Source organism: Camponotus floridanus, unplaced genomic scaffold, assembly GCF_003227725.1.
Source record: "Camponotus floridanus strain SB8 unplaced genomic scaffold, Cflo_v7.5 scaffold346, whole genome shotgun sequence".
Taxonomy (NCBI): domain Eukaryota; kingdom Metazoa; phylum Arthropoda; class Insecta; order Hymenoptera; family Formicidae; genus Camponotus; species Camponotus floridanus.
Genome location: NW_020229488.1, coordinates 6,616 through 78,704, shown reverse-complemented (window position 1 = coordinate 78,704; position 72,089 = coordinate 6,616). Strand labels below are relative to the sequence as shown.

General features: G+C 32.7%; 2 protein-coding genes across 2 annotated transcripts in view; one reads left to right on the top strand and one right to left on the bottom strand.

Annotated features, from left to right (window-relative positions):
* Positions 1-31,281: 31,281 nt before the first annotated feature.
* On the bottom strand, positions 31,282-59,674 carry LOC105250743 (fez family zinc finger protein erm). Its single transcript, XM_011256995.3, has 2 exons — positions 58,772-59,674; positions 31,282-32,725 (listed from the first exon to the last, which is right to left on the bottom strand). The coding sequence occupies exon 2, from the start codon at positions 32,716-32,718 to the stop codon at positions 31,516-31,518; it is 1,203 nt and encodes a 400-aa protein (XP_011255297.1). The 5' UTR covers positions 32,719-32,725; positions 58,772-59,674; the 3' UTR covers positions 31,282-31,515.
* Positions 59,675-69,638: 9,964 nt separating this feature from the next.
* Positions 69,639-72,089, top strand: part of LOC105251279 — a 3,303-nt gene continuing 852 nt past the window's right edge. The window contains exons 1-6 of the mRNA XM_011257952.3: positions 69,639-69,911; positions 69,999-70,168; positions 70,281-70,529; positions 71,299-71,459; positions 71,674-71,763; positions 71,835-72,089. The exon at positions 71,835-72,089 is cut by the window's right edge and continues 852 nt beyond it. Of these exons, the coding sequence (XP_011256254.1) occupies positions 69,790-69,911; positions 69,999-70,168; positions 70,281-70,529; positions 71,299-71,459; positions 71,674-71,763; positions 71,835-72,089 (1,047 nt within the window). The 5' untranslated portion in view covers positions 69,639-69,789. The remainder of the gene's footprint in view (positions 69,912-69,998; positions 70,169-70,280; positions 70,530-71,298; positions 71,460-71,673; positions 71,764-71,834) is intronic.

The following is a 72,089-nucleotide window of genomic DNA, read 5'->3' as shown; positions in this document are numbered from 1 at the left end:
TTGCTAAATATCAGTCTCAGTTAAAGAGGTCGGGCATTTCTATTTACAGAGGTTTTTTGATGCAAAAATAATGGGATCTCAGAAATAGTCTCAATAATAAAGATTTCCCTCTTATCCAGGTTCAACTTAACCAGGTTTAACTGTATTTTATATAGAGGAAGAGACTTAAAATATTTTGCAACATCTATATTTTTCGAATCTTGATTATAAAAACTTCAGAAGAGTCAGTGATTAATTTGACAAATTCTATACATATATTAATAATTAGATTTTTAAATAATTAAAAAAATGATAGATAAATATCAAAGATCAGTTTACTGCTAATTAAGAAGATTTATAGAAATACGATGAAAAATGTTTTTATCCCACAGCAGGCATTTTGTGTTTTGTAAATAAAAAGATATAAATATGACAATGAATATAGAAAAATATTTATTTCATCTTTGAATATTATAGTATCTTTCGCGATTGAATAATTTATTTACTATCAATTTACATACATAAAAATATCTTGTTATACAGCATTGATGCTACCGACATTTCGTGCACATAGCACGGAACAAAACCGGAAATTGTGCACATTATATATTACCCTCTGTGAACATTTATGGACATTGGCTTTGTAGTTCATATCCACGTTTTCAATGTCTATAGAGGAAGTATCGCTTTCAGAGATCACCTAAAAGCAGGCCATGACATCTCTCAGTCTTCTCTCTGATATGCATAACATAAGACCATATTGACCAATGAGCATCGAGTATTATGTTATGTAAGTCAATATGGAGATTTAATACTCGATGCTCATTGGTCCATATGGTCTTATGTTATGCATATGCACCTATGCAAGTTTGTCTGGATAGGCCCTTAGGGCCATCACACACAAAATTGCATAGCTGCATATGCATAGCAATTGTTGAAATGTCTTAAATGTCTTGTTTTAAATTTAATAAATAAATCTTGAAAATATGAAATGTTTAAAAAATATAAGAAAAAAACATTTAACGCCTTTGAAAAAAAACATCTATTAGTGTTTTTTATCAAATGTATCTTATTAAATATTTATCTCAATAATATACATACAATTATTTTACATACATTAGACACCAGAATATTTTAATACGTGCAATAAATGAATTATGTTATACATTTTCGCTATGTTGAAACGTTGCTGCAACATTGCCAAAGTAATATTATAAAATAATGTCTCTGCATTATTTCTGCAACATTATACTACTATGTGCAATGTTGTAACATTGCAGCAATATTGATGCAAGCTTCTGTGCTGGGGATGTGATTTCAACATGATGGCGCACCTCATAATAGCAGATATGCGAAACATTATCTTAATACAAAATTTCCAAATGCTTGGATTGATCGAGGTGGTCCCATCACATGGCCCGCAAGATCGCCTGACTTATAAACCCATTAGATTATTTTTTATGGGGTCATTTAAAAAACTTTATTTATCGACATCCTCTGTAGAAACATTAGAAGATTTGGAAGAACAACTTCATTGTGCAATAGCAACCGTCACGCCGGAAATGCTCCAAAAAGTACAAGAAAATCTTATCTGCAGAGTTAATATGTGTATATAAATAGATCTGTATTTTGAGCATATGCTCTGAAGCATTTAATGGGCTCTTTTCAGAGCCAACAAATTTTTAAAACGTTGGAAGAATAATTTTGAGTCAAAATTATTTCCAGATAATTTAATTTTATTTTACTTTCAATTGCTTCGAAATATCAATTAGAAAATCTTCTCTTATTAAATAAATTGTATTGAAAATAGTGCATTTAAATGCATAATTCATGTAAAACTTTAGTGAAATGATAAAATAGCTTACACGCTCAAACGCCACACATGCCATGCGCGCGTCGCTCCTGATTTAAGCGTAATCTACCCACACAGCACATTATAAAAGATAACGAAAAGATGTCTTTTTTAAGTTATCTTTTCGACAAAATGAAAAGATGTCTATAAAGACATTTTTTTCGCTTTGTCGAAAAAGATAACATAAAAAAGACATAATAGTATGTGGCACGTGTTTCTTTGCTTGCCGCAGCGAATCACTCTTAACTTATCTCGTATTTAATATTTATCACGAAATGTATATAAAGAATTAGTAATTAATGTAAAATCTGAATAGCATATTTTTGCCTTTTATGAGCAGTAATGCCAGAAAGAGGATATTGCTTACACATATCAATCAAAGAGAGCCACATATACATATGCTACGCAGAATGATTGGATGCGTGTGAGCCGCATCCTTTTCCTGACATTACTATTTATCAGTTTAATTTCTGACAAATTGAATTTAAAATAATTTATTTAATAATCTGGATTCCTTGTTGGAATTCAGAATATTAAACAGATTATTAGAAATTAAGCGGATAAATGGGAGAAATAGTTCATTTATTGCGTGTATTGAAGTATTCCTATTACCGAATGTCGATAAAATCTATGTAGAATAAATCAAATCATCTTTTAGTCATCATATGGACAAGACTAAAAAGTCATTCAATTCAGGTCATGAGACGATTTTTAGCCATCTTTCGGTCGACTTAACGATATCAGTAAAAGATGTCTGTGACAGAAATATGTGCAGTTTTAGTAATACTTTTAGACGACTTGATGTTGTGTGGGATATCATCCCAGTATATTATCGATCAGGAAACTGTCCAGAACTGTTAGTTCTTTATCGGTTAACTTTGTTAACATTCTTGAAATAGCAATATAAATATCGAAATTTTCGATGAAGCTGTCAGTTAAATTTATTCATTATGATTTAATTACCAACAATATACGAACTAAAAATATTTTTTGTTGGAATTATTATATTGCAACAAAATTTACTAAATTACATATTTTATTTTTTAGTATTTTTTATAATATTTTTAATAATTCTTGTGTGCACAAATAATATTAAAATGGCAAAATGAGCTGTTGCCTATTGAGTTTATTAAATTTTTAAATCTTTAAATGTCACACTTCTAAAGTCATTGGAAATAGTATGCTATATTAAATAATTTATACATTTTAACACAAATAGTTAAAATTCAAATTCTTTTTATACTCTCAAATCCGTATTTTTACCAATAAATCTTATTAGAATAATTGTTTACAGTGTTATTGTTCACTGTTTGCATCGATCGTAGATGGCAGCAGATAGAGGGTGAAATCTAGAATAAGGTTTTGATTTTGTCTAAGAGATTTCATCTTTTACACATATCAAATTGTTTTATTATATATTTATTTCATTGATTTAATAAATAATTTTCCTCACAGTTTACTTGCTTACTTCAACTTCAGTTTCAATTTTCACAAAAAATAGCATATTATTAAAAATAGCATATTATTAAAATAGCATATTATTAAAAAAAAATTATATACTAATTCAAAAAATATAAATTTTTTACATTTGTCTTGATGCACAATAATTCTATTATATTATTTCCTATTTTTAGAATAAAAATAGCTTTTCTATTTCTTTTTGTTCGCATCACATATGTACTAGATTGTATATTGCCATTATATTTGAAAACTCAGATTTTTCATACCGCTCGATTGAACACGACTAGATACGTTAATTCCATTGAATCTAGCGAATTATTGTGCTGCAAGTACTAGACTAGATGTGTGTGTGTGTGTGTGTGTGTGTGTGTGTCTGTATCTGTGTCTGTGTCTGTGTCTGTGTCGGTGTCTGTATGTATCTCTACATTTATACACAATATATTCTGACCAGCATACTCACATTTCTCGCGGCCACGTAAGATTGGTGGATGAACTCAATAGAAGTATGATTTCGATGAGCACAGAGCGGAAGATATTCGAGATTTGTGTACCCGGCCAATTTCAAGTAGATCTGCGCATTATGGGATTATCATTATCGTGTACCGGATATCCATTATAGAATGGATGGGACTTTCGCGGGGTCTACGCGGCATTCAGAAATATCTGCTAAGGCGATTACACGTCTGAAGCTACCTGTAGTCGATGTTCGTCTTTGTTACGTACTTTTACGAAATCGCAGGAAAGTAACGTATGACGCATAATGAAGGTATTTTTTGTGAATAATACACACATGAAATGAACAGGACAACTTCCTGTTTTACACAGAAATAAACTTTATCATGGTATAAAGTTTAATTTCTTAACTTTCTTTAAAAAAATTTTTTACAGCCTAATTTATTATTCAAAATTATTCAGAATTATTTTTAAAAAAATTGTCCAGTCTTTACATAGGAATGCATGTTTAAACTTACATGACTTATGCAAATATGTATATCGTATATCGTATTATGTATATGGTCAAAAATAAATATTGTTTACGAAAAATTTTGTTATATATTTGCACATGCATACGCATACTTTCTCTCTTTTTCTCTCTGTTTCTTTCCCTTTATCATACATGCACTCACGCACGTACGCACGAGCGCGCGCACGCGCGCGCGCACACACACACACACACACACACACACACAGATTTGCGATATGATTAATTTTTGACACATATTATTTAATTGTGCCTTAAAAAACAGATAGATCACAAAGTGAACATCGATAATTTTTTTATTTTCTTTGTGTGAACATATCTCTTCCATTTAGTTCAAAATTATAAAATTGGCCCTTTGACAAAACCAAAGATTTTTAATCATCCTGCTCGTTCTTTCATATTTAAAAACGCGATAAAATTTATACTTTCTTCTTTCAACATTGAGACCGTTATCCTGGAAAGACGCATCACTCAAATTGAATCTCTTTGCGTACCCATATATTTAATTTTCTGCCTCTTCCCATCCTCTTTCTTTCATACAGCACCATAGCTTTCTTAAATATGTACAGTGACTCACGAAAGTATTTGAACACTTATCATGAAATACTTTATTAATTATAATAAGTTGATATAATAAAATTGGAATCATCTTCGATCCAGCTTTTCATTAATGATATTCTACTTTTCCAAACTTTCGGCATTTTAAAAATGTTGAAACGCACAATCACAAAATTCACCTTATCGTTTCAATAATTCAACTGAACTGTTCGAATTCGAAATACTAACAGCTACATCTCAATGTTTTTAAAACATTTGTTGCGGCGTATATTTAGCATTATATTGACATACGTATAACCACTATCAACACTATCCGGTTATGATACAAGTGCTGACTAATAGACTAAATTAATTTAACGAGATAGATGATTCAGATGAGCATAATATATGCATGTATTCGGCAAATAACATATGCAATATATTATTCAGTCTAATAATAACTATAAGTCTAATAATAACTATATTACACAATACTTACAGAAATATTATTAACATTGTAAGTAAATGACTCTCTGGATTATATAGGCCAAGATTCAAGCAAATCGAAATATATATACAATAATTATGAATTATTTCTTACAAACATAAACTTCGCTGATGCCACAAAAGTCGTATTTGAACACACAGAAATAAGTTCTAAGAATCAACAAAAACAAAATTTTTTAGGCACTGAATATAAACATTCATTGTTGTTAGTCGTCATACGTGCGTCATACATAGTCTAACATTCATGGTGAAATATTATATTGAACATATGTCCCAAAACATCTAAAATTTCTGAAAATTAGAGAAAATTAATTGTCAAGTGGCGCAACGAAAAAAAAATGTAATGTAAAATAAGTAAATTATTAAATATAAATATAATTATTAAATATAATAGATTTACAATACATTATGTTCTTAAAAAATCGAAGGAACTGTAAAAAACAAGGACCGATCCGGCCATCCAAAGAAACTAACGGAAAGAGAAGAAAGAACATTGATTGGTGAAATTAAAAAAAATCCAAAAATTTCTGTTACAAAACTTATAACGATAGTTAAAGGGAACTTCAAGAAAGATGTAAATCCAGAATTATGTAGAAGAGTGCTACGTGAAAATGATTATCATGCCAGAGTTCCCAGAAAGAAGCCATACACATTAGTGATATTAATAAGAAAAAAAGATTAAAATTCTCCAAAGAATTTATTAGTAAAGATAATGCATTCTAAAATGAGTCGAAATTTAACGTTTTTTGGTCGAACGGACGCAGTTGTGTTTAGAGACAAACAAATACCGAGATGGAAGAAAAATTTGCGTGCTATGGTAAAGCATGGGGGTGGCTCAATTATGATCGGAGAGTGTATGGCAGCAGACGGTACCGGGAATTTGGTCTTCATAGAAGAAATAACGAATAAATACAAATATCTGCACATTTTATAACGAAATTTAACAAAAAGTGCAAGAAAATTGGATATATACAAAGACTTTTATTTTCAACAAGATAATGATCCTAAACATACCGCAGAAATCGTTAAGGAATGGATCATACACACCTCCACATGTTGGTCACCACTACAAAGCCCGGATATTAACCTGATTAAACATCTATGAACAATAATAGGAAAAAAATTACAAAAATTTAATATCACATCCAAGGCAAGTTTAAAAGAAAATATAATCGAAGTGTAGAATTCTATATCATCGAGCGTTACAGAAAAGTTAGTAAACAATATGCATAATCGCTTACAATATGTTATTCGTGCCGAAGATGGATCTACTACATATTAAAGGTTTAAAAACCTGTTCAAATACTTTTGTGACCTCAGCGATGTTTGTAAGAAATAATTCATAACTATTGTATATATTTCATTTTGCTTGAAACTTGATCTATCTTTACAAATTATATTTTATATGTACAATTATGTGTCAGAGAAACTTAGAGAAATAGATTCCAATTTTATTAATTTTTTAACATTTATTGCATTTTTTTCATGTGTAATATATTATATATTATATTTCACAATATCATTATTATAATATAATATTACCGATTATTTAACATTTTCATAAATAAAAATAAAACATAAATCTATATAATTATAAAATTTAAATAAACTATCAGAGTTCTAGGAATTTAGTTTAAAATTTACATTCATATTAAATATATAATTATATATATTAAATATATATTTCATATATCTTAAAACTTTTATATAAAAATTATATCATTTATCTACATATAAAGATTTCATACATGTCCTTAAATCTATTCTTTAAAAAATACCGTCTAAATTTATACTATAATTATGAAGAAGAATTTAGATCGCGATATAGTCTTTATATAATAACATGTCAATTCGCAATCAAACATTAAACTATTACAATAAGATCTTGCCACGACTATCATATCCTATTTTCTTCTATCACTCCTTGAATCTTTCCCCCCGTGTAGCCATCGTCGGTTTTGAAACATTAAAAGAAAACGCTGAGTTGTTAATGCAAAAATGCAAAGGTATACAATATGACAGAGTCATTATTTGAAAAGTACAGTTGAACTTCGGATGCTCCAGCGGAGGGGAGTTGTTTGAGTAATAAAGAGCGAGAGGTTCGCGCAGGGGCTGTGAGGGCTCCGGGATTGTAGTCAAGCAGGTCTTTGATCAAATCCCTCGTCTAAATGCGCGTTGATCTCCTATGAATATGGAGAATCCGTAGCCGAAGTTACCATCGTATTACATCATCTAATTGTCGTCCTTTCCGGCATCAGGTGCGATTACGTGAGAGCATCGGCATAGTCTGTCGATAAAAATCAGAGATATCTGTATTTTAATTTAAGTACGTATGCATTTTCGAAATTGATACAATTACAAATTAGGTAATTGTATCATTGTTTATCTATAATTTATCCAAAATTTTTTAAAACATTTGTTTAAATTATAATGTAGAATCTTCTCTCTGACATTGTGTTCGGCAACAAAATTTAAGGAGTGATTCTTCATGATAAGATAAGACGAAAATCAAGAATAAGAAAATTTCGAGAGACTTTCTTTTTTATAAATGTTTGGAAAAGGCACCTCAAGGACGGCTATTCGCCTATCTTAGACATGCATTAATTACGTCAATAGAGTCGTTGTTACGATTGCTACGAGGTAAGCTACTGCATTATATGTCACGGTGTATTTTGATGATTTTATGCGAATTTTCAAATATTTATAACTAAAAAGGGAGCCGCTATCAAAATGTTTTTATTCTTGATTTTCATTTTATTTTATTATGAAGAATCACACCTTAAATTTTGGTCCTCCTGTTGCCAAACATCCTGTATATATATAATTAGACATATAAGATACGATAGGTACGCATATTCGGTCTGATAACTGTACTTATAATTGTAATACATGCAATAATAACTGCGAAGAGAAAAACATATCAAGAAATTATATAACATACAGAGTTCGGAAATTATGAAATGGATCTTTTTACATCCTACAACTTTTGTCTGAAACAATTTTTTATAAATCTTGTTATAAATCTTATATTTTTTAAGATATTTTGAGATCCTGACCTTTTTTGAACACCCCGCAGCGATGTAAAGACATGTTTCCGACTTTAAATTTATTTGTAAAAATAATGATACTTATATGGTGGTCCTTGACAATCTCTGAAAATTTATCGATTGAACACCCTGTACATTTCTCTGTAATAAAATACTTCAAAAAAATGTGATATATATTTATGCAACTTTTAAAATAAAAATTACTTTGTAAACATAAATAGAGAGCCGTATTTTCTGTGTGGCGAACTATTCAGTACCTTAAATAAATCCGAGTGTCGATATTCGCGAATCCCAGACTCGGATTCCTTAAAACGAGACCACGTCCGCTTTGATAAACATAAGCCAGAAAAAAGGATAAAAAACTCGACTCCTTTTCGTCGAGTGGCCGAGCAGAGGCCGAAAAACAATTGCGCGGGCGTCATTCCTTTACCCGCGATGACTGAATGGTAGTGCAGTACGAGAGTTTCGTAGTCTGTGGAGCATCATCGAAGTGGATAAAATAACAGCAGGGTTAGTTCCGGTGCAGATCAAAGCCACCCGCGCCGCGGGGGTGACTGGCGACCGAGAGAGCAGCCCCCCCTAGCATTCGCCTACACTCCAGCTCACTCAAGTGGCATCGGCTCTCTCGAGAAAGGAATAAAGAACGGCCTCATGCGTGAAACGATGCCACTGCAAACAATCTCGTGATTTGTTTAGGTATAACAATCCATCTCTCCCAGCCCCATTCTAATCCTCTCCGCGAAATCGTCCCCGCGCATCTTTGGACATCGGATATACCATCGTAGGGAGATTCTCGGATACGGGTTCGTATGTAAATGTTTTCCGCAATTTTTATGAGAGAGCTTTGTTGTATAACTTACTGCCACACGAGAAATTTTAATCCAGCGCTATTGTGACTTGCGATTCATCATCCGGAAGCTGAGAATATATGAAATTACCTTTATTTTTCCAGGTTCGCCGTCTGGGTTTTACCCTCCCAGAATCCCATAACGGAATAGAACAAGGGATCGTAGATGATTAGCTGTTAACGCAATAATAGATGACGTGACGTGGATGAAGGTCTCCCTCCGAGAGGCTGAAGGCTATTGTCTCACGATCGAAATGTCCTTTTCTATCGTTATTACGAACTACCAATTTTCATCGAGTATTGCTTAAATCTAATACATACTTTATTATGTCTACTTTATATTGCTTATTTTTAATATATACTTTATCTTCTATGATGATAATAAAAAAAGTAACTATAATATATATATATATATATATATATATATATATATATATATAATGCAGTAAAATATTAAAATGTAATAACAAGGAGAAAGAAAAAAAGAAAGAAAAAAGAAATCGATTTTATTATAATTATCCATCTTGTGTGTTTTATTAGATAATCAAAGATACAATTGTACGCATAAAGTAAATCAAATAAGGCGTCCTAACAAGGGGCAGTAAATCATAAACATCTATGAAATATTTGATAATTTATTTCTTAAAAATGCAAATGTAAATAAACATTTATTCAACAATATTTTATCAGTATAAAAGTATAAAAAATCGGAGATTATCTCGAGCTATATTTTCAAATTTAAGGAAACTACAAAAAACGACGATTAATATCGCATCAGCGTAAGCAACGCTTTCAGAAAGTATATATGTATAATATGTATATATGTATATATGTATAATATGTATATATGTATATATGTATATATGTATAGTGTAAAAATATATATAAAAGCTTTTTGTAAACCTCATTTCAACACCGATAGGTATAATTGCTAACGCATTTAATACATCGCGCATTTATTCCTCACCGCGACTTATCTCTCTCACTGCCGTGGTGTCAACAGAGTGGAGAGGATCTCTCTTATCGAAAGACTGAAGTGTCAGACTGGGGAAACAATAAATCGGCGTATTACTTTGCCGGATAATCAGCCAATCACCGCGGAATCGACGCGGCGTCGTGCCGTGATCCTCTTAAGAACGGCTTTTCGAGAGTGAACGGAGCTCGTTATCGCGTCTTAATCCGCGGAATCCTTTCAACTGCGATCCTGTCTACGCTCTTTTTACCAAAGGGATTCCTTTGCGCTTCCGCGCTCACGAGTACTCGTTCCTCTATCCGTATCGCTCGTCGCCTCGTCAATTTCATCCCCCTCAACTTCACTCATCTTTCTCCTTCTCTCCTTCTCTTCTCTTCTCTCCTAGCTTCCGTACTCTTCAGTTCTCTGACAGTTCCTTCGCAACTATTCGTCGAGCTTCCAGAGTTAACTGAAACGTATCGACCACTCAAAATCTAGGTGCGAAAGCAACCTTGTTGGTTGTCGCGGTATTTGTTTCTGTCGTATCATTACCGAAAAATATAAGAAATATCATAAACGATAAAAGATTATTAATATAAAGTAAAATAGTAATAGTTAATAGCTCTTAGCTCTATTTTCATAAATTTGTTTCATATTTATACTTGATTTTTTAATATAATAAAAAAAATTTCTTGTATAATGTAAAAGATAATCATATAAAAGATATTTTAAGATTTCGCATTTTTTGCTAATTTGAAATATAACATTTTCATATTCCTTAGGTCTTACACATATAAGAGACTTCTTAATTTATTCTCTCTAATTTATTTCTAAATTTATTTCTTTTAATCATTGTAATTGCAATTGTTTTAAAATTATTTTATTTGACATATACAATAAATAATATTTACTAACGTTAAATATTTAGAAATAAATATTTATATAATTAGGATTTAAAAAATAATAATAATAAAGGTACTATAATAACTTTCAGTTAACATTTGCATTTCAAAAAAAAAAAAATGTGATTTGTAATTCTTTCATATAGCTTTTACGAAAATATGTTTATGAATATGTAAATATTATTGTTTTATTATTAGTTTTTTTATTTTTAACAAACGAATGTAGCGAGGTGACAGAGGTTAAAAGGGAAGTTGGAACGTAATTTTAAAGCCGCAGGCAAGAGAGTACTAGCAACGATGGTGTTGAAAGGGGATGCGAATGGATAGAAACGGATAGGTATGAGGGAACGAATCGCAGGTTGGTTAGATAGATGAACTAGTGGATACTTGGTTGCTTAGCCAGTAGATTCTTCATTATCAAGAACAATCTATTCACACCTTCTCTCATTGAAATCTAGTGATGTATGCAAACAACTCTTGATCATACGATAACTTTTACGTATTTTTATTGAAATAATTTTATATAAAATATCGTTTCTATAAATGTATATAATGTATGTATTTTTTACTAAATTCCTATTCGTGATTAACTAGTACAACTCTTAGTGTGTATATATGAAGAATTGAAAAGTTTAACTATATACTTTATATATTGCTATATTATTACAGTTATTATACTGAATGTAATTATGCGAAACGTTTGGAAAATAATTACATACCTATTTCAAATGTTCAAAAAAAATGTTTATCAAATATTATTAACAAATTTTATTAACAAGTTTTTTTCACAAAAGATGTTAAAAATGATCTTAACAAGCAAATCTTAATTCATCTACATATATATATGTATATATGCGTGCGCGTGTAATTTCCAAAACTCGATTTTAGGATAAATTTCCAAGAAGAGTATATCTTCGACATTGTATACAGGGTTTAACTGAAAAAGCGCCCACGGAGCAAATAGTGTTATTCCTGATTAAAAATCGAGTTAAAATGTCCTATTTTTTTCTATATATAATGCTTAATAAAACGGTAATTATTGAGTAAAGTTGCGCCAATGACATGTCGACGCATCGATTCACGGACACGTTCAAAAATGCCTGGCGTACAGCGGATTATCTCGCAACCTGCAGTGATATGGTCACGAAGATCTTAAATATCACGCACTGGTGACATTTTTGAACGTGTTCGTGAATCCACATGTCATTGCTTATATTCAGGAAAATGGTGAACATTTTAAACATTTATTGTAACATACTCAAAGTCATATTAAAACTAAATATAAATAGGCCTAATTAAACGATTGTCATCTACAATAATTAATTCTAAATTTTTCCTTGTAAATAATATAGCTAACAGTATTTTCAACATAACTTCTGAAATAAACATTTCCGCACCTATGTCCATATAACATTTTTTCATCCTTCAGATGTGAGGAATGTCTCCTTAAATTTTTTACATACCTTTTTTAGAACACCCTGTGTATATATATATATATATATATATATATATATATATCATTTATATATATATATATATATATATATATATATATCATTTATATATATATATATATATATATCATTCATTTATATATCAATCATTTATATATATATATATATAAATGATTGATATATAAATTACACATGACTAACATACGATGCTATGCAGAATGCAATTTTTATGTGTTAATAAAAAATATGATTATTGTGCACGCGAAAATCTATTAGGTAACTGAAAAAAAATGTTAATTCTGTATATCATAGAAAAATGATTATGTATATCATAAGAAACTCAATTACAGTAAATAATTTATATTTAAAATGATATATACAAATAATCGTACGAGGAGGGTCGTCTGAATCCGTGGTCATCTGAAAAAGAAAGGTCCGATTGAGCAAAGTAACCAGACGGGCGTAAAACATGCATGTCGAAAAACAAACATTGGCATATGTGTATATCATATGTAACCGCAATACTCAAAGTGTTTTAGTCACTATATAAATTTCCATGTCGCGTAATATTTGATTTTCAAAACTGTAAATTTTTTAACACATAGAAGTTGTAAAAATCAATGTGTAACTGGTTATAAAAAATGAATGTATTTCATGAAGAATTACAAAGCAAACAATTTCAAGCATTTATATATTTTCTGATAATCCGATCTTTGTGGAAACATAAACGGGACCCACGATCCTTTCATGCATTAATACAGCGATGATCGGTGATACAGAAATGGATAGAATATAAGTATATTTGCTTTTAATACCGGTTAAAGCCAAAGTATTACAAGCATTAGAAAGATAATCCACAGCTACATAGCTTACCGTAAGGCTCATAGCGACCAATAAAATCTCTTGTGTTGTTGTTGTTGTCATTTTGAAATTGCTTCTTTTGAAAATGGAGTCTCTTTCAAAGGGTTGAGCAAAAGCAAACTTGAACAAATAAAAGTATTAATGATCCGAACCACCAAATTAGTACAAACAGATAGAAGAAAGAGTGGTAGAAAGAATTAACTGAATATGTATAACAAAATTCGAAGGAAAAAGAACTGCATTGTAAAGTGAAGTACTGAAAAAGAAAGATCAACAGAAATTAGAATTTGAATTTTAAGGCTTTAAATATGTTCACACATTTGAAATCATTAAATATAATAGATTAAATAAAATGTAAAGAATTCAATAAAATTTAAATTTTATCCACTAATTTTCTCACTGCAACAAAAGTTTGCTTATTAATTGATATAAATCAATATTTTTTAATAGCTTTAGTATGGCTTTTCTTAAAAATATAATGACACTGCTTTTTTAATTTTTAACTTCTCATTTTAATAATTTAATAACACACACACACACACACAACTGTTATTAAACTGTTACAACTATTACATATATAAAAAATATAAAGATACATATTATTACTATTATATAATATAAAGTTTTGGATTACTACAAGAGTTTTTAAAAAAAATTTTAGATTTTTCAGATCAGGTATAACTTGCGTATTCTCAAAATATATAAAATATATCAAATTCTCAAAATATATATAAAGGAAAGAACTTATTATAGCTTCCATTTTTTTAAACAACTGATGCAATGAACCAAACCTTCCAATTTATAATATATATCAAAACTTCCAACTTAAATAACATATATAATTATGCTATATAATTGCTTCATTTAAATGAATTTTATATATTATTTAATATAAAAACAAAATAATAATTAAATAATAATTAAATAATAATTAAACGTTAAATACATAAATTTCTTATTATCATATTTCATTAATCAATATATCTCAAGTATAAGTACTAAATTAGGTATTAATGTTAATTATAAAATTATAATTTATTTTAGTACTTGCAAACACAAGAAATAAAAAGTATGAACTTTATACATATATATAACACGCATTATTTTTTTACAAAATAACACACACATTATTTTTGAAAATATTCTTCGATCTTATTGTTACAGTCACATGCAAAAGACGTCAACCATATATTAACTAACACAAAACTGCCTCAAATCATATACTTCTCACGCAAGTTTATCCGATACACTAGCGTGTTTTCTTCGTGTCGTAATAACCAAGAGTTACCACCGTATTAATTCGGTAGCGCGAACAGTAGCCGCACTGGCAAAATGATAGTAAAGCCCTTAGGGGGATGCGGTCACGTCTGGCATGAAACGAGAGCAGACGTTTACAACTGTGTGTTTGGAAAAGCTGTCGGCCCTTGTCATCGTCATTGAGAATCTCGCTGCCGTAAGGATCCGCTTTCCCCTCAGTGCTCCTGCAGGCATTACACTGTAATAGGGAACGCAAGGCTGGACTTCTCTTACGCCGAGATTTCGACGAGCCGTGCCGTTTCCGCACGGATACACGTGTATCGTGCGTGTATTACATGTATACGTATCCGGGAACCGCACAGAATCGGCAATCTGCAACCTTTACCCCTGTATGGAGCACTGACTAAGCCCAGCTTAACCATTTATAGGACGTTTCATATCCCATTGGCGTGGAGCTACTGGATTTTTCTGTTTATTTATTAAATTAAAATTTGAAAATATTGTATAAATATTGTATATATCAACGTATGTCGCATTTTAATTTTCATTTCTTTTATTTTTATAATTTTATTTGTCCTCTATCTCTTTTGCCATTAGTATTAGAACAATTTTTTACATAAAAATGTAGCTTATTAATTAAGAAATAATTATAATATTGAATAAACAATCATAAAACATTTAAAACATCAATCTATTAAAACATTTTAGAATTAAACAATGAAATTATTTACGTAACGTATATATTTTAATTATATATATATATATATATATATATATATATATATATAATACGTATATATTTCATAATAAATGTAAAAATGTGTTCTAAATATTGATGAAATTATTATTAATCTTATGGTCAATCTACAAGAAATTATATTTATAAATTATTTTTGTATGTTACATTTATTCAGTAAAGCTCACAAGTATGTTTTAATTTCACGTTTGTTAGGGAACTCTGGTTGATAGGATATGATATATCGAAGTTTATTATAATGGCAATGCGATTTTTTGAATTGCGTTTTTGAGAGTCATCTCGCATTATCGAGCTGAGCGTGACAAAGAGAAATTACCTCGCGGCGCGGCATTTATGAAGCGCCGCTGCCTGTCACCACGCACACCCCCGTTCTATTTATTTTCATAGGGCTCTTTTTTTAAATTTCAAGCGCTCGTGTCACTCAACCGCAGTTTTCCGCACTCTTTAACAACGGACAATCGCCCCTGTCACGGCAATACCGCAGCGGCAGAATTAATCGAGATTGAAAAAGTTTGATCTCGCTTTGACGTATAGCCGGGCGCCCTCGAGACGACGTAATATTGATTTGTAATAGCGAAGAAGTGGGTCATGCTTCTCCATCAAAAACGTCGTCCGTCCTATGAAAAATATAACCAAGCTATGATTTCCGTCCACGCATCACACCTGTATTCTCTAAAATTATTATATCACGTGTGAAGAATAATCGATAAGAGAACAATAGTCTTGTAAAAGTTTTATATATATGTAAAAAAATATAATTTAAAAAAATTATATATACATATACAAAATAATTTATGATTAAGGTCAAATTTCAAAGTCCAAGAATAATATATGCAGATCTTTAAAATCAAATTTTCCGAAAGCGAATCTTTTACGAAAACAAAAGTTTTCATTGCTTTTCAGTATAGCTTTTAATTTTGTATGAGAAATCATATACTTTTCTGTACCGACATGATTTTTGTCTCATTTTATACATTACATAATACATGTATAGTTTGTAGTGCATTGCAAACATATGAATATATAGCGTGACAAATCGTGCGGTCCCTTTGCCATTGACTGACCATTTGAGTCCTCGCGGATGTGCACAAAGAGATACAGATACGAAATCTTGGGTACAAACTCAAGAACCCATGCACTTGTGCACTTTCCGACCATTATAATGCCAGCATTGTGCGCTATTTTATAAGCTAGATACATGTATGGGTGGGTACACACAGAGCGAAAATACACGTCATGTCGAGGGGCGAAGATGATCTCGCGAATACTATTTGGTATACATTGGAGCACCTTTTTGTACTAGCAGCTTGCCACTTTGCTTTGAGATAGGGTCTATATTATGCTCAGCGCGTTTTATATCTTTTCAACATATATAGACAATATCATCATGGACGTATGCGTGTATATATGTATATACAATAATATAATCTCAATACAAAAATATAATCTCATAGTCGTTTAACATAATATAATCTTCCTAAAAATTATAAAAAATTTTTACCCGGCCTCCTTTGAATAAAAAATTTTAATTCAGTCCCTTTTGAAATAAGAATATGATTAAAAAGTTGCATGTATATGTATGTAATAATTGACAAGTAGTTGAGTTTACAAGCTTTCTTAAGAATGGGCAATATATGTTAATATTAATAATTTATATTATGTTAATCTATATTATATGTATACATATATACACATATTATAGATACATATTAATATATATTGCCCATTCTTAAGAAAGCTTGTAAACTCAACTACTTGTCAATTATTATTTGTCATTGAGTCATGTAATTTGACAACTCGAATGTTGAGGAAATTAATAATGAGTAAATAATTTCATTCGTTTGATGAATGAGTGAATTTAATAATGTCTTGCACTGCTTTTAAAGAATGGAAAAAATTTTGATATATTTCTTTTAAATGTGTAAGTTATGTATACTGAAAAATTGTTTATCGTAAAGATTGCGTATTTTGATAGCTTTATATTGAGCTTGCAATTTCATGTTGCTTTCACCATGCAATTATATATACATATTATATGTACATACATTGCATATATGTAGCTTATAATTTTTATATATTTTATATACTAATGTAATATAAAATATAAAAAATGTGAATAGTAATCTTTTTTTGTCAATTTTAGAAGATAATATTGAAATCTCATTTATCTAGAAATATAGTTTTTTTAAAACAGATGCATATATATGAATTTATAATTATATAATAAAATTATTTCAAAAATAATATCAACTTTATAAAAATATTACAATAAAATTTTATTCCAGTATTATATATCGATAATTTAGCAAATTAATAAAAGAAATAATATCATTTTACTTACTCTTTCATAAATACCGCACAAGTAAATGCGCTCGGATACCAATCAAATTCGTCAACACAAAATCTGTTTGCACAGATTAACCGATCATACAGATTAGTCGATGATCCAGCGGGTTTCTAATACGAAGAAATATCGCTCGTTCGTTCTTGAGAGGAAAGGGGGTTGTGTGTCGCCGCAGTAAACAAGGGTGAGAATCGCGGATCGCGGTAGAATCGTCGAGTCCGCATGATGAAAGCTGGGGTGTGGCGAGTCACCCCTCTAGAATTGGCGAGATTTCAGTGTCTGCTCGAAATCCACCCCTTCGTCGCCGCTGTATCTCTCCCCACCCTCCTCCCGTCCTCTCTTCCCGCGTCCCCTTCGCGTTCTTCCTGCCCTCCCTTGCGAAAATCGCGCCGGGCGTGTCACGCACGTTGTATTGTCGTATTGTCGACTGCAATCTCGCTAAGCGTTTCACGGCAACACAGAAATCCCTCGCGCGCACGTGTTAACCTCTCCACCCACGTCGCACACACACATACGTACTGCGTCTCCTGCATTCAGAAACGCTGAATTCCCGTCCGTGTGTCCACTACCCGCGAAAATCATCCCTCTTGGTCGCACGCATCGTGTACCTCCACATAGCCGTTGACGATGCTCTGTGCACTGTGCGGCGCACTTGCACTTGTCTTTATTTTCTGCCTCGTGCATCAACGATTGATGCGACGCACCTTTGTCTCATGCTTTTTGACCGGGGTTGTGGTTTCGATTGCTATCACGAAGACTAGGACAGAACACAACATATTGTTTTTTAATATTCTTGTAACATTAAATTATATGAAAAAAATCTTACTTGAAAATATCATATATATGCTACTGAATATAATATAAATATCTTTATTTAATTTGTATATATAAAATTTTTTAATATATTGTTATATGCATATAATACACACATATATATATATATATATATATATATATATATATATATATCGTATGCATAATATAAATTATATTCTATTATATATTTATATATAATATGCAACTTCTCTCAATCATATTCTTATTCCGGAAAGAAAACTGTAAATTTAAAATATTATAATATAACGTATATCGAAAACATTTAATTATATACATACAATTATATAAATATTATTATATAACGTATATCGAAAATATTTAATTATGTACATACAATTATATGTTAATGATCCCAGCTTTGTATGTTATTATTCGAAAGACTTATAAACAGTCGTCTACATACTGATTGACGTCCACAGTGTTAAAAAAAATTTTTTTCGTATTCCCGGCTCATTCAAAATGCAATGGAATGGTTGTTAGCTCGTACATGTCACACGCAGAAACCACTAAATACCGATCAGTGGTCTTTGCTCGTTTCACCCCCTTCAATCTTCTTGATCCCCCTTCACCTCCGTTTGCCCCTATTAAATTAAATTGCACCCCAAATTTGGTACAGCTAGTTAAAATAATAAAAAGATCCGCGCTTCACTTTTACTCAAACTATTATTGGATTGGCAATGCCCAAGTGGTGCAAATATAAATTTTCAATTCTAATCACATTTGCATCATAACGATCTAATCATTTTAATCACTGATAAAGATTAACAATTATATCGGTAAAAAAACTTAATAAAGATAAAGATTAACTTAATAAAAATAAAAATTAATAATTATATCGGTAAAAAAACTTTATAAAATTATGTGATATGTTATGATAAACATATTTATTTAAATGAGAAAATTTTAATATATATTCAATTTCAATAAATTTTTATTATTTTTTATTGTATCAAGTTTATTTTCTCATATATAATTATTTATACATATATTATTAATTGCAACTGGTAATTTTTATATTGTCAACATTAGTATTAGTGGAAAACAATATTATATATAGTAAAATTATAATATTTACAAAAAATTATAATAACAGGAAATATATTTTATAATGTTTCTTACTACGAATTAATCTCCATATGTATTTCCGGTTCTCATCTTTTACGCAGAAATTCTTGTAAAACTGGTCTTTTCACACGGGGCGTTTTTCTCTCCGTTTCGAAAAGAAGTCTCGAAAAGTTCATTCATAATTTTTGAATGAACCATTCTCCAAGGGGGCATAGAGGGAACGTAAACGAGCCGCACTAAACAGATAATCGTTAATCTATTAGATTATTACGGGAATTAGTGAAATGAACCGTAGTTCAATTTATTGGTCATTGGCTACCGCCTCCATTGTCGTTTCATGCCGGTCCATATTGTTACTGGCGCGGGTCCTTTAATCTCGACCTGATGTTAAAGTCTTCGACAAGGCTGCTGTCGGCTTCCTTTACCATCAAAATCGACACGCGGATTACTGATCGCCTCGATTCCGCTATGCTTGTATGTATCGAATGTAGACTTTCTACCATAATAAGACTTCAGCATTGATACTTTGAAATCTTACCGATCAATATCTGCTTCTTCTAATTGATAGTAAATCATGCGGTCAAGAAAAACGACAGAATTCGAAAATGGGCTTCTGTTCAGAGGTTTCTTTACTGAAATGAATTATAGAACAGAATGATCTTAAGTTCACAGATGCTCAGTCACAGTTTTCTGCTGTATATGTATATTATATAATTGCATGATAATATTGAATATAATTATCAAGGGGAAACTAAAAAAATTTCTAATAAATGTTTAAAAAACTTATAGAATATAGATTAACATTTTACACGTATGTTATCAAATTCTTTTGTTATACATCCTCATCGAGCTAAAATTGCGATATCTAAGACAAATAATATATGAAAAATTAAACATTTGGAAGATAAAATAAATTTTAAGATACATTATATATGCACATAATATCCTACGTGTATTTCGGCTTTAAACATATTTGTAACAAGTACCGGGCTATAATTATTACGCGCAGCTACGTGATTAACATACATAAATGAGAATAGGATAAAGAGACAATGACAGACGCGGCGATTCGTATGTTTAAAAGACGCTAAAGAAAGCGCGTCTACTCACACGCTCGTCCCACTCGTTTCACGAGTTTCCACTCGCTTCATTGAGAATCTTCGGGATGTTCGGACGGGATCGAGGCAAAAGGGCAGATATACCCAGGTGAACACAATAGCATACATACCATCTCAATGGGTCCTTATTATCGCCACTGTCGAAACAAGTTTCCGAAACACATTCGTTCGCCATTCATTCCGTCGTCTCCTCCTGTCATCATCGGCGGGAGGGAAAAAGCACGCGCGAGCGATGAAAGGACCATTGCATAAGTACGCAATTTCCGTGCCGAAATATAATCGAATCGCGGAACAAAGTTACCTGTAATCCGTGGTATTGTTCGAAAAAAAATCGTCGGACGGAAATCGCCCACGTGTCGCGTCTCATTCGCATCGCAATTCGCAGGATTCGTATATTTCACGGAGAGTTAACGGAGAACACGACGCAGTGAGTTTTTAATACGCTTCACGTACCCACAATCTCGCTCGCAGTTTCACGATAATCTGCTGCACCAAGCCGCTTTCCGCACTAAAGCCGCTTCTAGACGATATACGTTCATTCGTCAAATACTCAACAGACAAATATCGTATCGTATGGATGATGTAACGAGCGTCAATATGATCTAATAAAATTCGTCGTGTAAATGTAATCTATACATTCGCACTCGAATAAATGAATGTATCGCTTGGGAAGCTAGTATCAACGATTAATTCTCTATAACCTTCGATTTACAACGATATAATCCAAGTGCTAATCTCTAAAATTTTAGATCTTTTTACAATGACCTGTTATCGCGTATATAAAAATTTTCGATGGTCGGATATTTAAAAAAAAATCTTTTGTCGTATTTAGCGAAAAAAAAATAATATATAATACATACGAAAAGAAATTAAATTATAATAACATATATCAAGAAATATAATGCCAAAATAATATATCATATAAATGATAGTACCATCTAATTATCGCTTCAAATTCTTTGTATAAAAAACATTTCCAGCTAATTTGTTTATTATATATTTAAACATAAAAAAAAGGTGAAAATTAAATAAATTATATTTCTCTGAACAAAATTTTATAAAAGTTCGTATAATGTGTATCAAAGTAATTACATATTCTTTTATTAATCTCATATTAATTTATATATTACTTGTATGAATTGTTATATTATTATTATATTATTACAAGGATTTTTTCTAAATATTCTTTTTTTATTCCGGAAATAATATAGATTATCTTTGCAATTAATCCCGATGATGATTAATTATTTCTGCTATTGCTTTTTTGAATTTGTCACAATTTCACTGCCTTTTCCAATGTTACTTAATGCACTATTTCCGAGTCGATGACTTTAATCGCGTCGTCGATAATTGGTCAATACGCAAAAAAGAAGCTAATTAATTATCTTACGAAAGTGAACTAAAAAAAGAGATGATAACGCGTATTCACAGTGATTAAAGAAAAGAGGAATGAAGTATAATATCAAAGAAAACGCGCACGAGCGCAAAGAAGTGTCGGCGCAGACGTGTAAAGGAGAATAGATAGATGATAAGACGAGGCGCGTTGAGAATTTTAGCAAGAAGGGTAAAAGATTTGCCTCATAAACACTTCGAGTGTGACATGCATTTGGTGCTAAGCGCACACATCAAAGTGCTAAGAGATGCGGCGAGGGGAACGCAATCTTGTTCCATCCCGGCCAACTTCGACTCCTCTCGAGATGACGGCGACAGAAAAGGCATTTGTCGCTTTGTTTGATTTCGTATTCACGAAGATAGCTTTCACTTACGCGCTGCGTACCAAGATTAAACAGATTCGAAAATGTGTCTCAAGCACCTCCAGTGACCTCCCGAGGCAATGATATAACCCTCTCCCTCTCTCGCATCATGACACCGTCCATATCCTTTCGAGGACGTGTGACTTCGTGCGTGCACTCTCAGCATTTGTTCTTTTTTTGCAAGTCTGACCCAAATCGCAAGAATCCTAATTATTTTCACGAAATATATATATTTTTTTATTTAAAATGATATTACAAGAAACCATTAAATAAAATTTTGAAAAGTGTTGCTATGTATTAAAATATAATAAAAGCGATTAATCTCTTTTTACGTTATTACTTCAATTGTTATATATTTCTAGAGTTTACGAAATGTAAAATATTTTATTAACTATGATTTAAAATTTTACAATTTTTTCTATTGTTCAACCTAAAAGTTTCTTTTTACATTCTTAGAATTATATAATCTACATATTGTAATAATATTATCAATACTATCATATATATATATATATATATATATATATATATATATGATGTGTATATAAATGTAGTTCGTTTTATATGTATTTATCCAATGTAAAGTGTAAGATATTATTTTCAATGCGCGAATACGTAACCACTTCGAACGACAGTGAGAGAATAAAAAAAGAAAATACAACGAGAAAATACACGATACAATATAGTAGAAGATACAATATGTAATGTCATTGAACAATAAGATAACAGAGCAAGAATATAGAATACAATATATCGAAATTTTCTATAGAGAGAGTTCACTGAATCGCGTTCCCATTTGGCTTTTATAAGAGATCTGGCGATAATGAGGAAGATGGCTCGTTGAGGCGTGCGATTTTACCAAGAGGTCGAGCGAATCAATGGCATCGCGCGCGTAAGTACCGAGATTCGCATGGAAATGAGAAATGCCGTCGTGTTCCCAAGAGGGACATCATTATAATACATCGCATTGCGCAACCGTCACCGCCAACCACCCCCTTGTTAGCTCCGCATGCGGGGGATTCGCGCTCGACCACCTTTCTCGCAATTCGCCGCGACGAACTTTGTACTTCCATTGCCGTGTCGCGTCGTTCAATTTGTTGCCCGTCATCCCCTGCAACACAATAAATCATGTGATTATGGGAATCAACGCCATGTCTATCTCCTCGATGGTATAAGTATGTCGTTATATCGTCCTTTTCCATCGCGTTTCCGTTTACATTATATCGAAAGATGCTGAATAGTTCCTTAAAGCCGTTTCGCTTAACTGATTCGCTCATCGTTATTAAATGCATACTTATTATTTTTTTTAATGTTTGTTTTATAATTCTGCAATATAACTGTGTAGAATAAATAAGTTTTTGTCAAAATACAAATTAAATAAATTAATAATAAAATTTAAATTAATGATCATGAAAAAAACAATCGGTATGTTTGAAAACGAATTGCTGTTGAAACTGTGCGATTGCCAGAATACGATGAGCGAATTCAAGTATACCTCCTAACAGAATTTTTTCCAGTATTATTCTCGATGCAATAAGATTGGCACGCGGTGTGCTTTATTACGTCGAAAAAAACGCACGAGAAGGGTTCAGGTTCTCTTCTCATGGAGGTAACAAAAGAAAATGGTATGTCTCCGTGAAACGGATACGCGATTGAATGCTCGACCGCCCTCTTTATATTCCTTCCGCCTAGTCGAATGATTCGGGCTGAATCGAGTGACTCGTCAGCTCTGTCGCGTTTCATCGAGGCGTCGAACCGTGGATAAACGTTCAATCGAGGTACAATCATCAAGAGAAGCGGGATTAGCCTAGGAGATGCCCCAGTGACACCTGATACTACGTAATTAGATGTCGATCATGCGCGATATTATAGTTAGGAAAGTCGATAGAGACACGATTACTATGGAATTATAGCAGACACGCACATATATGTTTGTATTGAAGCTTTTTACATCAAAATTATTAAAGAATACACGCAATGAATACTAAACGTTGAATACAATAAAGACTTTTATTTTAAAAATAAAATAAAAATCAAAAATATAAAAATAAAAGATAAAAGAAAAAACATGTTGAATATGGCGTGTATACAAAAATATTTTAATTATTACCTTCGTTAAATATAAGTTTCTAATAAAAGTCTTTGATAATTATATAAATTCTACAAGACATTATGAAATTAAATAATTATTGAACCCTACTAGTATTAAAAAACAATTATGTGATTTAGCTTAAAATAAATGAATTCTTTCGATTTAATCATTTAATGATTTATTTATAATTTGTATAGTTTTTAACTATTTAATTAATTTTTAATAGCACATAAAATTATATTTTAGCAATTTTATCTTTTTAGTTTACTACTACAGTTTTTAGAAAATATGGATTTTTATTTATAAGAATAAAGTCTTTGAAATTAAACAATAAGTCTTTGGAAAAATAATTCTTTAAAAAAAATGTGATAACTATTTAATTATAATCATTTCTTTTATTTAATCATCATTTCTTTTATTTCGTTAAGTTTCTAACAACTTGGATATCCTATTGCATTGTCAGACATGCTCATATAAAAACATGATATGCGAAAGATTTAAACAATCAGGAAATTAATTCATTAAAACGTCTCTCATTGAACAACGATGTATTGATACGAGCGATCATCGAAACAAACGGCACGGCGGCGGCACGCAAAATGATCGCAGCAGGAGGCGCTGTAAATCCCCTCGGTGCGATATTGGATCGTTCGTAAATGCGGCGGCCTCCTGCTCCCGGGGGCTGATTCGCGACTGCCACCCCCGTTAATATCCTTATAATTGGTTAAAACCCGTAACTGATGAGCGGACTGTAAGTTATTATGCGAACGAGACCCTTGGTTCGCTCGGTTCGGCGATGGGGGTTTACGGGATACGGTTCGACACCTCTTCATTACTCTCTTCATCCCTCCATAGAGCTAACGGCAGCGTGTCGATGTGGATGCCGGCATTATGGCGGCCTACGTATTGTCATTGTATCACGGATCACCGAGGATCGTCCGCTCCACTGCAGGATTCACGCGAATGTTCGCTCGATTGCACTGATATATGCGCAAAAATTCACTCACAAATATATATTTCGGGCGTGCTCCACTCAAGATCAAATTTATTTAGAGAAGATCTATCTACGGATTTACAGAAATAATGACAATCATTGAATTTATTTCAACGCTCTGCGATGTATCGGATTTTAATTCCTACAAAGAAAAACTGTAGAATATCTCAATGTAAATACTATACCTTATTTAAATTTATTATTTACAGATTTAATTGTACATTCTAGATCAGAAATTCTGCGATACATTTTCTAAGAATAATACATTAAAAAATAAATTGTAATAAACGCGGCAGAAAAGATAATCGATTAATTAAAAAATGAAAATTTTATAATATTTTTAAATCGAGATTATGTTAACATTTTATAAATTATTGATGACAAAATTATTAATAATAATTATTAATAATTTCGAGATAAATAACAGAGTTTTTCAGTAAAATTTAATTTTTTATTTTTTCAATAGTATTTTTTTAAGCAATGCAAGGATCTATAGACCGAATTCTTCTTAAACATCATAAACGATAATATCTAACGATTTTACGCAGGGCATTTTACCAATTTTAGCAGGGCGGTTTCTTCCTTCATAAAGCAAATTCCCAAACCTGGAATTATGGTAGAATGAGTCAACTTAAAAGGTGACCGACGCGGTTACTTTGCAATCTATACTCTTTAAGGAAATATATATTCGTAGTTTAGGATACTTGTAATAGAAGCAAAAAGCCGGCAACTCAAGAAGCAGCACGACATCGGTTCCAGGTGTTAATAATCCCGTCATAATTGTGCCTCTGCAGTGAGGATAATTCCTATTAAATATCACTAAATACTTGTTTGTATACAAATCGTCGTATATATCTCGCTGTGCTACCAGGACTCTTTTATACTTTTTATACTTTTCTTCAGGATAACCGAGATTTCCTGCTGTCGTGCAGAGAAAATGGTATTTATTATATGTTTCTATGGTATCGTGACAAAATTAGGAATAAATACGTCAAATTTATTATAAAATTCTCACTATAATATTAATATGAATAAATAAAAGTATGAATAATAAATAAGTAAAAATTTAAAAGAAGGGAAAGAGAGAATAAATTGTCTTTATTCTTTTCTGCATTTAATATTTGTGCAAGTTTGTTCTCCTACAACACAATTCTTCAGAATGTGTGATGCGGCCAGGACGACGTATCCAATATCATATCATCAAGTCTAGATGCATTACTGAGATATGATGCGTCGCGTATCGACCACGAAAGTACATTTCAATGACGGGCATCCGTGTTACATCGCAAACATCGCCACATTCCTCATTGACACGTAACCCGAACGACGTCCTATAGAGAGTCCGTCGATCCCATAACGACCAACAGTGTTTGATAAGAGACAGGGTAGCCCCGATGGTTTGGATGAGCTCGGATTTAATGGATGGATGAAGGACAGATTCTGCAGATACATCAGAGGACCGGCGCGGTATCTCGCGCAAACATCAGGACGAAAGCACGTTACTCTCTCTCTATCCCTCCGCAACCCCCTTAACCCCCGATCAGTCTCCGACTCTTTCACGTAGCTACTATCTTTCTTGGATGCTATACTTTCAGTCTCTATTCCACTCTAAATCGCGTCATCTCTCTTTCTCTTTCTTCCTCTCTATCTCACATGAGTAGATCGCATCATCTTTAATGCATGCTCTTTGTCTCTTTTGTAATGTTCTTCGTCAATTAACCAATTTCTGATATCGATCCTTTTCTTTCGCGATTATGGAAGATGGGATATCAAGGTAAATAATGTATTTAAGGGGTTTTTGCGCGTTTGGCTGTAGTTAGATTAGCGATCGCTCGAATGTGTCTGAGAGATTAATACATGTATATTATTATTACATTTATTACGCATCGCAAATTAAACTTGTTTCCCACGTAATCGATACGCGGTTACATAAGGATCACGATCCTTTTGCTTTTTATATATCGGATATATGTATACCGATAATTGACCGCGAACTAAATTAATAAAAATTAAAATTACGCTTATTCAAAATTATTTAATTCCATAATTTATTAGCAAATTTAAATTAGCATAGATTTAAATTAGCAGTCTGAAGTAATTTAAAAAATTAATTCACAAATAGAAAGATTCACATCATGATATTTAATAATAATTATCTATCATTCGACGTAACACATTTTTATACCTTTATTATTTAAACCTTATAGAAAGTAATATTAATGGATATTTTAAAAAGATTAATTACACAGACCTGTAAGGGATAGTTAGTACAAAAAGCAGAGTAGGTCTGATTGAGTTTTTGACGCTGAAAACGAGTCTGACCGCAGAATTTCCCCAGCACATAATGTTTTTGAATAATTTGTGGTTAAATAGTTCAAAAATAACTATTTCAGCAAATTTCATGAATTTATTATGGGAGAATTTAATTTTTTTCAATATTATGAAATATTTATATCAATGGCATCGTATAATACTTACTCTTTATCTTTTAAATCCATTTCCAATTGTCGCTGGATGATTTTTTTTCTGACACAATACAAGTATAAAGTTATAAGAAAATTTACGTTAAAGAAAATTTACGTAGAAATCAATATGGCAGAACTATATTAAAGCTGCCATTTTGAAATTTGAAACGGTTTACATTTATCACGTGCGGTTATCGAAAAAATTTTGTATATCTATAATTATTACACATTTTGATGAATTTTTCTAAATTTTATACTTTTTTATTATGATTCTGTCCGCCATATTGAATCTGCCATTTTTACTTTCAAAAAATAACAGCGTTCAAAAATTAATGTTTTTACCTAAATCTTGATTTATGATAAGACAGAGAGATGGCACAGTTGACTTCTAATGACTTATTGGATCCCATAGACATACTAACATAGACGGCTTATGAAGTGAAGTCCGAAGTTGAAACGTCCTTCTGAGAGGAAAAGATAGCATGAATTTACTTGTGTGTCTGTCTTTTTCTAATGAATGTATCCGCGCATTAATATGCGTGATTTTAATAACCTGAAATTGCATCGTGCGTGTGTCAAGGGAAAATAGACGCACCAAGTAAATTCATTCTATCCTCTTCTCTCAGGACATCTTCCACTATCTTATAAGCACTCTATGTTAATGTATCTATGTTGAAACCCTACATATAACCAGTCTTATAATTTGTATATCTCAGCAAAAAAATCGTGCAGTTACAATCGAAAGTGAATTTGAAAGGTGAAGACTAGTAACTATGCCATTAGTAGAAATATTTCAAAAAATTAGATTGTCTCATAATAAATTCATAAAATCGAAATAGCCATTTCTTAACTATTTAACCACAAATTACTCAAAAATCTGACGTGCTGGAGAAATTCTCGGCTAGATTCGTTTTTAGCGTAAAAATCTATCAGATTTAGCTACTCTGTTTTTTGTAACCAATCAAACATAAAATTTTGCAGGCCTGTATTATTTAATATCGTTAAATTATAGATACGTTCTATATGCAAAAGAAAATCTCGAAAAAAAGTAATCTCGATATTGAGAAAGAAAATTACATTTAATTATATTTAATAATTTTTCAAAGTTATATCTTTGCAATTTTTGTTTTATAAAGGAAATTAAACTGCAAGTGTGTGCTGCTGTATATACACCCACATATAGATTAGTGGTAAATTTGACAAATGATGTATACTAAAAGAGACTTAATTGAGAAAAATAAATGGTAATCCATTGGTATCGATGAATTTATTGCATTGGATTGATTCATATTTACAACAGGGACACATACATATGCATTTTCATCTACTCTATCGATTATCTACATATACAACTTTTCATTTTTAATTACGCTTGATTAATTCACCGCGATTACCTGCCGCTTATCTAGCTCGCACAACATATACAGACCAACGTCTGTTACGATCTTCTTCGTTAAAATAAATTTTCAACACATACAATAGAGCAAACTATCTTTGTTGTATAATCAATTTTGTTTCGCGGTGCATTTCAGAATTTATTTTATTGGATAAATAGAAAATAGCGTTTAGTTTGCCTTTTCTTCAATTACGAGATGTAAATAAAAATGCATAGATGGACATATGAATAATAATAATAATAATAATAATAATGATAATAATCTTTTTATAAATATTCTTGAATCTATTGCAAAGCTCTTAATGATCGTAGTCATATTAGCCACAATAATCATGATTAGCTCTAATAATTACAATAATAATAATAGTGACCAATATTTTATTTGCTATCTATAATTCGCTTAAAGCTACTATCACACCGATTTATACATTTGCCTAAAAGTAGATAGATATGCGATCAATGTGTAAAATCGCTCCGCATGCCCACATAATTATAGATTCTTCTATTTATTTCGCGATACAAAAGAATCTTCTTTAATCTTCGTATTCAATTATATTTCCATCCTGTTTCAATAAAATCAAAATTTGTTTAATATACAATTTTTTTGATAAAAATAACAATGACAAAAAATATATAGTTTGTCTCGAGGTTTTAAAATATGAATTTATTGATTTATCCAAGTTACTGACAAAATTTTTGAAGAAATTAAATTATTTCACATATTATACTTTGAAAATTACGGAGAAAATGTAAAAATATTAATTTTGAAACATATAAAGTATTACATTAAAAATAAATAGATATAAAAGAATATTGATTTTATTTTTGCACCAAATACAAATGTGATTTTCAAAATTCTCTCATCAGACAAACTATATTTATTCTAAATTTTTATTTCTGTCACACAATAGAGCAATTAACACATAATGGAACTCGAGAGTAATCACTGCATGAGATCTGGACGAATTTTTGATAAGTTTTTTGGACGATTTCATCTTACTCTCTCTGTCAGTCTCTATGTTGAGACAGTCCTAATTACAAATCACTTTACTAATATATCTCGTCCACCGTTTACGCGCGTTAACGTATTTGCTTTGCACATATATATATTTACAAATATTTACATACATATGTAATAAACCCGCAGGAATTCATTGCAGCCATCAATACCCAAAATCGATCATTAAAACCCTTTCCAATTGATGAAGGGACTAATAGGGCAACTGCATTTTGTTGATTGGATGTGGTTGATTTCATTCATACTATGAATTATTTACGATATCCGATACATCGTCTGATAAATATCTCGTAAAATCACATATTGAAATATTACCCAAACTATTACAACGCGTGCAATCCACAGTCGAAAGTCTGACAATTATATCTATATTTACAATATATTCTATGGAGGCTAATAAAATGTAACATAAATTTAATCAAGAATTTTTAACAGTGAAATATTATAAAAATATGAAAAATCAATTTTGCGTTACAATATATATATATATATATATATATATATATATATATAAATTTGAAAGAATAAATTTGACAAAATTTAATTAACATCAGTTACGTTATAAAAATAGGGAACTACGGAATCATTAGCCCGATATATAAAAGTAAGAAAATCGAGCAATAATTTTATTTAAGTCATTTAGTATTTTGTTTTCAATTTAACTTTAACTTCAATTTTGTAATCATGCGGATGAACAACCAACTGTCAGATTTTATTGAAAAAACTGCAATATTATTTTTTGCAATATTAAAACTTCTGTTACATTTACAAGAAATAATCTTATTAGCTCTTGATCACTTCCATATTGTATATATTTTCAGCTAAATATGTCGTAAATGTATTTTCCAATCATCATAACAAAAGCGGGATATATTTTCTCCAAATAAGAAGAGATATATCAAATGCGGATTCTTTGGCGTTTCCTTTGCTCTTTACTTGGAAGTTTGCGCTAATTGGCCCATGTCAGCTGAATAGCAAGGCGAGCCGAGGATGAGCGGATATTGTGTCTTTCTAGGATAATGCATGTTTTCGCTCTGTCACAACATCTTACTGAGAGAATGATAACTTGTAGATCCAGGCGGGGGAAGTATAAACGGATTGACAATGGAATGTTCTGGACCATGATACACTGACGAGTAGCCTGACTGCTGATTATGACTCTGGCTCGAGGTGTCCAATCCACTGAGCACTGGAGAACCTGCGTCGTGCAGCTTCCGCATATGCTTCTTCAGGTCGAAGTTCCTGCAAAAGCCCTTGCCGCAGATTTTACATGAGAACGGTTTTTTGTCATTATGCGTGTGCATATGGAAAGTGAGATTATAGATCTGATGGAATGCCTTGTTGCAGATGTTGCACTTGTACGCCTTCTCTCCGCTGTGCGTCAGTTTGTGGTTTTTATAGTTGCCCTTCTGATGAAACCCTTTGCCGCAAAATTCGCAAACAAATGGCTTAAAATTGGCATGTATTCGCGTGTGAGTGTTTAGGGTCGAACTACGATTGAAAGCCTTTCCGCAAGTCACGCATTTATGCGGCTTTTCAGCGGTGTGAATGATCTTATGCCGGCAGAGAGTGCTCGCTTGCCGAAAACCTTTGCCGCAGATTTTGCAGACGAATGGCCGGGCACCTGTATGTACCGGCATGTGTCGCGTAAGATTGTAATGCGCGTTGAACACTTTACCGCATTCCGAACAGGTAAAGGTCTTTTGCTTGTTCACAGTGCCGAGCTCGCCGCGCGGTGCCGGACTCTTCTTCCCACGCTGATTCTCCGGCGACATACTGGCAAGACTGAGCCTGGAAGAAGCCTCCTGAATAGTCGTTGGGGGTGGCGAGCTTTGCGTGACCGACGGAGTTGAAGCAGGTGGGCCTGGGAAAGCCCTCAATAAAGGACTGGGATAGTACAGCGGATAGTATTTGGATAATACGGGGTAATGCTGTAGCAAATCCTGATGTCTTAGAGTCGGCACGTACTTTTCGAACGCCGATTTCAGATGCGCTGAATATGACGGAGAAGAGATGCTCGGTGATTGTTGTAAAATCGTTGTTGTTGTCGTTGTTAGTACCGCTGATGGTGGGGATAGGACCTGATTAGCGTTCTGCTCGGTCAGTCGCTTGTCTGGCTCCATAATCTTTGCGATAGAGAAGGTGAGATTACGGCAGGGAGTCGGGGAGGTTACCCTTTCAGGCGGCAAGCTCGTCGGTGTCTCCGTTGCCATTGTGCTGCCCGTCGCGAATGGTTGCATGGTAGGCCTGCAATGAAAATACTGACTGTAAGACGGTATTTCCCAGGGCGAGAGATTTTCATGGTCAAAGGTGAATCGCGCAGAGCGGGTTGAAAAGAACCCCTATACTTAACGCTGCCTACTGACTGATTTCTTTTAACGCCTCATGAGTAATTTATATAAGAAAAATATTTTTTCTTTATAAAAATACAGAAAGTTTATATGTTACGATTTCATATGCTGTAATTAAAATATAATATTAGTAAAAATATATTTTACTTCTCATGTGAATATGTGTTACAATAATACAATAATAAAGAAATGAAAGTGCCACAATAATAATAAATTTAAATATGTATATATTTAAATAAATATTTACATATATTTACATATATATATTTATTATATATATTTATTATATATATATATATATATATATATATATAAGTGCTTCTTCTAATAATTATTAATATAAATATGTAAATTTAATTCTTCTCTCTATTTTAATTCTCTCTATTTAATTCTTCTCTCTTATTATCTTTCTTCTCTTTATTTCTTCAAAAATTAATTTTATAATTTAAGGTGATGTAAGAATTATATAATAAAAATATATAAATATGTATAAAATTTGTTAATATTGCATAATGAAAAATTATTTACGGTTGAAAATATTAAAATGTCTATTATTCGTCGACAGTACAATATGCACGAGACTTTGCTAATCGTTCAAAGAGGGAATATCAAAATCATGGCTATCAATTTGATGACTTCGAGGGCCGCAAGTACTAGTAATTCCCCCTTCGCAGCCCCACGTTAGTATTTTAGCACACACCGAAACTCACATGTCAGTAAATCCAAATGAAACATACGGTACCGCTATTATATCCACTCAATTGAACCTCGCGTTCATAGAAAAAGAAAAAACGATGAGGATAAGTAAACATCGATTCAACAAGAAAACAAAGCGATTTTTTAATGCTTCCAATATTTCTCACTTTCTGTCCATAAATACTGTCATTTTAATCATTTTTTATATATTTTAAAAAATGATTCTTGAATATTACATAAGTTTCCAAAGTTGTTTACAATTTTATCTTTTTTTTTTAAATTCTCTCTTAACTAAAAAAACTACATAAGTAAAAGATGATGTATAATACAACTTTATTTTTACTTACTATTAATATGAAACTATTAATATGACACATTTGCTATTTATAACACACAGCTAATACATATATTAGTATATTTTTAAATTGTTAACGATAAGATATATTTTTCATACATCTTATGAAAATGAATATTTAATATGATATAGATATTTGAACTCAGCTGTATATGTGAGCCATTAAGCATATGCAATGGGAGCAAGAAATGAATGACGAAACTGAATGAGACGCGAAATGGTCAGCACAGTAGAAGAGCAAGCTTTCCCGGAGGTATCGCGAAAGGTTTGCACGTCGAAAAGTAGAAATGTTTGCTCCGTGGAATGGCGTTATGTTTGGACTTGGAATGACGACTGAAATTGGATGGGATTTCGTTGGCTATCCCATGAAATACTCCCAGTGCAATAGTCGTCCGATCTTGATGCAAGATTTACGATAGGATGAGTTTGATTGAAACATGTATAGCTATAGAAGTATATTTGCCAAACTTTAATATTTTGCTTTTCTGCTAAAAAGTAATACTTATATATTCTTTTTGTCTAAATAATGTTACTCGAAATGCTCTTTTATTACATTTATTAATAAATCTTTTATTATTTTATTAATAAATCTTTTTACTTTTTTATCTTTCTTAATGTAATCCAATGAAAAAATCGATTATTTTAATTAATAAAATATATTCCAAAGTTTTTATTATAAATATCTTTTAACCGCCTTTCGATAAAATTTGTTTTTATTTTATTTTATATATTAAAAATATTAATTTTTATTTATTATCTACATGATTTTCCAATCCCTATTTTTCATTTGTACATGAATAAGAAATAACGCCTAAATCTCTCTATCAAATCTCCAAAAAAAAAGCGTTTTACCCAATTTTAAAATAAATTAAAAATATATTTCTAATAAATTTAAATTAAATAATTTCTTATGAAATCAATAATTTATCCTAATCATCTGTAAATTTCTTTCTCATTATTACATCATATTGTGCATTTACGCTCCAACTTTCTTTGTTTTTATATATCTCGCTGGAAATTTTACCAAAAAGCTCAAAAGAATGAAGTTAGATGGAACGACACAGTAGCCCTTCATAACCCGCCCATCTCGGGCACCTTTCGATTGTCTCTCAGTCGAAGGCAACCTTAATAACCGACATAGCCTGATAAGAAAAGCTATCCCCAGTGTGAGAAGCAAGACTCGAGAAAAACGGTCTTGCCTCATAATTCGAAATCCGCCCCTGCTACCTATAGAAAAGCGCCGACAACGTTGACGCGACGCCAACTTTCAGCGCCATGAAAAGCGTTTTTCCAACCGAAGATCGATCGAAGTGTACCACCGATTAAAAAAGGATGTAATTATGTATTGCGAAGACTCGATAGGCGAACTCTCTTCTTGGAGTTTTCCCAAATTAAACTTAAAGCACTCATTAGGTGGCATCATTTTTTGTGTCTTCGTGACTTTATCGTGTTTTTCTCTGCGTTCTCTTTCTTTCATGCGGCTATATTTTTATTTTATTATTGATGTGTATTTTATAGATATATTTTACAAACAATTGGTATTTATCAATATTTTAAAGCAAATTTCATATACCCTAAAAAATTCAATATTTTTTAACATTTTTATTATATTCTCGATATTTTTTAAATTTATCATTTCTAGAATATACATCACTCATTCTATTCTATTCTATTATTTCATTTCCTAAGTGATAATTTTACTTTTTCCATTTATTTTTTCCATTTAAAATGATCTTTTTCCATTTATTCTTTTCTTTTATTTCTCATATCTATCTACTATGATATATATATATATATATATATATATATATATATATATATTTTTCTTTTCGCCTTTTTCCATTCTCATTCACTGTTTCTCTCGTATCACTCTTATTTTTTTTCTTAAATACAAAATATTATGATTCTCTTCTATCTCCTTATATTATCCTTCTCTCTCTCTTTCTTCAATTCTGTATGTCTATATTCTACTTCTTGCACGTATTTTCCATTCTATTATTTTTTCTTTCTCTCATTCCTATCATTTTCTCTTCTGCTTCATTTTCCTCCGCGCTCATTGCCTTCTCTGTTACTCGTCCCCAACATTATCTTTGATTTTCTTCTCACACTCTCCTCATTCACACGCTTCTCCCTCTGCTGTCTTAACCTTACCTCACTCATCCTCCTTTCCATTCTCACGCTTCTCCCTTCTTCTCTTTTACTATCTTTCTGTCCCTTATAGTCTCACTCCTTCTCTTCTTGCACGCTCAAGCTATACTGTCGTCCTTCTCTTTGGTATCGTGTCAATCTGTATCTCTTTCCTTATTCTCTTTTCGTTTCACTTCAGTCGAGAGGGATAGCAGAGTAAGCCGCTACCGACGGAGGGGATGAACGAGAACAGATTGGTGGAGGCTATCATCGGTCGCCCGAGGGTGCAAGAAGCGAGGGGTGGCAAACCTTACCGTGGTGGGGGCTAGCATTGTTACAGTACTTAACGAGCGGCCGTGGCAATCAGTATCGTTCCCCGCTACCGGGACCCGTGGCACTCGGCAATTCTACCAATTTATATCAATCCCAGCCGAAGTATGGCCGACACGTAGCCAGAGACCATTTTGTTTTCTTAATGCCACTCGACCCAATCGACAACGTGATCCCACGCGATCATCAACGCAGCTATTTGCTCCTTTCGCGGAGCCTGATGTATTTTTGCGAATTGTTCTTTCTATGTACGATAAAAATATTGACCAAATAATCATACAATTCTAGATAAAAAGTTAAAAAGAGGAGAAAATCATGTATCAAATTTTAAAGTGCTGTGGCAATTAAAAAATATGTATAATAACATATGAGAGAGAAACATAACAATATTTTATTGTTAACAATTATATTTTTGCATACATATAAAAAATGTATATACAATTAATAAGAAAAAATTCAACGTTTCAAATAAAATGCATGCAATTCATTGCGTGATCATATATGCATATGCGTATTTATATTACGTATTCACATTACATGACATATTTTTAAGATAGATTCTTCTAAAATTATAAATTTTTATATTCCACGCGCGCGCGCAACATTGCACATTTGATATATGAATTTATTATAGTGTATAAATGCATCATCGGATTGCATCATTTATTAAACATGTTTGTAAAATATAGATGCTTCTGTTATCATACATAAAAAAAATCACTCTAAGCAAAAATATGAAAATAATTTCAAGAATCAAATGCTATGTCAATTGCTAGAAATGTTATGTTTTTAAATAATTCACAAGAGAGAAATGAAATGCGAAGTAAATTTAACATCGAGGAACAAAATGTTCATAACGGGTGTTGCAAGTTTTGCATAAAAGACGCGCGGACTACGCGAAGCTAAGAGTCAGCTTTCGTGACTGGCTCAATAACGCGGCAACCCCTTTGCGAGCGAGCGATTTATCTACCGGTAAGGATTAAATCGCGGGCGCTAAATGTACAAAGTTTACCGATGTGGTTACAAACGACCCGAAGAATCCAATCACCTCCAGTAAACTATTAGCGAACGATGAACGGATAGCTACGGACTTAAAGAAAGTTGAAGAGACTCGAAGGAACTTGAAATGGTTTTGCAAATTTGTTCGCCTCGTTGTCGATCTGCTAATTACCTTTCTCTGTCCTTCGATCCTTTCCGACCACCAGGATTTCGATCTCTTATTTACTTTCTATCATAATCAAAGAAACAATTAAGATATTACACTCAACTGAATGTCGTGTTTTACCGTTGCCTGTACCGTAAAATACTTTTCAGGCTCCTCCTCTGACTTGCAAATGCGATCGTCTGAGGATCACCAGTTGTCTTTCTTCGAGTTTCTTTAGATCTTCTGTTAATATAATAAGGATAAAAAGCGCTATCGCTTTTATTATTGCATTGTTCTTTCTATTTGCACACGCTCTCCTTCTTTTTTACATAAAATTTGAAATTCTAAGGATGTGTGTGTGTGTGTGTGTGTGTGTGTGTGTGTGTGTGTGTGTGTGATGTAAGAAAATATAATAATAGAACAAAAAATATATATTTATAATTATTTTACAAAGATAATAATAAATAATTAGTAAAAATAATTATAAATGCATCAAAAATGAACCAAATCAAAATTTTTATTAACTTAGATATTTTTATATCTTATTAAATTTTCAAAAATTATATATAATATTTATATAATTTATATAATATAATTGTGTGAATAAATTCTAACTTTATTAACATGTTTTTGAAGAATTTAACTAAAATTTTAATTGATGATGTTTTTCGTAGTCTTGCAAAGACATGCAGCTAGTTCAAATAGTTGACTCTGAAACAGTAGGCGTTGTGATTTGAATCAGTGAATCCCTTGTATGAACATTCTGGAATAAGAGGGTGAAAGTGGGCGGATAACGATTTCGCGTGTACAAGATGCATCAATCACCACGGCCTTCTGTGAGTATACCTGCTCATGAACTCAGGCGCCCATCACTCTTCACCATTAAGTGGTGATAAGGGAATAAGGTGCGCCACAAAATTCCTCGACCTTTTCTATAAACTACGATCCTAGTTTCGAAGTATTGTTTGTTTTAATTTAACTTATAATCCTCGTGAAAATATTATGTCGTACATTTAGTTCCTTTTTATTATAATAATATTGTAATAATAATATTATAATAATAATATTGTTCGTATATTAATCAATTATATTCAGTTAAAAGGCAGAAAGAAAAGAAATCATTCTTTTCTTCTTAATTTACATAAAAATTTATCTCTTAAAAATTATGCTACAAATGATATAATGAATGCAAATTTCATAATATATAATTTTATAAATAATATATAATTAATAGTATCTTATATATTAATAGTATCTTATATATTATAAATAAAATATAATTAATAGTATCTTGTGATAACATATAATCATATTGTGTGTTACAGAAAATCATAAAAAATATATTCATGGTTTTCTTGTAGCTGAAAGAAAGCTTTCGCTTCAAAAAGTATCGAAAATTCCTGAAATTGTCTTTGTTCTGAGTCAGGCCTATTAACAAATTCCCTCTTATTGTTCCATCGCCAACAGTCACCTTTCGTGATACGGCGCGTGAACGGTTGACATATAATTAGCATTTGGGGCAATGCTGAAGCTTAGGCTGAGGATGACAGGAGGCACAATGCACGCACCCTTGGTTTGTCCTCTGATCCATAACTCGGCCACAAACCCGCCCTCCGTATTCCATTCAGTTAACGAGACGTAAGCCGTTTCGAAATTAATCAGCTTAATCGTTTATAGGATCGCACTTTTACATATGATAATATCATATGTAAAATGAGATATCACAGAGAATTTCATTAAATATTCAATTAAATATAAACAGAGAAAGTACTTTAATGCTTGTAATGAGGTAAAGATAGATATATTTATAAAAAATATTATATATATGAATATTTTAAATTATAATTATAATTATATTTTATAAATTATATTATATTAAATTATATTTTAAATTATATTAAATTATATTATATTAATTATATATTAAATTATATTTTAAATTATAATTAGAAATTATAAAATTATAATTTATAAATAAAATATGCTAGGAAAATTTATCAGATAGGAAAGTGTTTTTATAATATCAACAATTTTTCTTCCCATATTGTGTGATGATCCTTCATTAATAATAATCACTATTAGATTTGAATTACTCATAATAAAAATGTAGTACAAATTAAAAATCAAGAATCTTCAAATTATTTCAAAATTTCTTAAAATATATAATTATAATTTAAATAATACACGGTAATAAGAGTAGGGAAACAGGAAATTGATCTTTCGATAAAATCTTCGAAGCATATATTAATGCAGGCGTGAGTACATCGCAATAATGTCTTTACGTAAATCGAGACGAACTAGGACTGAATTTCGAAGTTTCACGTTATGAGGAGAGTCCATAGAAGAGGGTGATTTAAAGTTAATTGGAGAGCGGCGACGCAGCGGCGAGGGGTATAGAGGAATAAATTGCGAGTCGACGAATCAGGGGATTGGTGTATTCCGACGGTATTCCGGATTAAGTCGTTCGGTTATATGCCGTTTACATTGCGTCCCGGCAGTCTCTCCCGAATCATTCGAGGGAATTGCTTAATTTTAAGAAAGTTCTCGGTAGGTTTACCAAGTTGGACTTTGACATCCGACCAACGGAATCGAGGATGCGTCGTTGAACGTCCAACTTACAGTCTGCAATTTTATTGCTTCCAAAAATATAAGAAAATTTAATTACAAAAATAAAATTTGCCGAATGTTCACCAAAAAGTATATATTAATAATAAATAAATTATTATTTAAATAATCTCCAGAGATTCTAAATTATAATATGTATATATAAATAATTGAAATTATATTCTTTATAAGATTTTCTTAAACAAATATATCATCCTTTTCGATGAAACAATTCTTCTGTGATTAAAGAAAATTTTTAATCTTGAATAAAATTGTCCTAAAAAACACTCAAAAAAGATTTCTCCATTTTTTTGGCCGAATAAAATATTGAAAGTTAAAAAGTTTCAATTATACTAGATAATTAAACTGTATGAAGAAAACTCACAAGAAATATAATATAATTATATTATATAATCATATACGTAAAATTATTAGAATGTTCATATGATCAATAATGAGAGACGCGAATGTGAAAACTAAAAAGTCCTTCGTATCGCTGGAAATAACGATTTAAGATTTCAGTCGCATAAATCGTTAGAGCCGTACATATGAGCAAACGTTAAAGGTCGAAAAAAAATTGATGCCCACATGTGTGCTCGGATGAATACGAGCGGCTTTGCAAAATGGCAACGGGTCCCGCTGGGCTCGATACGTACGTCCGGAATTCACTGGTGTTCGACATGTCGTTGAGTCGAAGCCAAGAGGAGTTGGCGGGGGGTTCACAGCTGCGCAGTCTACAGGGGGTTAGTGTTCTCTCCCACCCAACGACTGTTGCAGCCCCCGTTGGAGCACCGGAGGCACCTCGTTATCACTGATTCTTTCTTCTCGTCTTTCCTTTTCCAACCTAAATCCCTTGAGCGATCGGCTGCCTTCATAATCACACTATAAACTCGTTTCCAGCATGAAGAATTGAATACGCGACGCGTAATTTGTGTCAATAATAAAACAATTGTCTTATAGCATGCATATCGAAAGCGTGCATATGCAGAGGCACGTCAGCTTTTAATTTAACGACATTGGTTCAAACGCGACATCAAATATTATCATTTTTGCATAAGGCTTCATATATAACATTATTAATTTTTTTTACTCGATAATATCAAGATTCTGAATAACCGTGCATGTAAATTCGAACATGCGAATGTTAAACTTTTTAGCTGAATCGCGTAGTACCGTAAATCCGACATATAATCGTAAACGTGACACAACGCGAACCAGGGAGCGACTAATTGAGCTCGTAACCCACCTTTCCGCGCACTCGAATGAAGATACATAAATTCTGACAAGCATCGTTTCAACATACGTACACATGCTGCTTGCTAAAGCTGTGCTCGTTTCATATTTTAGGCGTAGTGTGTCTTCCATGTTCTCTCCTTACAATGGTTGAGTAATTCGAGATCATCGACCTCCGTAACGACGATCGGTCACTGACGATCATAATAGTCGCGCTGGAATAATGAGTTGGATAAAAGTCAGGGAAACAATTGCCTCACCATTGTCACTTCGCGGCCCATTCAGACCACCCTACTGGCTTTCGTCACGTACGTTTTTTCCAAGGGAACTGCAAACGCGAGACCAGAATTGCAAATTTTTGTAATATCCCAAATAAAACAACAAGGTTCCGAAAAAATTATGCGGAGAATAGAATTCTCTGTATACGATTTTAAGCGATCACTTGGACACTTAAAAACTTAATTTATAGTATAAAATACTTACATAATAACATCTTTAGAATATGTCATTTATTTGTACTATATATATTCTTCGAATTTAATATTATTATATAAAAATAAATATTTAAATTATTATTTAAATAAATTTTGATTGGTCGACTTTGTACATATTTGCACATTTCACACAATATTTTTGCAGCATTTTTTTCATCATGTTTCTAACCATCTCCACTAAACCGGTTGAGACAATGAGCGACAAAAAAGGGGTTTTGCGTGGCGCAAGGCGAACATACACAAATGCACGAGGGTGTATACCGCTTCCGCTCTCGTCATTCAATCGCGATCTCGATTTTCGAAAGAAGAATGGACCATAAATCCGATACCCGGAGACGACGTTGCAAAGAGGAGCCAGGCACCGGTGCCGGAAGTCTCGCGTGCCATTTGCCTCGTACGATATACTTATACGCGTCTTCGGGAATGGTAAGATGAATAGAAATCTCCTTGAGTGGCGCGTGCCGACTGTCACCGGGAAACAATATACTGATGTGAGAGAAACAGCATCACCAGCAACTTCGAGCTGTTATACAGCAAATTTGATTAGCTATCACTGTTCTAAATGAATTAATATGAAAAGATATACCATCGTATAAATGTCTTTAACAAAATGCCCTAATAATAAACACTTTTATATAATTTAAGTATATGTTAGTTATAGAAATAAATTTTTTCCTCATCTATTATTTTCAACATTATAAAATAACACTACAATGAAAATGTGAATTTTAAATATTATTAGATTAAATTGTCTTGTAATTTGAAATTAATTTGTTGTAAAAACGCTTGATTCTTAGATTTTAAAATCCTTAACTTCTTCTAGATCGTAAAATTCAGAAATTTTTATATATAAATATGTGGTAAATATTTGTATATTAAATTTTTAAAGTTTCATATAATTTTTTATTTTTTATTAATAACTGTTGTAAATAAAAACATTTTGTCGCAAATTTTACTACTTAATTGAGTAAAACACGAGAGCTTATGGAACTCTTTATTTCATGAGGATAAAAACCGAGTGGTCGAGACGCATCGTAAGATAGTTTGAATCGAGGATACTTCAATCTCGGAAGGTGTTCGATGATCGATTCGAGTAGTCGCGGGGACTTTCAATAGCATGGCTTAGTTGCCGAGGAGTGTGTTACTGGCGGATTTGACGTGCTTATCAATGGATCACCGACGTAATAGGCTGCATGCACCCTAAATCGAGCACATAACTGATAAGGAAGCAATAGCCGTGACGATATTTGCGTGCGGTTATTTACATTGTATAATCTTGGAAATACGAAATAGTTCTACGAATAGACATCACTAAATCTTGTGTATATAGTATGTCATGTATATAAAATAATTAATAAGAATTGATTTTTTCTTTTTTACAACCACGTGACATAATGTTAAAAAGTTATTTCTAGAGAAAATGAGTTATTTATATGGGCCATTTTATCTCTTTCTCAAAATTATATATATATATATATATATATATATATATATATATATCAGATTATATATATATATATATATATAATCTGATCAGATTAGTGGTCTGATCTGATAAGATTTCACATTAAATAGAAATATTTTTATCCCCAATTTTTCTGCGTTTCTTAATTTTTACTAAAGAATTAATAAATAGGAAATCTTTTTAATTATTAATTCTCTCTCATATAAACACATATAATGAAATATACATTTATAATATTTTAGTTAAAAGCAATTTATTTTTATATGTATTATATATAAATAATTATAGAAGAAATTATTGTGTGTAATAATTTATGTAAATTGGAAAACTTTTTAACATAAAAAGAGGGAAAGAGAGAGAAAAAAAAGAGATTACACAAGTATAGTCTTGAATAAATTTATAATAAACTTGAATTTTTTTAGGATATTCTTTGTTCCATTGAAGGGGAGTTCAATCATTTCCGAAATGTTCTTTAATGAGAGACATTAATCATCGTCACGATGATACTCTAATGTCCCTCGATACTTAATCTCTCACTCTTTTTTGAAATAAGTACTCGGGCGATTTCAACGGGACGAAGTGCCAGAAAGAACTGGTCCGATGGCTGCCATCTGCCACCCCCAAACGCCGGGGCTTTCTACCGTCGGTCTCAGAAGCTCGAAACTCTCTCGCGAGTGGCTTGGACGGCTCAATGCCTTTAACCGTTCTGCTAACCGCCCCTGAGAAATCACCCCTCTTACCATAAGGCTTTATTCTATCACGAACCAATGTGCACGGCGCTTTTCATACAAGATTATATAGGATATTGCACGTTAAATGTCACATTTAACTCCTCAGGCTATGTCGTCAACTTGCCAAACATTGAAGAAATTCTACGAAAATGATTTAAACGGAAATATATTGCAGGAAGAAAATGTAAGTTTCTGACGAAATTGAAAAAATTTTTTAAAGAGAAATATTTTTTTCATCGATTTATACTTGTTTCAAATTACATACTATAGTAATAAGATCCGGAAACTGATTATTTTTTAAGTCTACATGTTCATATATAGATATATCGATATTGATGTCGACAAAAGAAACTACACACATATTCATTAATCTATCAAAAAATAGAACATGTTTTTGAATATTTAACAAATAGAATTTTTTTGCGAATCACCATGTCTCTATTATTCGACGCAGTATTTTTCGGGTCTGCCAGCGATTTGACTCGGACGAAGCCGTAAATCGGTGTCAAATTGTCGGGCAAATAGAGGGCGGGAACGAGCCGGGCGACGTAAAAAGGCTTTATGTACAGCGTATGGCTCCTTGGTCGTTCCCCCCAATTCAGATCCATGCTGAGGCGAAAGCAGCTGGCTCGTTTTGTGAATTCCATTTGAATAATTTCTGGTCGTCGTGGCGCGTGCCTCGTCGAGACCATCCACATCTTCTCTTGAACTCTCGCGCCAGGTTGGTCTTTCCTACAGTATCGCAGCTTCCATTGGTCCGTCTTACGAGGAGACACGTGGCCGGATGTCGTTGTACATGTTCCATGCGCATTTCCGTTCGTCTCGACGGAATAATACCGTCTCGTCTCACACTGCAACTCCATCTCCTTCGATCGGTACTCCTTTGTCCGTCCTAGCAGTCCTTGCAGCCTCGAAGTTCACGCAAAGGCGTGTCTCGAGATTCTGAGAGTGTTGTAATTCCTTTATTGATGCAGGGGCATCCAGTTTCGTTCACTGTTAGCGACTGTTTAGTCGGAATCTTATAAAAAAAGTCAAAAAGTTCTTATTAAATCCTAAGGGTATTTGTCTGTTGTATGTTTCTTTATGATTTCGAGAAAAAATTTGTTTCTCTTATTTTTTGTAATAATTTTCACGCTCTTGATCTCACACCACAAAAATTCGTAAACTGTAAAGCTTTTTTTCTCTAACTGTTATCAAATTCAATTGTGATTTCAGGAGGGGAGTCCAAGGAGCGGCGACAGGGTAAGCCTATAATCAAAGTGACCACTCGACAATTTATGTGATAAATGGCGGAGGGTCGAAGGGGATGTGGTCTACGTCGGCGGAGGTGAGAAGTTTATTTAAGACCAAATCATCCTTCGTCGATTAAGGTAAGAGAGGGTGCGTGCACGGGATGACAGTGAGATTGCTGGGACGAAAGGGGCGGATGAGGTCGGTACGTGTTATTGCTTGTATTGTGGTACGGCCCCTCGAGCAGCCAGCAGGGGTTGGTTTTAGTCGGCAAACTCTCCCCGGAGATTTCAAACGTCTCGTTGCCCTCAAACGGAATGGTGGGATGCGGATTTTGGGCGACAGCAGCTACTTGTCGGCCAATACGAAGACAACGCTATCGAATTCGCTACGCGAACGTAAATTCTTCCTCTCTCTTCCTCTCTTTCTCTTTCTCTATGCCCAGTTAAATAGCAATTTTCAACCATTATAATAAATATTGGAAACTATTCGCACACATACGCAATACACAATATCCGTTATAAAATTTTGTGAGTATAAAATTTTTGGAACAATAAGACTCTCATTGACAGCAAAGAGGAAGACTTTTAGAATTTTTACTTTTTGAAACATAATTATAAAGTATTAATTTATAATTTTTATTTCTTTTTTTATAAATTCTGTAAAAAATTTAGCGTATAATTTATACTGCAATATAGGGACAAATATATTTTAATGCACATAAAATACTGTTCAATCTTAAGTAAAAAATTCAAAATAGGATACAGAAAAAAAAGAAGAAACGCAAGAAAATAAAGAATAAAAAACTTATTTTAAATCAAGAATTTATAAAGGTTCAGTTTAAAGACGTTTTGTACCTATTTTCAAAATATTGAGAAAATTGTACAGAATGTCCTTACATACGTTTAGAATCTTCAGTACAATTTTTAAATCGATTCACTAAAACGTTCACAAGTTATAAGGATTTTAATTTGCACCGAATTAACATGTGTTCTTATGGGAAACGTATAATTACGTCGATTCAAATGACAAAAATACATGGAAATAATATTCAGAATTTGTTTAAAATTTGCAAAAGTTTAGATACAGAGGAAACATTTGATCAAATAATATTATACAAGTACTAACCGGTTAAAAAGATATTAAATATAATGAAGTTAGCCATGTATCTGTTACAAGGCGAAATTCTCTGCCAAAAGTTAATCATTTCGATTAAAAAAATTCGGAATGTTTTAGTAAAAATGCAATAAATATTAAAAAATACATCTCTGCACTGCAGCTAACTAAATTGTAATATTCCACACAATTTCTCATACTCAAAATACACCAAAAGTGGGTATTCGTCAATATTGATTTTCAGCTACTTTTTGCTGGGATTGTACATACAAAACATCCTTAAATTTTAAGATTCTATCTAAAGAAGAAGTTACAAATCACGGGCTATTTCATTCCCTTTTTCTAACCATCTCGTAAACAAATTCATTATAGATTTCAGTAACTTAAACTAATCTCTAAATCTCAAGATGCATATAGTCTAATAATTTATGTTCTGCGGCTTACATGAAAATGTATCATAAATATTTTTCCAAGTTGTAACATCCCGCTTCGCACCTTTCCGACAGGTCCTGCCGGTCCGAAATTTCCGACGATCCTCGTTTGCATTAATTATCTATTACGTATCCTTCGTCGCGCGTAATTGCGGATGCACACGCATCGGCCGGACCGGACACTCGCACGCACTCGCGTACATATATACGCGCACACGAGCATTCACGCGCGATCCCCGCGCGTATATCTCGTTATATCAATCTTGTTAAGTGAGCAATGCATATGCTTACGCCGCCGGAGAGTTTTCGACGAATTGCGAGTCGCGGCGGGGGCGTACAATGCCCGCGCTGACCATTACGCATTCTTTTTATGCATATGTATGCATATCGTATGCGCACGCGGGCGGACGGACGCGGAACGGAACGAACGGAACGCCAGCCACCGCACCGGTGGCGAGAGACCGGATATAAACACCTGCCCATCACGCGGCCTTTATGGCTTGGGTCCGGGCGTATCCACGTGTTGGTGAGACTTTAACTTTTTTAACGGGGGAGTATAGGGAAAATTTATTGCCGAAGGTGTCACTACGAGCATTTATGACCCGGTGCTCGTTGATGATACCCAATTAGAGGCCAACACAAAGCTGAACATTGTTGTCACAATTTAAGCATATATGGTATATCGAAATCCGTCGTGTAGCTGACGGAAAAGATTATCGACCGACGAACGCGAGTGTCACTGTTGCTGCAGTTACGGATGTTTATGGGCAATGTAATGTGTATGAGCTTAAAGTTGAATTCAGGACGAATTCTTAACACGTTGTGACAGCTGCCGGAATGATGCGCGAATAAGTGATAACTATCGCGAATAGGGCACAAGAAATATCGCGATATGAACAAATAAATTAATAAAGAGTAGCCTGCATTCCCACTATTTACACACTCACTCGTATTTATCGCAATACATTTTTCATCTTTTTATTTAACATAATATTCCAAACGATATATGTATAATAATTTTACTTGAGCGATATAAAAAAATGTGATATTTTTTTATTAAAAATAAAGAGGAGGGAATATTATATCTTTCTTATAAAAACTATTTTTATATTATACATATAATTGTTACTATTTCTAAAGATGAAAATTTTTTAATTTTTGTATTTTAAGAGAGAAAAAAAGAACAGAATTTTTATATAATATTATCATTAGATACGCAACGCTCATCTTGCCATTTATACGTAAAAATCTCAATGACATGAAACTTCATCCAGTTTTAAAAAGCACTCACTTCCTGAGCAGCCAATCTTATCTGATGTCAAGAACTGATTGATATCTCGATATAGCTTGGAGAAGGGTGGTTCGAGTCTCATCTGCTATAAACCACCCCCATCGGCTTTATGAACTGCACGTAGGGTAATGCTGAACATTTAGTGCCTGGAAGGTAGGTACACATTTAATCATAATCTAATATTTAAAAGGTAATTTCACGGCCTGTTTACTTCGTGCAATCCGCCTACCCTCGCATCACTTCATTCTCTTTCCCCTTCGTAATACACGCTATTTCAACCAACGCTAAAATATGGGAATCGCGTTTTCATAAACGGTACCACTTCTCACGGTTTCCATCAATATCGTCTTCACGTGGGGACACGTGAACTATATTACATATTACATCTACAATTTGAAACTTATTTATAGGATTTTATGGATGAATTAATAGTTTTTCAATATTATACAAAAAATTAAAATTAAAAATTTGTAACAATAAATTTGACGATTTTCTATATTTCATTTAAGATAACAAAATTTTCAAAATTACTAAATAATTTCTCTCTATTGTACAATTAACATAAATTCACTTAATTGGCAAAATGAAAATATTAAATGAAAAAGTTTTATTCAATGTTACTTTATTTAAAAGAGAAAACTTGATGAATATTTCTTTATCACTTGTCCACTTCAAGCATCTCTATTTTCTTGTGCATACAGATAAAAAATAGTGATAATTATGTGCCATGATTGAACAATTTCATCAAGATCATTATAATTACCGCTTAAATCTGCTTAATCCAATTACACATGTCTTTAATATACTCTTTTGATCTTTACAATTTCTTTACAAAATTGTTTTCACAGTATGCTAAACTATAATTATCACAGTTATACACCAAGACATATCAAGACGGAGAAGATGTTTGTACCAGGGGAGACCAGGCATCATGAAAAGAGGTGGAAATACTAGATATTGTGTCCACGTGGCCGGATAATGAAAAACGTAATGTATTCGTTTAACGCTCATAAACAAGCGAATGGGCATTGTTATTATCGCGGGTGAGCCATTGCGATTAATCGCCTGCCGTTGATTCATTCCGCTTAATTTATACGCAAATTATACCCGGTCGCCCTTTCGGTGCTCAGTGAATAAGCATGAACTTCCGGTGTGTCCGTGCACCTCGGTTTCGTTCTACGGTATGCTCGCACAACCCCACTCCCGCGAACTTAGAACGCATTACCTACCGGAAAGTAATCGCGTATTAGCAACAATAAGGTGTACAAGTTATTCCGAGATCGGGAAATGTATATTTTATGATAATGTATGTTAATTATCGTCTACGCATCTTGCTCGCGCGAGTTATCGAGTAGATTATCAGCTAAACCGTTACCGTCAGCTAGGTGGTGACAATGAGCTCTGCGCCCCTGATAATAAGATAATGAATAATTAATAGAATCTTGATGAAAGATTTTGTCCAAATTAAAATATCATTATTCGAATAATCCATCGAAAGTTTTATATTTGTTAAATGGCAATGTTTAATTGCACAAGTAAATGAGAATATTTGAAAAATTTTTTAAACTATCGAAGGATATGAAAAATCATTGTATACTCTACTATAAAAAAATTATAATTATTAAAACTTAGAATATAATCCCTCGATACTTGTAACTTGTATTAATATAAGCAAACATATATCATTAATACAAAAATGAGAAAAAAGTATAATCTTTAAGACTTGCAAAATCAAATATGACGCGAATTATCTTCGAATGGAATTTCAGACAATACTAATCAGCAGATTAATATATCTTGTACTGAAATGTTATTAACAACTGATAAATTTTAGAGAGAACTGCTTTGACGAAAATCTCACTTGAGTATAAGATGCGACCTTGCTTGAATTTCTTCGTTTCCTATCTTTCCACTCGAAATATCGTGTAAAGTCTCGCCATGCTAGAAAGGTGATCGCAAGCCGATCTGAGATCGCATTATCACGTTAGCCGCAACTACTAATTACCGAGTACCCCGTACTATCTCGATTACTTTAATTAACTGACCGCTTCGAATTAACGCACACTAATCGGCGGCTCGTACACAAATGTTCAACGATGCATATATACGTGGTGTACGCGCGCGCACTCATGCGAAACGTGTCACCAATTTGCCACTTTAATTTTTCACAAGTGCAAGTCCATAAGAAGATGACCTGGCTCGTTGTTCACCGCATATCTCGCATGTGCGATCGATCCCCCGCAATATGAAACCCCAGCGGATAATTATATTTTCATCTCCCCGTCGCATTACGATCCTATCTAAATGCGTAATGAGCACGCCTAACGAGGACAGAGTTATTACACGAATATACATATATCTATAATTATTTATTACACGATACGTACACACTACCATCGCGACCTATCGTTTAATTATGAGCAAGCATTTAATTTGCGCGAGTGCAATTTTTTTTACCTACGATGCAGCGAAAAGATGCGACTATGTTGATATCTTTGAAATATTACTCTCATAAAGAAATGAAATAATGAGCGATAAAAAGAAACGTTTGTAAAATTCATTATTTTCAATTATACACAAACGGAGAATAATATATATAATTACACAAGATTAAATTTTTTAGAAGATGCATATAATTACAATGTAAAGAAAAGTAAATATATTTTTTCAAAATGATTTGAAAATACAAATATTTATATTATATAAAAGAAAAGAGCTTTTTTTTAACATCATAGTTTATTTTCTCTCTTTAAATATCATAGTTTGTCTTCTAAAATCATATAAATTTATCATTATTAACGTTTAATTTATGAAAATAAATAATCTATCGATTAAAAATATTTACAGGAAATTTTTTCCATTCGAAAAATAATTCCATAATTTATGTGATCTTTTAATCAAAATTTCAGTTATATTCAGCTCACGAATAAACCATTAAGTAAGATAATTCATGTTTCGAGTAAATGGCTATTTCCGAATCACATAGTTCAAACTCTTTTCGTGTCGTAGACCGTCTTAATGCGCGTTAAATTGCGTTATGTCTACTTATTAGTCACGGCATAAGCAGGCTGCGTGCAACGTTGAAAAGGCAATCGTGTAATACGTCATAATTTCCATAGCGTGACTGGACACTCCTCCGGTACACCTTCACCATTCTTGCTTCGTTAATACACACGTACAAAGACTGAGTTTTATTTTTATGGCCCCTTGTTTGCTTATCATTTATTTTATTTTAATTAGATTTTATTAGTAAAAAACCGATAGTTAATAATATATAATTTTATACAGTATATTCAAATTGCAAATCAATTGCATCTTATATTTTATATTATCTTAGTTATACATACTACAATTGTTTCATATCATATCTTAATTATACATATAATGATATATATAAGATAACAAAATAAATATTTTTAAGAATAACTAGAAGAATTAAGAAATAGAAGAGTTATGAAGAGAGTAAGAAAAGAAGAGTTAAGAATAATTAGAAGAACAAGTCATTTTATTAAATTCAACAGAATACTTTTAAAAATTCAGTTCTCTCTCTCTCTCTCTCTCTCTCTCTCTCTCTCTCTCTCTCTCTCTTTCTCCTAAAAGTAATATATAATAATATATAACATGAAGCAGATAATACGAGTGTTCATTACCCAGTGCTATATCATCCATCTGTATATAATTTTCGCAAACTGCGGAAATGATAAACTTCATTAAAACTTAAAGATCATTAAGTTCTCTTAAAATTGCATGTATGATGCATAAAAAAATTTTCATATAATCCACATTCTTGCATTTTTATCGTGAATTTCTCTTCCGTTCGTTACAATTCTTTAATCAGCTATCAACACATTACAAATTATATAGTTTGCAGATTTATCTATACATACTTCGATAGAATCATTTGTCACGTATCAGATACGCAATGTATTTATAGTATTTACTGATCAAAAATCTAAAATCGACCGTTTAATTAATTTTATATAAATATATACAAATATATATATATATGTATAAAGAAGGTATAATCGAAATGATTTTTGTCGGGCATGTGAGCGATTTCTCTATAATATGGATACGAGCCTTTAATATGAGTTAAATCCACTTCACAATGAATTTTTCAACATTCCATTTGAAAAATATTGTACAAATTATCAATCTGTCCAGATATCACACTAAATTTGATTAGTCGAACAATGCAATAGTTATCACGATTATATTTTAGTACTATCTTCAAAAATGTAATAAAAATATTTGTCACATGAATATCTCGCACTTTGCGATTATGGCGTATTTATAACAGGTTTTACAAAAATAAGAGAAAAGGAATAATGAGAGAAAATTTATTCACGCAACTCGATATCGAGAAAGAAAGAAAGATGAAGAAACCTCGCGATTGGCATTACGAAAAAACGGTATAGGTGAGGGTGCGACGATAAATCAAGATAAACTTATGATAAACAAATTAGTCGGTGCGCTGCTGCCCCTTACCGGTGTTATTGTCTATCGTATATCTCCGTACAAATTACCAGCCGTCCTGAACACCGCGGGCTAACTACTGCTCTTGAGTGGTCTTAGTGTTGCGCACATGTATGGGGGTGTAAGGATATTCGAGGGGTAACTCGGAATTAATGTACCACTTCCTCTCCTCTCCACCTCGTACATCGAGTTGGAACAGTTTTTCTAACTCGAATGTTCCAGAGCTATTAAATAAATAAATAAATAAATATATATATATATATATATATTAATTTAAAAAATTAGGCGTAATTTTTCCTGTTTTAATTTGTTATTACTCGAAATGAAAAAAATTTTACAAAATGGACTTTAAAGATCTGATAATACTGCATAGATATAATAGTGCAAAATAAAATATAAAATTTTTACTCAAAATAAGTCCGTCTAAAATTCTTTAAATGTATCTCTTTTTGAGAATCTGTTATATTTATAATCTTGAAATTAAATTTGCCAAAATCATTTTATCTTGTTAATTCAAATTACGAAAAGTTGTCTCAATATTAACAAAATTTCTTTAATTTGCATTCATTTGCATTATTTACTTTAAGAAAGATAAGTGGCACTTTTGATGTCATATAAATAAATTAAAATTTAAAACAAACCGTTGTTAGCCTGTCAATCATATCAATCCTGAAAGATTACTCTCCCGCTTGCTTCTTAAAACCAATCCTGAACTGTACGATAACGCAGCGTTGGCAGGAACGTTCCGGCGCGGAGAAGAAGCTAATTTTTTAAAGAGCACAACGAAAAGAGGGTTGCGAACAGGCGAAACGACCCCGTGCGCGTTTACCTTGTCCTACTCGTTCTTCGCCTCTTCGTCTCACACTCGCTTCCTCTCGATTCGATCGCGCGTGCACGCAAGCTGTTGGAGGAGTCTCGGCTGCCAGCTCGTATTTCTCGCCCTCCAACAAGATACCAACCACCTTCGGCCCCATCCTCGACACCGTGTGTCACGCACACACGACGTCCCACAGACACGCTCGTACGTGTGTCCCACCTACACATGAGGCCACTGTATAACCGACAGCCACCCGTCGGCCGCGAGCGAGCGTTGCAAAGTGCTATCTGGCTAACCATCTCACTGATCCTTGGCCCGAGACGACGAGCTTCACGCGAGTTGAGAGGAAAGGCGAGCGGGGTGATAATGGGGTGGAGGTCTCTAAGTCACGGATAGCTTGAAACAGCACGAACTTTAAGTTTCACGTTTTTCACGTTTCACATATTCCACTATATTTACAGTATTGCGCCCATCAATCGCAAGTTTTTTTTATTGTGCAAGAGTTTGAAGACGCATGGAATAAACATACTCTATCATAATAATATCAAATATTATGCTATAATATTATATTATAACATCCGTAAGGAATTTACAAAAGAACAAAAAATTAGAGAAAATATGAAAAATTAAGAAAAGGATGATAAAAATGATAAGAATAAAAAATAATATTATATGTATATATATAATATGGTGCATTAAATATACGAAATAATTCAGAAATTAAAAAATTTTAAATACAAAATCGTGCCACTCAATATTATTGTCACTTGTTGAATAAATGCATTCCTTAAAATTATTAATGCAGAATTAAACTTCAAAATGTTACATTGTTTATATTGCTGGGAAGTATCTAAAGACAAATATTTGCGCTTTACACCAATTTAAAATATATAAAGAATATATTATAGCAAAATTGCAAAAAAATTATGCCACTGAAAATATTATTTGAACTAATCATCGCTGTAATTCTTGGCACAAAACAAAGTATCGGTGAAAAATAATTGGAAATATATAATGGAAAGATAAGAAATTGCAAAACTTAAGTACCACGTCTGCGGGTAATGATTTCTGTCCCTTCAACGTTCGCGCATATTCAGAATACTTTGGTTACTCTTTCGGTTCGCGTGATCACCCCGAACTTCATCGCTGCGCATCATTTCTCATGGAAATCACTCAATGAAAAGGCATTTCGCGAGGGGTAGCGCCGCCGCCATCAGGAGACAAGTTTCCCAAATCGGCGATATCTTTAATCAACAAAACGCGTCAGTTTATCAAGATCAGAAACAATGTTTCGCACAAGGAAACAATGATTTAAATAATTTAAATGATTTAAATTAACGCAGCATGATATTCGTTGCCAAATATAATTGACAAAACTTAAAGCTCCTTAAGAAAACAAAAAGATTTTTCGATGCTCAGTTCAATTTTTTAATTGTAAGTTTCATCGGAAATTTACGATATATCTCTTAATTCTATGTACAACATAAAAATATCACTAAGCTCTTTTTTAATTCTAAACTCTTCTCTCAACTTTTTCTCTTCTAAATAAATCTCATTTATCATTTATTATTTACTTTCAAATTTTAAATAGTATTATATGATAAAAAGTTATTTATCCGTGTATACACGCGTATATCATTTTAACATTTTTTAGAACACGTTGCAATGAATTTCATGATAGAAACGATAAATGTCTATTTTTAAGCGTGATAAAAATTTCCCATTGATTGCGTATGACAGTTACATAACACTCATATCCGTTGTATGTACTTACATAACCGAAAAGTTGTGTCTATTCGTCAAGAAAAAAGCCTGAGGATAATTGTACAATAAGAAAGCCCGTCCGCGACGTCCGGTAAGACCCAAGACTACGCGGGGCCTCTCCTCAAATATTAGCGGAGGATATCGGGGTCTCCCTTTTGAACCGGAATCCCCGAAATTTCTATAGCGAATAATCGGAGACAGCTGGCTCGATGCGAAATCAAGTAGCGTAATAATGCCCGAGACTTCACAACGGGGAAAATAAAGCGAGAAAGGAAGTCGCGGCGGTTCTATTGAATTCGAGGACGTTCTCGCGCTCTCCAACGTATGTTAGTTGCGTGGGGGGATTAAATAAAATTTTACTTTTAGTTCAAGTAACAATATCCGTATGTTCTATAGTTTAATTTTAACATCCTATTATTATATTATCGCATCGTAAAGATCCTGCTGGACAATAATAATGTTCAAAATTTTTAAAATCTCTAGGAATTTATATATTTTTTTCTTTAATTATAAATAAATAAATTCATTCTTTGCAACAGTTATATTTTATATCACTCAGTTTCCAAGAAATTGTTGTCCATCGTGAGTTGAACATCCGACGGTGAATACTCGGCTCAACTAATTAAGCAAAAATTAAGATTAAGCAATCTTCGAGCGCGAAATTTTATTCCACTTAGTTCGCAATAAAACATAAAATAAAGATGGATACTTAACACAGTCGAACATAATTGGGCGGCTTGACCAGTAAAATGATATCAAGTTTTTCGGTCAAGCCGGTCGTATCTCAGCGTTGGCAATTAATGCCATGGCGTGTCGCCTCGTTTTAACACCGGCGAACGAAATGATACAGCACGCTCGATAAATATGCTAATCGTACACTCTTAAAGTTCGCTATTCAGCCGCTGTAGATTCGTCAGCTGCGCTCATAATATTAAATGACAAATTTGACATGTATCCGCAATGCGCGAACGAAAATTCCATCCAAAGATTCCAATCCATCCGTCGAAATCGCGCGATATCGAAGAAATTACAATACAACCATTCGATATAAGTTATTTGACACATTTCTATTGCATTTAAAATAAGAAACTTGACGCTTCCTTTTTAATCAAAACTACGTTTATGTAAATAATAAGAAAGAGTTGTTTTTTTAAATTGCGATTCAAAATTATTTAACAAAATTATTTCCATTAACAATAATAAAAAGAATATTAATTTCAATGAAACTAATAGCTAATTAAAACTTTTAAATATTGGAAAAATTTCAAAAATTTACGCGGTTTGAAGATTTCAAAAATTCAAAATCCTAAATTTTTAATATTTAAATCTTTTAACATCTTGAGATTTTAACTTGAAAATTTACAAAAATCTTTATTTTTTAATCTTTTGATAGAAATAAACTCAACTGATCCTTTATCATTCATGATATATCACGCTATTTTGCATTTTTTAATATTTATTCATATTACGTATTATATCGTTTTTTGGATGATGTTATACGAGCTTTAGTTTCTAATTCTCGATCCAAGAAACCTACGAAATCAGGACATGGTGGTGCAGCAGTCATCGAGACAGCTTATCTCCCGCGGGAGAGAATATTCCGACGATACAATGAATAAACAACGAAGCCGGGCGTGGTCGAGTGAGCTTGGTGAACGAGACCTTATTGGGATATTAATCGCTGTACCGAGGCGAACGTACAGCTCCGCACCGAGTGTTTGCACGAGATTTGAAGAGGCTGCAACGCGAAAAGTTGCCTTGCTTACCCTCGTCCGCCGCATCTCACCCCGCGCTTTTAAGGGCAACGAAACACTACAAGACCCCTCTCCTGGTCGTACGATGCTCGAAAGCCTTAAGTACTCGCTCGAATACTCGGATACTTCGGACACATGCTCGAACGTAGGGTACTTGGATAGGTAGCGCGTAAGTATAGGCGCGAGCAGGCAAACGAATCCTTGAAAATAATAGCTGTCGGTGATACAAAAGAGAAAGAGAGAAAGGAAGAGAAAAAGAGAACGCGCGTATTTATAAAACATGGACGGGGCGAACTAATTGTTCGTTAATTTCCAGTGGCACTCACCGCGCCGTTTCTGCTTCGCGCTTGTTTGCACCGTGTACGCTGTTTTGGATACGCGAATTGTTACGCTCCCCTTCGTGACGATTATCGAGGCGCTCTCGAATGCTAAATGTTTTTATCGCTATAATACGCGATACATTGCATAGGTATGTATCTAAATAATTACAAGAGAAAGAGATGGAGAAAGGTAGGTTGCTATATTTGTACAACACTCAGATGGACGATGTGGTTGTCGGATAATCACGTCGTTTGCACTGATATCTTCTTCTCAACATAGAAGATCACCGCGAGATAAATTCGAATCTGATGGTTAGCCATTGCATGGGCGATAAAAAAGTAAATTGGCAAAGTGATAAACTGTATTAAACTGTATTAAACTGTATAAACTGTATTAAACTGTATAAACTGTATTAAAATTCTACATAATAATGTAAATTTAAACTGTATAAACTGTATTAAAATTCTACATAATAATGTAAATTTATAAAAGTTGCATTAATGAAGATGAATAATCTGAGTATTGTAGAACTGATTCCTGTATTGTATATTGTGATAATTTATTTTGTATAAAGACTTACATTTTCTCTTTCCCATGTGTCTCTGACATCTTAACATTTCTAAATTTAAAATAATAATTATAAAAGAATAAACAATTTATTTCTTTTCATCAAAAAGTAACCGACAACTCTAATGCGTTTGTTATTTATTTTTTCCCATCTTATTTGAACACATTCAGTGATTACCCACAATATATTACATTTTCAGCACAAGAGGATAGAAAGCAATGCGACGCGACGAGCGTTTTAATCCATTTAGTACTCTCCGGATGCAGAAAAGCTATGTAACTTCGTTTTACCCGTCCATGAATTCTAGCTAATTACACCGAACCTTTGATCTCATAATCTACCCTTCGATTGATGAACTTCCATGTTCTAAACTTTGAATATGCGTACACACGAATAGGCGTTACTCTCTTTATCAGACAAGCATTTCACCATTTTGTTATTAAAGATATGAAGATATGTAGATTACATTAATATTATGCTTTGTTATCAACGTGTCCTTATGATAACAATAGATATCATAGTGATAATAATAATAATAATAATATATTTTTAGTTATATATATACATATGTATATAGAAGAAATTCTTTTTTACTCAAATAACAGAATAGAATATAAAACTCGTAAATAATCGATTGAAAGATTGAAAAGAAAAAATAATTCTTTTATACATTAATCTTATTTTATTATATTATTTTATCTTTTATATATCTATTTTATAATTAATATATAAAATTTAAATGTAAATAAAATATATACAACTAACTTCTAATATATGTCTTTAAAATTCGTAGGAACTAATATAATATTTCGCAAATCTCAAAAACTCTTAAGAAACAATTATAACTTAATGAAACATAAGTGTAATGAAAAAGAAAGAAATTTAAGAAAATGTGGACATAACATAAAAGAAATTTATACTGATTGCAGTTTATTATTAATTTTTTTCTGAAATTAAAAAAAAAATATCACTTTCTTTTAATTGTTTATACTTACAGAAATTGTGAAAAATTCGCTGTTTAATCGAACTCGGCAGCACAGCTCACACTACACAACGTTCTTCCTACCAGCCCGAACACTTTCACCGATTTCCAATTAATTGTCGAACATTTAACATTGAATATAATTCAAGTTTTGCGTAAAGTTCTCTCTTTCCCATCAGTCACATTACACGTTCTTCATATCGTCCTCAGCGATTGTACAAATTTGTCGCGAATAATTTTAAGCTATACACATCGCGACACGAATCAACGACACCAAATTCAAGAGACTCTCGTCTTCATCACAAAAATAGAGCCTCCGAGATTTGATTGTCGACACATGAATAATCAATTTTACATTATCCTGACTGTTCGTTGGCATCAAGATTCTTGATTCCAATCTTCTAATCAATTCATATTCCATATTTATGATTAACAATAATGTTCTACATTTTTATCGAATTAGTCTCTCCGTTTCATTTTTATTTACTCGTAATCATCGAGATACAAATTTGAAATCTCTTTGCATTTGATTAATTATTATTTAGGATATCGAGTTCGAAGGATCATTCTGTCTCAGGAAAACAACATTGTTTAAACATTATTATCATTGAAATCAATCATTTTTATGCGCACCAAAATACTTCCTCCACTATTTTCCCTCCTCTTTCTATTCAATTCGGCAAGTTTCACGGCAGAGAATCTTTAATCTCGAAACAGTCTAATATAATTCATTGAACTCCAATCGATGCCACACAATCCGATACACAACTTGGATCACTTCCGGGGAAACTCTAAATGTCTAAAATCGATGGATCCGATGATTTCCGATGGATGGAACGCGACGGCGACCCTGGGGCGACGGTTAAAGGCGCCTTTCGTCGCTGGTGAGGATGACGTGTGTGCGCTGCCTGCTAGCAAGCCGCGAGAAGGTTCCAGCTGCATCGTGAAGGGTGAAGGGCGAGGGAAGGTTAGCTAGTAACAACCACCACCGGCGTGGGCGGTACGATAGGCGGAGCCGACATCCATGGCCCGTTTCTCGTTGCTCGACCCATGTCACCCCGTAAAATTCTTCATCCCCACGTTTCTCGACGGGCGTTTCTCTCTCTCTCTCCCTCTCTCTCTCTCTCCCCCTCCCTCTCTCATTTGCTCTCTTTCCTACTTTTATCCATCAGGATGTCACAGCGCGGCTATTCCGTTTCTGTCTGCCGCGTGAGTCGCTCAGCTTGCGACAGAAAGGGCGAGGTATAACTGGCGACGTCAAAAGTACAGGCGAAGGTTCGCTCTCCTCGCTTTCGACACTTTGCATCGATCTCCTTTCGGTGCTGAGGCGTCGGCTCCTTCTTGGCCTAATTTGTTCACCGCCGTGTCGACCAGCCACCAATCCATGCCGCATCAGAAGTCAGATATCGGCGATGCTCCCATGTACCGCTGCTCGTTGGGACTTGTAAGATGTTCTTTATTTTAAATGCCATTTTATCATTTTTCTAAATACCAGTAACAAAATAGATGAATAGTCTTTTCTTGAAAAATTACTATTTATACATCGAACTTCTCAATAATTCGATCGACGTAGAAAGTACAGCCTAATTTGAATTGCGTTTCTGATAATAGACGTTAAATTTAAAAAGATTTCTATTTCTATTTTTGATAAGATTATATTTCATGTTACGCGATATTTATAGCAAATATTTATGCGCATTCATTTTAAAACTATTTTATTAATTTTAAACTATATTTTCTATTTGAATAATTTTCTGAACAATATTATAAACTTAGGTGTATTTTTTTTAAAGTTTCTATTTTTATATATTTCTATTTTTATATGTATAACCATTTTAAATTTTTGATGTAAAGTACATATCTGATACTTTATTTTTATTATTCTTATTATAATAAATAATTATAATTTATATAATATTGGATATAAGTATAGTACAAAATTTTTTAACTTTGCTTATATACTATTACAAGACATCTGCAACCAACTTCTAAATATATATTATATATTTTTATTTTGTATAAAATTTTTATTTTTTATTTAAAGAGAGAGAAGAGAATAATTTTTCTGTACCATTTGCCAACATTAGTAGAAAATCATGGTACCCCAGTTAGATACAGCAAATATCGGAATGAGAAAAGTGACTGGCACTCCAACGACTGGCTGTGGAAATCCAATTTTCTCCCCGGGCACAAAAACGTGATGAAAAATGGCGCTGTAGTTACGACGCTTACTCGCCGTTCGCGCAGCCAACGCTTATTAAAAAAGTATTTATTTAGAAATATCCGGCGCGAAAGGTGAAAGCGCCGGCGGTGAAATGCATTGTGAAGGCGCCCCGTATAAGAGGGGTGAGTCGCATCGGTCGCTCAAGGGGTGTCGAAGAGGAGGACATAAACGAGAGAGAATACGCGGGGAAAAGGGGGATAGACGCGGGATTTCGGCCCCGCGAGGGGCCGACGAATGGGGTGGCGAATGAATACCGAGTATGGATTCGCCGGGAGCCAATAGGGGTGCGTGATGTCCTCCCTCATTCGAGAGAGAAACGCCAATCGGGTGTTCTCACCGTTGACGTAGCTCTCAGCGAGAGGGATGAGGCGCAAGGAATGAAGGGAAAAAGAGGGTAAGCGAGGGAAGCGAGGATGGCACGACGGTTCGACACGGCTCTACCTGCCTGCCCGGCTGATAAAGACAGATAGACAGCCCCCTTTTCCCTTCAGATCTTCCATGCTAGATCATGCCAGCTTTCACTAAGACGGCGACTCCTAGTGTGCGACACAAACCTAACCGTATGTCTCTCTCTCTCTCTCTTTTTCTCTCTCTCTCTTTCTCTCCCTCCCCTCTCTCTCTCTCTCTCTTTCTCTGCTACCACATCTCGATAGCCATCCATTTTACTCAACGATGCCACGATGCGCCTCGACGCCTCTTTCTTCAGATTACACCGTTGCCCTTTAAACATCGCCTCGTCTCGTTTCGCCCCTTTCGGTATCAATGCCTCCCGCGCATAATTAACTGAAGAGGAACACAAATTACGTTCCACTGATAAGTACATCTTCGTTGTGTAGATCTGGGAGCTTCGAACATACCCGAGATCTAAATGGACTTGACGATGCCAAATGACTACTTTAAAATCTCATGTACGATAATATCAGCTTGTTTATGTTATAATATAGAACGCGTATGTAATATGTGCGTTTAAACAAATTTAATTTTGTTTCTTTTTATACTTTAAGCAAAAGCCGAGACTATTGTTACTATCTTGTAATGTATAATCTTATTTTTCGAAAAATATGTTTGTTCTGTTAAATTTTGCATGCAAAGTACACTGTTCATATTTAGTACTTAACGGAAACATTTATTCATCATTAACTTTGTTATAGATTGATCTCGTCGCACTCGCAACGTCTTATTGACAAATTTCAATATAGAGAATTTGATTCGGGTTTGAATAACGTGAGAAAGCGAGAGATGGCCGGTGAGACTTAATTCGTTGTTTGCCATACAATGAGTTTAGCGTTTGGTGCACGTGTCATGCCATATGACAAGCGTGTATATCACAGTGTCGCACGCAAGTACTTACGCGACACTCGAGAGAATTCAAGCTCAAACATTGACACGAAGTACATGTATGTCAATACAATATCTCAATGATGATGGACCAACAATAAGAAAAAATTTTTATCGGTAACTTTTGAACGATAAATTGAAAAGAATACATATTCTTTATTTATATTTTATTTTACTTTGATTAAAAATTTCGGAATTTTTATTTAAAGTAAAGGAAATAAATTATATAACGATCTTTTTAGTAAATGTAAAAATGTAGAACATATTTAATATCTAATGAAATATGATTTTACAGACCAGTAATTCCAAATTATATGTGCCATATTTTATGTGGCAAATCATAAATTATTAGATTATTAATTTTTATTAAATTTGCGTATTTTTGATATGAACAAAATGTTCTAGATGATTCATATATCTTCAATTTATTATTTCCTATTATTTTCTTTTTTTATTTTACTTGACATGAAATTCGCCTTCTAATCGAATTACTTCGAGTTACATTTCCATCACTGTTAGAAAAATTTTTCTCCATTATTGGAATCGCGAAATTTTTTTCCATGTCAACTTGAACTAACACGGATCAAAAATACGAGATTGAAATGAAAAACAGAACACTATGACAATTGCGCGCTGTCACTCTATCAAATTCATTTCCGGACATGTATGTACATACGTTCCCGCGCGGATAAGCGTTAAAACAAGCTTCCATCGTCGAGCGCGACCACGTTTAAAAATAAAGAAGGCAGCTCGGCGTTATGGCCGAGTGTAATCTCGTTTCCATCACTTCACGAAGTGAAACTCCGCACCTCTAGTTCGAGCGATTACGACCCCTTTCGTCGCTCGCGCCCGCATCCCTCTCTCTGCCGCATCCATAAGTTTCTCTATCGCGCGAGGGGGAGAATTACCCCGGACAATATATCAGTTTACAATGATAAAAAGCAAACACACGGGAAATAACGTGAGGAATTACTGAACCAAACAATATGTCCCCTGTCTCTGGAGAGACGGGGTGATATTTCGGTCCGCTCGTCCAACAGCATCCGACGGAGGGTGCGCGCATTTTCCTCACAATAGGGCGAGCCGCAGCACCGTTTTATTTCGTGCGGGGGCGACATTGAAAATTGTCTCATTAACGCGAGCTGAAACGATTCGACGGTCAGTACTGCTTCATTAAAGCGTCGTTCGTTCCGCGCGATGATTAAGTTAAGAGCATTTGCTTAAAACTTTTAAATGGGCTACAAAAGAGTGTTATTTTTAACTTTAAATTTATTTTTAACGTAAATTATTATTCATCTTTAAAATCTCTCTTATTTATTATTTTGTATTTTTTATTATTTTCTGTTACATTAATATTTGACTTTTGATAAAAGAATAGAATAAAAATTGTTATTGCATATTTTGAAAATTGTTCTTAGCAATGGATTGAACGTACGATGGGATCTTGAACTGCTCGAGGTACGATCGAGGTATGAAAGGCGGTTAAAAATTGGTATCTTCTCGCTTGCGGGTGACTCTTGGCGAATGGTGTTCGTGCAAGCACTGCCGACTAGCGAGGTAAACTCGAGTATCTACGGCACAAAAGTGGTGGTGCAGAGTAGTCAACAGTAGCCGTAAGGTTGGATACGAGGATGAAGGAGTCAACTCGGCTGCTGGGCTGCCCCGAGGGGGTGGCTTTTCTTCGATCCGACATTTCATAGGCGATGTGCTTCCAACCGAAAGCTCACTTCGTGCAGCTTATGTTTTGCATCCTTCTATTTCTCTCTTCTCCTCTCCTCTCCTCTCCTCCCCCTTTTCTTCTTTCTCTTTCTCTGTCGCTCTCATCCCTCTCTTTCCTTTTTCTCTCCTTCCATTCTTCTACCTCCCTTTCTCCTCCCTTGTCTCCGTTGTTTGCAGATTCGAGGTAACGTCTGTCTCACTTGCTCTCGGCGCCTCATACACGCAAGCCACCGGCAAGAAGTAGACAATTCACAATTAGCAAACACAAACAAAACTACAAGTAGCCTCAAGTTGCCTGGGATGCGACAGCAGCGGGCTTAGCCGGAAGCGGTGAGATAGAGACTTCTGGGATGCGAAACGACTAGCTCGACGGTTCCTGAGCGTCAGCCTTCATGAAATCCTCATCTTCTTCTTCTATCCCGATCCGACAGTGAAGACATGCGTATACAGGGTAATCCGTAAATAGTTGTCCATTTTATAAATCGTTGATTATTCATAAACAAAAAATTGTCAGTCATATATATAATGGAATTATTATAAATAACAGAGATATAAAATTTGAATAATTTCAAAATTTTATCAGATATAATAAAAAAAAATTAAATTTTCCAGTATATATATATATATATATATATATATATGCATATATATATATATATATGCATATATATATATCTTAAAATTTATTAATTCCAAATTATTAATTCCAAAATCTTTCCAGCACTTTATATCTTTTTGTATCTACATATTTTTTACTTTTTATTTTTACAACAATTATAGGTAATATAATTATAATATAATTATAATATAATTTACACACATATATATAATTAACCATAAGTTAGTTACAAGTAAATATATATAATACAGTATATTTCCCTACAATTCAGTTAGAAATTGTAAAGGATTCAGATTTTGTCAAATGTAGACTGATTTTCTGAGGTGTTGAAATACAAGAAATTCAATAATGAATCTAAAAATAGGACTCAATCGTATCCCATCGTGATTCGACGAATTATATATATTATCTAATAATTTTCAATTGATCAATGAAAAAATCATCAAATCATGAGTATGTCAGGAATTTATCGGTCTCTCTTGTCGGTACACCCAGTATACACGCGCCCATCAGGCTCTCACCGTTGCGTTGGAACACTTGAAGCTCCGACCAGTTACGGCAACAATAGGCTTTGTCTTCGCGCCGTCGGCGCTCGCAAATTGGTAGAAATCTTGATTAAAGGTGCAATTCTCTCCGCTGCTGACTGCGGCAGCAAATATGAATTGCACCCCCGATGCTCCCATCTCTTCTGTATCAGATGAAAATGGAAGAAAATGGGTTGTATTGCGCTCCTTAATTGCGTACAGCATCCATAGAGAATCGTTATCGATGATTCTAATTGTATTATATGTGTTGTCTCTTTCTACTCTAAATGTAAGATAAATCTGTTATCTTTCTTATGATAAACAGAATATCTTGAAACTGTTTATTTATTATTTATATCTTTTTTCAACAGAATTTAAACGAGATTGAAAGCCAACCATATAAGATATCAAGAAAATATGTTCTAAATAAAAATTATTTTACTACATATAACATATATAATAGCTCGCGCAAAACTATTATAAAGTGATAACTAATTGCATATAATATAATGGAAAAATGGAAAAGTTTTCTGAGTATTAATATTTTCATACTTATAAATATCATTAAACAATTATTATTATAAATAAATTGAATAAAACCAGAGAATTCTTATTTCCAGATCAAAATAGAATTAAATCGAAAATAATAGAAATAGCAAATCTGACTGGATATGAGGAGTTGTAAGTTCCCGCTTACACGATGTATATTAGCCATAACATCAAAATTAATCCTATTTTTACATTATGTGACAACTCCCAATGATGGAGAAAGGAAACGAAATCTGGATGCTGAAATATAGCATGAAAATGAAATATAACGCTTCGTATATGACAGATGTGACAAAGAGCTTGTCGCCATAATCCGCCTAAACAGTTTACCCATGTGATGTCTACAATAGCACTGGACCGATATTCATACAATCGGACACGTCTCATTATACCTCAGAAATCCCTAACAATTTCCTACAAATCTATCTATAAATCTCTTTATTTATTTGTTGTATATACTTGTTTCCAAATAATTTCTTTTTCGTTGACTCTAAACTTACATTTTAATGAATTTTTTAAATTGACACAATGGCTATTCTTAGATCAAAGATAATAATATTGTACTTATTAAATTGGAATATATGAGACAAATAATTAATGTTTAATATTTAATTATTTTCAAATATTATTTCACTTTTTAATGTAATAATATTAATTTTTCTCAGGTATGATTCATGCTAATTGTAAGTTTAATCATTTAATACAACGTACAAACATTTTATCTTTTAGAATATAAAAATAAAAAAGTAAAATATTTATTTCAAATTAATTTGGATATATAATATATTATATATTATAAATTCTGTAATTAATTATATATATATATATATATATATATATATTATAAATTCCATAATTAATTTGGATATATTCGCTATACTTTAAAAAATAAATATCATCTCTTAATATAGAATGTAAAACTCAAATGTTTATCTATTCAGAATATGTAACTGTAAATGTATATCTTCTTCTTTTCTTACTTCTTCATCTTTTATTAGAAAATAAGCGACCTCCTCTTGCGCTTCCTCTAATAACACCTTTATATGATCGCAATTTTAGATGCGCGTAGCAAGCAGAGCTGCCCGGAAGGCTTCGACGCGTTCATGCTCATCCTGCGCTCAGCACACATTACAAAACAGAGTCAATTTACATAACGATAATTGAAACGTACATGAAAGGACCTTATAGTCTTTATAGGCAATATCATATGAACAAACTATTGAATTTGGAAAAACATATCGATTTTGCATTTGTTACACATACATATTTTAAACAAAAGAAGAATATTTTATGATTCGAAAAAAATTTTTCAATATTTAAAGATTTAAAAAATCAGGTATTTATTAAAATGCATCTAATTTGAACAATAGCTCCGTTTTATTAAAGTAATGTATTATACAAATTCAGAGGACATTTATAAATTAAAATTAATTATAAATCTGTATATATTTTTTTAAATTTGTAGACAAAAGTTAAGAATATATTTCTCTAGATAATATCTGCAATGGAAAACTCATAATGAATTTTCAATAACTTTATTTTCAAAAACTTTATTGCATGATTCTTAATAAATATTTCGGATAAATTGTTGCACACATATACCCATTTTAAATAAATAATAATTTTGCAGGAAATTCTTGAATATATTATCTTGCACGTTATTTGATTAAATAAAAATTTACACAGAGTATATATTAATTGCTAATTTGATTTCATATAATTATATAAAATATGCAACTATTTATATAAATAATTTTAATTTTCTGTAAAAGTTTTAGTTTTTTATCTCATATCCCACACAGCACATTATACTAAAATATAACGAAAAGATGTCTTTTTTAAGTTATTTTTTTCGACAAAACGAAAAGATGTCTATAAAGACATAATAGTATATGGCACGTGTTTCTCTGTTTGACGCAGCGAACCATTCTTAACTTATCTCGTATTTAATATTTATCACGAAATGTATATAAAGAATTAGTAATTAATATAAAATCTGAAGCATATTTTTGCGTTTTGTGAGCAGTAATGCCAGGAAGAGAATGCTATTCGCACGCATTAATCAGAGAGAGCCACATACATGTGCTACGCAGAATAATTGTATGCGTGTGAGCCGCATCCTTTTCCTGACATTACTGTTTATTAGTTTAATTTCTGACAAAATAAATTTAAAATAATTTATTTAATAATCTGGATTCCTTGTTGGGATTTAGAATATTAAACAGATTATTAGAAATTAGGCGGATAAATGGGAGAAATAGCCCATTTATTGCGTATGTTGAAGTATTTTCCTATCGAGTGTCGATAATCTATATAGAATAAATCAAGTCATCTTTTAATCATCATATGGACAAGACTAAAAAGTCACTGAATTCGGGTCATGAAATGACTTTTAGCCATCTTTTCGTCGACGATGTCAGTAAAAGATGTCTGTGACAAAAAAGTCCAGTTTTAGTAATACTTTACTTGGTGCTGTGTGGAATATTATCTCTCAAATATATAATTCATATATCTTTTCAAATAAATAATTTATATAAAATTAGTATTTGTATAATTCAACATATACAGGGTGTTTCATAAGTGGTGGGTAAAATTTCAGGAATGGATTCCTCATGCTTAGAGAAGAAAAAAAAGTTAATCAACATAGATCCGGAAATGATTAGTTTTTGAGTTATTAAGATTTTTGTAATACAAAATTTTGTCTCATTTCTCATCTTAGAAGTCCTTTTACAGGCATCAACAATGTTTTTCAAATTCGGCAACATTGTTTCGACAGATTCGCAACATACGTTACGCGAAATCACATCCCGAGATATCCATGGAGCGGAATAAGCAAAGCGTAACGATTAGTATATTCCAATAATTACTTTTAAATTATTTTATTTACAAGTAATTATTATAATCACGTTTATAAATATAATATTTAATGGATTTCCTGTTATAAATATTTAATTTAATGTATCCAGGTAGTCTTAAAGACGACATAAGACGTCTTTAGATGTCATCTTGCTACCTGGGCATAAAATATTGAAATAAAATTTAAACAAATTTTAAATGGAGACTCGTGATTGGTCACATGCAATCCGCGCTGCTCTCGTTACGCTCCATGGGTACATAAGGATTGTGAATCCGCGCAACGAAAATAGCGGAATGCCTGTGATTGGTCGAGGCTTCCGCGATTTTCTGCGTACGCCATGGGTTTGCACCCTTAGGCCGGGTCTACAATAGACAATTTAAGACCTAAGTCTTAAGAAATTGACCAATCATAGTCAAGTATGAAGAGAATACTCGACTGTAATTGGTCAATTTCTTAAGGCTTAGGGCTTAAATTATCTATTGTAGATCCGGCCTTAAGGCATAAGACTTAAAAAATTGACCAATCACAGGGTCTGTTCGTTTTAGCTGCACTGCTGCACTAGTGCAATAAGTTAAAAAGAGACAAACATACTTTCTTTCACTCTAACTAATTGCACTAGTGCAGCAGTGCAGCTAAAACGAACAGACCCACAGTTGAATATTCTCTTAATACTTGACTGTGATTGGCCAATTTCTTAAGTATTACACTTTAAGGCCGGTTGCCAACATAACACATATATTTAATACACACATATTTTTACACATATTTTAAGTTTCGCTTAAAGCTGAAATAACATTGGTGCAATCTTACGCCTTAAGTCTCCTTAAAATCTCATTGTAAACGACGCATAAGGTGCCGACAGATAGCTAGTTGCGCTACTGTATATACTGTGTCTATGCTGTCAAATCAAGTCAGATTGAGTTAGGTAGCAACGCTATCGTGCAATGCATATATGTATTTTCCTAATTTGTTGTAAAATACGTTTTTTTATATTTTACACTACTTGTGTATAAAAGCTGCAGTCACAATTTTTTAAGAAGTGATAGAAAATTATTAATAATATATATTTTATGATAAAAAATTTCTAATCTGATAAATGTCATATGAAGAAAGTGAAAGAGAATATAAAGTGAAAGTGAATTTTTTAATTCTTAGCCACATTTTTCTCAATATCTCTTTTACTTTTTAAAAGTATATTGAGATGGAAATGGCACCAGTAGAAATTACAGAGGAGAGTGGCGAAAAAATTCAAACCAGTCCTATCATACAGATAGTACGAGTTCCAGTGAAACATGCTAATTTAGGCATACGAAGTCATGCCATGTAAGTTTAAAAAAATATATGTTTATTTTTTTTTATTATACATATTTTCATTTATATGAAAATTATAATATACTTCTTATTTTGCAGGGACATGAGTACAATGGTAGAACTAACATCATTTAGTACACTGGGAAAGATACAACCTTTTCTAGTGACTATCACAACCACTGCAGCTTTATTAGTAGACTTACATTGTCATTTAACAGATAAGGAAATTTGTGGTTATCTCGGCGGACACTGGGATATCAATTCACATAGTATATTTCATAATTACTGAATTTAATTATATATGAAAATATATTATAATTAATAATTATTATATTATATACAGTTACAATATTGATTGATTGAGCATGTATTTTGTTGCAGATCTTTCTATAACATGTGCATTTCCATGCCGATATTCTGGTAAAGAGAAGTCAGCTGCAGCAGCTGTGGAAGCTGAAATTGCAAGAGCTATGGAATGGAAACGTGTTACACTGGTAGGATGGTATCATTCTCATCCACGCTCACATGCATCACCTTCATTAAGAGATGTAGATTCTCAATTGGATTATCAGATCAAAATGAAGGGGCCTAGCGATAATGGATATATACCATGCGTGGGATTAATATGCTGTGAATATATTAATTTTTTTCTTCACTTTCTTTTTCTTAAAGTATTAGAAGGATAACTAAGTTTCCGCTGCTCATAATTAAATGTCCTCCAGCTGCAAATGTAGTGAAGTTAGGCGTCAATATATTTATTCGTCAATAAAATTGAGTGAGCAATTCATTTTTTGTAAAAGAGATATTTTTTTAATTGATTTAAAATGAAACGTGATAAGTTGTTTTTTCGACATGTACTTCTTCACTACTTTGATTTAAATAAAATTGCAGCTGAAGCTCATTGATTTTTGAAACAGTCACAGCTGACTGCTACCAACAACAATTATATCAATTGAATGATGAATTCATGCAAAAAAACAATAATCGACGTAAAGTGATTCTTTTGCATGACAACGCACGATCTCATGTTGCAATAATCATAAAAGAAACACTATTGGATCTCGATTGCGAAATTCTTCCGCATCAGCCTATTCTCCAGACTTAGCTCCATCGGATTATCACCTTTTCCGATCAATGCAACACGTGCTCGCCGATACACACTTCTCCAATTACGAAGAAGTCCAAAAATGTGATCAATGGATTGCTTCAATAAACAAGTCGTTCTATCGCGGAATCCAATTTTTGCAAAAAAGATGGGAAAAAGTCATAGAAAACAATGGATTATATTTTGATTAATATATTCATTTTCTTATTGAAATCAATCCATTTTCAAGTAAAAAAAAGGCGGGAACTTAGCTATAAACCTAATACATTTTATAATTATCTCTTTAATTTATAGCTCCTTACAATATGGATGGCAATTGCTATGAGTCAAATTTTAATGTTTTTTGGTCTCTACCACCACCTGAAAATAGACCTCACGAGTATCCTCGACCAATGCTTCTCAGTTATACATTATCACAAGAACATTTTCTTTCTCAAGATACCTTGGAAGAGATTGTAAGTATTTCTAATGAATATAAAATAAAAAATAAATTATATAATATTTAATATTACCAACTATATAAAAATTAAAATTCAAGTAAGATGCGAAATTTGAAGACAAATGCAAAATGTGATAATTAGACAAAATTTTATTTACTGTCATATATATCAGTAAGTTTATTTATGATTTATATATATATATCTCATTGTATATTATTTACTTTTGTAGAGAAGATGTATAGAATACTATAAAAGCGAAGGTGGCATCGATTTTACTGCTAATTTCAACAACAATACAACATATCTTGAACGTTTAAGAGTGAGTATATTAACAATCAATGTGCAGATAAAATTGTTAAATATCATACTAATAATCTCTAATATTAATAGTGTTCTCTGGCATCAAAATTGCCTGGTCGAAATAGATCAAACGGCTCATACTGGGATGTGATCAGGGAAATGATTTGTCCAGGCTCTGAAGACGCCAACGCGCCCGAATTCTTGGCAGTGAAATTTCCCTTAGTACCTTCCTCGGAATCACTCGGACCACCTGTCCCACCAGGCGTCGGTCTCACAGCTGGTAACGCAGCTGTTTTTCTCGCACCAGTTAACTTCAAACCTGACGGAGGTGCCATAATCACTCCC

Excerpts from the sequence above, each read along its gene's own strand:
- LOC105250743 (XM_011256995.3), bottom strand. The coding sequence starts at position 32,718 with ATGCAACCATTCGCGACGGGCAGCACAATGGCAACGGAGACACCGACG.